Below are 72,089 nucleotides of genomic sequence, written 5' to 3'. Positions count from 1 at the left end.
ATGCAGTAGCATAGTCATCTATGCTCATCCTCCCCTTCTTCAAGTTTTGGAACACATTGTTCAGATCAATCAGATCTATCTCTGAACAATATTGCACCCTTAGTTATTCCAAGAACTCCTCCCATGACATTTTCAAGGCTTCTACTCGTGGCATAGTATCGGCCAACAACTTCCACCAACTCATGACTCCAGTCTTCAGTTGTTTAACTGCAAAGACAGTCTTCTGTTTGTTGCTACAGTCGCAACTTTCAAATACCATCTCCATTTTGGAGATCCAATCCATAATCTCAACAGGCTTCGGGCTCCCAGAAAGACTTGGCGGCTTGGCGCCCAAGAAATTCTTGTACATTCGCCCATCCATGTTGTTTCTCCTTTCTGGGTCATTCCTTCATTCTCCTTGAGTCCCAACTTAACTCATAATGCGACTATTGTTTCCTTCCTCCGATTGTTCGGGAATCAGTTCGGGTTCCACAATAGGTATGATAGGTTCGTCCCTATTTCCATGCAACATCTGTCGCATTTCTTCCCTTTGTTCGGCTAACATAGATCGAACCATGGCTTGCACCCCAGCCATTATTATTGGTTCTGGTGCTGCTGCTAGAATAGGTATTTGCTCAATCATTGGTGGTTGATTCCTGTTTTCATCCGCGTTTCCAACGCCACTCCTGGTTCTTACCATTTTTTATCTACACACCGAATAAGGTGAAATTAGATCCTCATCCATGATAGATTATTAAATCATCCTTATCACTCCGAAACGTTTACATGCAAGTTCTAATACCGTAGGCATACACTTAGAATCCTACACATATAAGGTTTCTAGATTCGGTCGGCAACAGACCATAGATCCGAACAAATAATATCATATATGGCAACATATAACATTTAACACATAAAAGCATTTTAGGAAACTTTCCTAAAACAAACTAGTGCTCGTGTCTGAAATATAACAGGCACACATCTAACAACCTTCACTTAGCATTCTAAGTTTAAGTCTAGAAATCATACAAATTCCTAGTTCGCTTAAACTAATGCTCTGATACCAACTGTGACATCCGCAAAATCACGGCCAGAAAAGATCGGTTTCATTTATGCTTTTAAAATAATTTCAAAGTAAATCAATTGATTTAAAAAGTTGCGGAATTTGTTCCCAAAATAAAATATGATAAAATAAAGTTTATCAAAGCATTTCATCAAGAGATGCATTTTCATTATATAACAATATTCGGGATGTCATGTTCCGATACAGACCAAAAAGCATAAACGACAAAGTACAAGCCATACAATAGTTATATACATATAGAGGCTCATAAACAAAACAACTTGATGTTTCATCCATCTTATGCCCTTGCGTCACTTCCTGTAATACAAATAAAACTGAGTGGGTCAGGCTTGGGAGCCTGGTCTGCATATAGGGTTTTCAACCCACGACAAATAATTATATTTAATTTCACCAACCAACAATAACCCGATTACCCATTCCCGTTATCCTCACTTTATGTCCCTAAAACAACATCTATCTCAAGGGACCTAATCTAGGATTTTCATCGGGACAGACATTACTGCTAAGGGGTTTCCTCAACAATAGATATCCTAAAGGCAACCATGAGGGGGATAGAGTACACCGGTGAACACATCGTTCACAACACCTACAGGTTATGAACCTACTAGCGTTCCACAGGACTGTCTAGAAAGAGTCTGTGGTAGTTATCCATACTTCGCTGAATAACTAGATCAACAACAACAACATCGAGGCCTCTCATCTGTTTATCACACATCAACTATCTACCCATGTTCTACCCAACATATTAGTAGATAAAAATATATATTTTTATACATAGTTTAAAACCTGTATAGCATTCTCATTCAATACATATTCCAAACAACAGATGAGACACGCACACATAACACGTATTTCATAGAGAATAAATCATATCTATGGGATAGAAGAAAGTGAATATACATTCACACATATAACAACAAAATATACACATAACACGTATTTTGTATAAAATACTTCGTAATTATGCGTTAGAAGAAAGTAACTACACACTCACTTGATCAGAAGATGATCGGACAGCACTACGACTTGTAGAAGTAGTATTCTTCGGTAGATCTGGAAGATCTTCACAAAAACCGGACTTCTCGCGGGCAGAGCTTCGGCTCGGGAACTCTTTTCTTCTCGGGATCTTCGGGCTTCGGGACTCGCTTCGGGTCTCGGGAATGATACCGGGGCTTCGGGGGTTAAAATAGGGCTTATAGAGAGTATCGGGGGTGGGAGAGTAAGAGATGAGCAACCTAAATCGGCTGACCCTTGAATTCTATTTATAGGGAAAAAATGCTAAACTCACCTCGTGAGTTTTTAATTTTCACCTCGTGAGCGTGCTCACCTCGTGAGTTTCTAATATTCACCTCGTGAGCTTGATACGTCATTGCGTTCGTCATGGCCACTTACCCTGGAAGACGTCCATCATCTGCTCACCATGTGAGCCACTTAATGCTCACCTCGTGAGCTCTGACAGGGGTGGAAGTTCGTGCCCCAAACTTCAGAAATTTATATATTTTGCATACGAGCTCCGTTTTCGACATTCTTTATATCCACACGTAGGCGAGATTATGCTCTACAACTTTCATTTAGACTCCGTTGGCTAATTTTGACTTTATTTTTATTATATTATAAATATATTATTTTTAGTAGGCTAGGACAGGAAAACTCCGTTCGAAATTCATAACTTCTTCATCCGACGTCCGTTTTCGTCTGTCTTTTTACCGTTGCACTACCATTGACGAGATCTTCGATTCTCGTTTAGATTGTTTCGGCTAAAAACTGCTCGGTTTCAAATTGAGTATTCGGGCTGCATACTACTAAGTCGAAACTTAGAAAAATCATAACTTCCTCATACGAAGTCAGATTTAGGCATTCTTTTATGCACGCTCTCGGTTTAACGAACTCTACGACTTTCGTTTATATTACTAAGGCTAAATATCGCACTAACATAAATTTCACTTTTTACGTCATTTAGCGTTGTCGGTTCTGTCGCGAAACTTCAACAGGTCATAACTTCTTCGTTATAACTCGGATTTCGGCATTCTTTATATCTCTGGAATACTTGATTCAACCACTACATCTTTATGCAAAGATATCGGGCTTATCTCACACTTTAATTTTGACGCTTATTTTATTCTTAATTCAATTAAGCCACACAACTAAGCACAAAACATATAATACTCAAATAATACAATTTTATTATTTCAAAATGGGATACAAAGGTTAACCTAGACTATTACATCGCTATTAATGACAAGCCCATAAACACAGGCGTTACAAGTCTCTCCACCTTAGAATGATTTCGTCCCCGGAATCACACATCAACAAACAACTGCGGGTAGCGACTCATCATGTCACTCTTCGTTTGCCAGGTGAGATTCGGCCCATTCGTGTGTTTCCATCGGACAAGCACTAACTCGACCATCCTGCGTCGCAACTTCTTAAAACCTGTATAGCATTCTCATTCAATACATATTCCAAACAACAGATGAGACACGCACACATAACACGTATTTCATAGAGAATAAATCATATCTATGGGATAGAAGAAAGTGAATATACATTCACACATATAACAACAAAATATACACATAACACGTATTTTGTATAAAATACTTCGTAATTATGCGTTAGAAGAAAGTAACTACACACTCACTTGATCAGATGATGATCGGACAGCACTACGACTTGTAGAAGTAGTATTCTTCGGTAGATCTGGAAGATTTTCACAAAAACCGGACTTGTCGCGGGCAGAGCTTCGGCTCGGGAACTCTTTTCTTCTCGGGATCTTCAGGCTTCGGGACTCGCTTCGGGTCTCGGGAATGATACCGGGGCTTCGGGGGGTTAAAATAGGGCTTAGTGAGAGTATCAGGGGTGGGAGAGTAAGAGATGAGCAACCTAAATCGGCTGACCCTTGAATTCTATTTATAGGGAAAAAATGCTAAACTCACCTCGTGAGTTTTTAATTCTCTCCTCGAGAGCTTGCTCACCTCGTGAGTTTCTAATACTCACCTCGTGAGCTCGATACGTCATTGCGTTCGTCATGGCCACTTGCCCTGGCAGACGTCCATCATCTGCTCACCTCGTGAGCTCTGACAAGGGTGGAAGTTTGTGCCCCAAACTTCAGAAATTCATATATTTCGCATACGAGCTTCGTTTTTGACGTTCTTTCTATCCATGCGTAATTATGCTCTACAACTTTCGTTTAGACTCCGTTGGCTAATTTTGGCTTTATTTTTATTATATTATAAATATATTATTTTTAGTAGGTCGTGACTGGAAAACTCCGTTCAAAATTCATAACTTCTTCATCCGACGTCCGTTTTCGTCTGTCTTTTTACCGTTGCACTACCATTGACGAGATCTTCGATTCTCGTTTAGATTGTTTCAACTAAAAATTGCTCGGTCTCAAATCGAGTATTCGGGCTGCATACTGCTAAGTCGAAACTTAGAAAAATCATAACTTCCTCATACGAAGTCAGATTTGGGCATTCTTTTTATGCACGCTCTCGATTTAACGAACTCTACGACTTTCGTTTATATTACTAAGGCTAAATATCGCTCTAACGTAAATTTCACTTTTTACGTCATTTAGCGTTGCCGGTTCTGTCGCGAAACTTCAACAGACCATAACTTCTTCGTTATAACTTGGATTTCAGCATTCTTTATATCTCCGTAATCCTTGATTCAACCACTACATCTTTATGCAAAGATATCAGGCTTATCTCATACTTTAATTTTGACGCTTATTTTATTCTTAATTCAATTAAGCCACACAACTAAGCACAAAATGTATAATACTCAAATAATACAATTTTAATATTTCAAAATGGGATACAAAGGTTAACCTTGACTATTACATCGCTATTAATGACAAGCCCAGAAACACAGGCGTTACAGAACTGGACCTCTCGTAACCAGAAATCGTACTTGGAGAATTTGGCGTAAAGCCACTCCGATCTCAGATCACCGAGGATCTCCCTCAAATGCTCCTCATGCTGCTCTCTGGATCTCGAATACACCAATATATCATCAATGAACATGATCACCGAACGATCCAACACCGGCCTGCACACCCTATTCATGAGATCCATGAACGCCACCGGTGCATTGGTGAGCCCGAGAGGCATCCCCAAGAACTCGTAATGCCCATAACGAGTCCTGAACGCTGTTTTTTGGATATCCTCATCACGTATTCTCATATGATGATATCCAGACCTCAGATCAATCTTGGAGAACCAAGATGCTCCCTGCAACTGATCGAACAAATCGTCGATCCTCGGTAAGGGGTAACGGTTCTCGACCGTCAGCTTGTTCAACTCCCGGTAATCAATGTACATCTGGTGTGAACCATCCTTTTTCTTGACAAAAAGGATCGGCACTCCCTACAGCGAGCTTCTCGACTGAATAAACCCCTTCCCCAGCAGCTCCTGCAGTTGTGACAATAACTCCTGCATCTCTGGTGGCGCAAAGCGATAGGGCGCCTTGGCGATAGGCGCTGCCCCCAGGACCAAATCGATACGGAACTCTACCTGCCTCTCGGGAGGCACTCTCGACAAATCTTTGGGAAAAATGTTCGGGAACTCACGCACTATTGGGACATCATCGACCGACCTCGGTCTCCCTACATCTACTCTCGTATCCACCACATAAGCCACAAACCCGCTACAGCCTTGTTGTAGGCTCTGACTCGCTCTAGCGGCCAAACAAAATGCTGACCTAGAACGGGTACCCTCTCCATAAACCGAAAGAACTCCTCCACTAGGGTCTCGTATGGTCACCAGTTGTCGCTCGCAGTCGATAACCGCTCCAAACCTGCTCAACTAGTCCACGCCCACGATGACACAGACATCTCACATCGCAATCGGGACCAAATCAATCGGAAACTCAACGCCGAAGATCTCGAGTACACATCCTTGAATCACATCATTGGCATACACTGCTCTCTCGTCGGCTATGGAAACTTGCAAAGGTCGACTCAATGCCTCCCGACAGATACTGATGTGCTGACTAAAGGCTAACGACACAAAAGACCGACTCGCACCCGAGTCAAATAACACCAAAGCAGGTACAAAATTCACAAGAAATGTACCTACGCACATCATAAGCGTAATACCACAAACTCAAAATAAATAGATGAAAGAATACATACCAGCCACAAAATCGGGCGTTGCGCAGATCTCCTCCGTTGTTAACTAGAAGGCTCTCCCGCGAGCCTTTGGCGCCTCGGCCTTCACTGGCCGACTCTTTGTAGCTCGAACGGCAGCAGGGGCAGATTCCTGCAATGCTCCCTGTGCTGACCCCCGCAACTGCGGACACTCGGCCTTTCGGTGTCCAGTCTGGTTGCAGTGAAAACAGACTGCGAACCCCTTGGGGCAATCCTTGGCCATGTGCCCCTCCTTGCCAAACTTGTAGCAAGACCCTTCTCTACAAACCCCCTCATGACTCTTGTCGCACTTGCCACAAGTGCGGCCCTTTCTGGTTCCCTGATCTCGAATCAGCGGTATTGGCCCACTTGGCTGCCGGCTGGGACTGTGTCGGTCGCCGATCCCTCCCCTGAGACTCTGCCTCCTCCCTAGCCTGAGTCTCGAGCTCAATCTCCCTCTTCCGGGCATTTTCCTAAAGCTCGACAAATGTTCAGTACGACGAGTTCGCCATGAACTCGCGGATGTCTCTCCTTAGAATGCTCAAATACCGACTCATGCATGCCTTCTCGGAAGACACGTGCTCAGGGCAGAACATCGCCCTCTCATGGAACATCCTGGTGATCACTTGTAACAGACTCGGTACCCTGCTTGAGGGTCAAGAACTCTTGGTCCAAATGTGATGGATTTTGAGCATTCTAACACTTCCTAAGTGTACATGCAACCCTAATAACCTTGGATATATGTTTGTCTAATTATCATGCAAAGTTGAATTCCAAGGTTATATTCCTATCTAGCATACATGGGGAACATTTTTAACTTGAATGAAAGATAGAATAGCATACCTTGTTGTTGCTTATGATCCTTGAAACCTTGTGAGCCTAGCACCCTAAGTGTGATGCCTCAAATGCTTCACACAACACCAAATGCAAAGGAGTAAACTTTGAGAGAATCTTACACTTGCAAAATCGACTCTAGCCCTCTTGTTTCTTAGTGTAACTGATTTTGGTGGAGGAGATGGTCTTTATATAGTGTGACACATCTAGGGTTACACCATGTAAACCCTAATGTGTCATGGCTCTTCATTTCCATGACCCATGGGTTTGTAACTCCCATGGGGCATCCTATGGGTTTAGCCCAACTTGATAATCCATGGAGCCTCTTAGCCCACTATACAAGTTATGGATGATTTACATAATCAACCCATATATTTAAGTAGTTATCTTTTGATCACTTAATCAATTCTAAATTAATTCTTGATCAAACTAATTAAATAATATTACTAATATATTATAACTTATAATGTATTAATAAACCACAAGTGTTATATCTCTCATTTAGTCTATCCAATTTCATGGTGCCATGCAACCCAAATGGACCATGTCGGGTCGGGTCAAGTACATACCAGAAATAGTTATGGACTTAGACACCTTATCCAACAGTCTCCCACTTGGATAAGCCTAATAACTATAATTGCAAGTATGACTTCAGGAACCGATCAGCAATCGTAGCTCTTTCAAGGTCTCTCGGGACTGAGAAAATGATGATACACCATTTAAGATAAGTGATCATATAATCCTCTGTTCTAGATATCAGTCGGACAAATACATGGAACAATGTCTTACTTATCGTCCAACAGTTTCTTTCCCGATTTCCGATTTGTTTGACAAAGAACTTAATTGAACACATCAACTTAGTTCTGACCGGGCCCGGTACATAGGTCAAAACAAAATCATCGAGGGGCCCAGATATCAGCTCCTAATCCAATAAGGAACAGATAAACTTTGACTCATATGTTTGTTTTACTACTCATTGAATTATACACAAGAGCACATTTTATAACATTGAGTTACCAACGCGTTTTCGTACAATCAATGCATAATCAACTCATAAGTAACAAATCATATCTCTAGGGTTGAAGACTTATATGATATTACCGTCTCACGATCACTCGAGATAAATTCCATAAAGTGATTCCAGTGAGCGTGGGTTGAGTCCAATGCTTAGAACTTATGAGCACTCATGAGTGTAGTAGCCATGTCCAACAACTTAGACCTCTGCAACCAATCATGACAGTCTTGATTCATACCTACTTCCAGTTGGATTAGGTGTCTAAGCCCATAACTATTATTGGTATGTATTCGAACCGAGAATAGCTTGGTCCATTTGGGTTGTATATCATCAGGACAATTTGTTAGGATGGACTTTTGAGAGAAGAGGTTATATATGATTTATTAATATATTATAAGTTCTAATATATTAATATGAAATAGGGATGGCAAAAAAGCCCGAACCCGATGGGGAAACCCGAAACCCGATCATTTCGGGTTGGGTAACGGGTCATTATCGGGTTTTTTATCGGGTTCGGGGCAGGGAGTGGGTTATCCTCGCCCCGACCCGCCCCGCCCCGATTATATATATATATATATATATATATATATATATATATATATATATATATATATATATATATATATATATATATAATGTTCAAAAATTTTTGCGGTTAATTGTACGCCTTCAAATATAAAATACTTATTGTGGACAATTTTTTTAGTTATTAACAATCTGGTGTTAATGATCATTTTTATGTGTTTTGACGTATTAAACAAAACTTAAATCAAATAATTTTTAATATAACGTCCAGTTTATTTTATTAAAGTGATGCATCATGTTTTTAATTTAAAAGAGTTGCTAGAACATGTATATTTTATAAGACATTGGGGTACCCTAAAAGAGAATAAAGATTTCGTTATCAATTGTTGTAAACCCGATAAGATACCCGAAGCCCGACGGGGAAACCCGAAACCCAATGGGGCGCCCCGATAAGATACCCGAAAGTTATCAGGGCGGGTTTGGGAATCCATGCCCCGCCCCGAACCCGCCCCATTGCCATTCCTAATATGAAATCATATGTTTTAATTAGTATTGATCAAGAATTAATTTGGAATTAATTTAGTGGTCAAAAGAGACTAATTAAATCTATGGGGACTAATTATGATAATTAGTTATATTTATATGTGTTGGGCTTATGATCCATGTTGGACCAAGTTTATGTATGGATACATAAAGAGTTGGGCCACATGAACCATGGATCATAAAACCTATGGGTATGGATTTGGGTTATATCCATGAACCTAGAAATCCCACATATAAATAGATACTTCATTGCCCAAAATCGTCACTTGTATCTTTTTAGAGTTCATGGTCTCTTTTGTGTGCATGGAATTCTCTCTCAAGCTCATCCTTTGTGCATGGTGTGTTATGATTCCATTTGATGCTTCCACACTATTGGGGCTAAGCTCTTTAAGGCCAAATAAACCAAGAATTCAAGCTCCATCAAAAGGTATGTCATGCTAACTAGTATATTATATTTTTATGTTAAATGCGTGCTAGTTGTAAGATTAATACCTTGGAAACCATTTGCATGTATAATTAGTGAAAACATAGATCCAAGGTATTTATGGTTGTATGTGCACCATAGGATGCTGTAGTATACCCAAACCCAACAGTGGTATCAGAGCCATGGGTTGTTTTCAATTATACTTGATGCAAGTTGCTGAAAAAAACTGAAAAAAAAAATCGAATTTTTTGCTGTCGGGACAGGAGAATCGACGAGTCCATGAACAAATTCATCCAACTCGTCGAGTTGGTTCATGCACTCGACAAGTTGGACCCCATGACAACATATTTTCGAGTTTTTTTTTGGCCTGTTTTGGATTAGAATCATTACCGCAAAGTGTTTTTGTTCATAAAATTTGTTTTTTGATACTATGGTAATGTTTATTCTCATCCAAATAAAGAATAATAATCAAAGTTTCAAGTTTTATACATGTTTATATGATGCTTGAAAAAATGTTGATTATAAATGTTCATGTTTATGAGTTTGTTTAGATTAATAGGAAAAATTATGAGATAGTTGTTTTCAATCCAAATTAATCTAGAAGTTGGTAATAATATGTGTTTTTGTAACTTGTCCTCAAGTTACTTGAAAAGTCACATTTATAAATTTTAAAACTCATAAAATTTCCATAAGTTATGAAAAAATGAAGTGTCATATTTTTTAATGCTTTTAAAGTCTTCCATAAGTTATGGAAACCATAAGTTTTTGAAAAGTTTCAAAACTTGCCCTCAAGTTTTGGAATTTGTAAAGTCACCCCCCATATGTACTTTAATTCCAAACTCTAAAATTTTAAAAGTTAAAGTTCAAACTTTATGGACTTCATTAAATTAATTATAATGTTTAATTAAAAGAGTTAATAATTCCATAAAGACATGGTTTAAGTATAATTAAATTAAGAGTATAGTTTAATTAATAGATTAAACCACCAAGTATTTTAAATGTTTAAAATACACCCTTATACTATTATAATATTAATAGTTAATATATATATATATATATATATATATATATATATATATATATGTATGTATAGAACAAAGTTAGTCTTACCGTTAGTAGGCCTCATTCACGAAGCCGGTCTATAAGGGGGTATAAGGTTACTGTCTATAAAATGGCAGTTTAATGGGTGTCCACTCTCACCCACCGCTTCCTTGACTGGTGGAAGGTCGTTAGCCGAACGGGTTTGACAGGACTATAATTCTCCCTTCATTAAAAGTATAATGATAAATACTAAGTAACTAAACACTTATTAAATACCCAATCTTAGTTACTTAGGAAAATGTGAATTTGGTGCTGACCCATGAAATTCACACTTTGTACCTTACCAAGTCGTTAGTGGAGCGTGTGTGGGTAACCGGCACACTAACTTGGACTAGTAAGGATAACAAAGGGTGACTTAATGTTTATCATAGATCGGTGGAGCGTGTGTGGGTAACCGGCACATCGATTAGGTGATAATATTAAGGGTACCAAGTGAATTTTCATGGTTATTCACACCTTGTTTTGTGATCCTCGGCATCCCAGTCATAAAATTTGAGAGGGCACACTCGAGATTGAAACATGCCATTGAAAAAGTTCAATGAATCTCAAAAGATCTATGAATTTCGAATCCAAGAAAAACCTAATAAAATTATTTCGTTTTCATGGTGGAAATTGGTGAATCGTCATTCGGCTACCTTCAAATATCTTATAGCTTGGATTACGGCATCGCTCTTCCAAGTTATAAAATATTGAGTTGGGTCCTAGCCTTAATATTTCATATTGGGTGTTATATTAAGGACTTAAAAATCAACTAACTTGAAAATCTCCCATTATAGATGTATGGTTCAGACAACTATGATCTTCCCAAATCTCTTGGAATTTCACTTCCTCCATCCCCTCCAATTATTCTCCCTAACCCACAAGTTCAAGGTCACTCAAGCCCTACTGGCAAGCAAGATCTATGTGTGATCACATCTTGGAGATGAAGTCACATATTGACAAGCCGGGAGAGTTGGGTGTCAAAGTCTTGAGAAAGTTGGATGTTCAATCACTTTCTAAGTCACATAGTGAGTTCTTTTGGGACTACTATGTGATAAACCATGGCTTGACCCTTAATGATCTTACTTATTTGCTTGGTGCTGCTGAATCAGAAATGATTTGAGGACTAGTAAAGCGAATTTGATTAGAATATCAACTTCCCAAACCTTTTATTTCCAAAGGATGGGGCATTGGTTGCGAAGCTGCCTAATTTATCAGAACAATCATAAGGTTGGTAAAGTCAAAGAGTTTGACTCTACTTCGGGTAAAGTGCACTATCTAACTCTATTAAGTTCCTATTTGAGATTTTTATACATGATGTGACCAGATCACATTTTGATGTTTTGTAGAATCGAAGAGAGGAATCTTAAAGGAAGTATATGTTGATTCTGATCGAGAAGATGGATTTCGATTACATGGTTCGGTGATCAGAATTGTGACTTGTTGCTTAAGAGTTATGATATATTGCTTAGGAATAGATAACAACAAATTTTTCATACGCATTTGCATTGTAATGATAAGTTTTTCCGCAAGTTTTAGATAAAAGATAAGGTTTTATTTTATTTATTTAAAATATCCTTACAGTGGCATTTGTGAAAAATGGTTGTTTATATGATTCCATTTATAGCAATATTCGAAAATGGATTTGATTCTTTTAGATGTGGTAGTGTCATAGTTTACCAAATAAGGAAAGATTCTCATCACCCAAGTTTCAATTGGACCGAAACTTGGAATCATACAAGTTGTATGATGAATGAGAATTTTCATCTCTATAAAATTAAGTCAAGTGAAAGGACTAAGGGATTGAGTACACATTCGTGTGCATTGGTAAAGTCCACCACAAAGATCAATAAGACTATTCGTCATGATTTACTAAAGTTTAGTAAATATGAAGAATCAAATTAGGCAGAAAGATAAAAGTTTCTCAAATCTGAAAAGATGGGAGAGTACTTTAGTATCATGTTTTATGATCATCTTGATGATTAAGATACCATATCACAACTGATCCTCTAAGGACATCTTAGTGCATTCTTATGGCTAAGAAGAGGAGTCATGAATTGTTGGAATGGTTAAATCAAGAAGATAAGTCATACTTCGTTCCAAAAACAAAGTCTTAGAGTCATACTCTAAGATTGTAACTTGAGTGACACATCTTAAAAAAAGGTTTATTAACACTAGTCAAATGTAAGAGTAAAATGTTTTCTACTCTTGTACATTTAAAATTGGTAAGTTGTGATGTTTTGGATAAAATAGAGACAAACTTAGTCCAATTGCGTGAAGTGTTAGTCTTGATAAGAATCCGCACTATCCCTTGAATATTTGTTTTGTCAAGGAATAGTTCTTGACAAGAGAGTCTTATATGTCAAGAGGACAGTGGGATTCTTAAAGGTCTTGAAAGTTTCAAGAACTAATCAAGCATAAAACCTATAATTCTTCACTAGCAGATGACTTGAGGTTTATAACCTATCGTGTTGACATTCTTGTGCCCGTTCCAATTAAATTTAGCTTTGCATATGAGTTCTGAGAGTTCTCAATTGATTGCATAACTACTTGGAAGCAATGGCAGACCCTTGGGTTGCCAGGTGGCAAGAAGTTAAGACTGCACAAGTTCAATCCATATGAATTTGGAAGTGTCACTAACCTTGTCTTGTGATTATGGGTTTGACAAAATTCACATGGAAAGGAACACATACACCATAAAATCTAAGTGTCATAAGGTTTCACTCCGATTCATGAAAATGATGGTGAGGAAACACTTTCACTAAGTAGATTTTTAGTAGATACCAATTGTGACATTTGCATTCTCAAAGTCGTTAATGGAGCGTGTGTGGGTAATCGGCACACTAACAAAGACTTGTGAGAAATGGCAAAGGTCTAAAAAATTGAGACTATGATTACCGCATCCCTTTTCATAGTTCTAAAATTGTTTAGACACACATGTGAGCTATCTAAGGAAAGGTGTATGATTTTGATAAAGTTTTATCAAAGCATCTAGTACCAGAAATCTGAACTTTGGTAAGAAAGTCAATAAAGTATTGATTTCTAGAAGTCCAGCTGTTTTCAGAGTACATGTCAAAGCTAGTGGGAGCATAAGTGTTATGCTAATAATTATCATGTTAGTGGGAGCATGATTATTATGTTAAGTGTTGATTATAGAAAACAAAAGGGTTTCAATTGGGAAAAGTTGTTTTGCTATAATTAAGGGAGTGGAAATTATACTTCATTTCAATTCTAAAAGCTTAGATTGAGATTTTGATCATCTTTAGTCAGGAATATATATATATATATATATATATATATATATATATATATATATATATATATATATATATATATATATATATATATATATATATATATATATATGAATTTTGTGTTGGAATGGTTCAGCATAAGGAAACTCTATACATATTGTGTTTTCAAAATTCGATAATGATTACGACATCCCTTTTCATAGTCTAATTTTGAGAACATGGCAAATAAAAAAAATATTGTAGCAAAAGATTGGTCTAGTATCATGTCTTTATGTGAGACGTCATGAATCGGGTCCCATATGCTTCAGATATAGGATCGATTGCATGTGCTGTAATATTCATCCTTACTAAATTTTCCAAATGCTCGGGGCATTAAGAGGGGAAAAGTCTAGAATTTGATATAACTAAAATGATTAAGCAATTGTCGAGGACAATCTGAGGTTTACCAAAGATTGGTTGCTCATGGACAGTTGGAAGTATAGTGTTAATTTTTGGAAAGGACCATAATTGACATATTCTAAAAAGAGGCAACTCTTGTTCAGAAGTGATAGTCAAAATGGAATCTGGAAAGGTTTCCATAGGTGGAAGTTGTTCTTTCAAATATGTGTAAGATTAGAAAGCTTAATGCAAGAAGGATGTTCAGAGTAATGTACTTTGAATTTGAGACTTCGTTTCCATGGAATTGATCTCCGTTGGAATACTCTGTAATGTCTGTTGACAAGTCTTTGTGACTTTGTGCATAGTCATTACGAGAGGATCAATGCATATAAGTTTAGAATCTAACAGATTTCGTTAAATGGTAGGAATTTGGAATTCTTACATTTACGATAAAGATTTGGGATTGTGAAATGAGCATCATTGGAATCATGTTTAATTGATCTATTTCACAAAGTAAAGATCATAGATAAACATAGTGTGCATACTTGGTGTATGGCATGACTAGTGTTTAGAAAACATAGTTTACATGCTTGGAGCATGGGACAACTATTGTTTTAATTCAAGTATAAAGTTGATTATTTGAAACATTTATACAATGAATAATGAGTAATTAATATGGTGTTTAAATAAAAGGTGTTCTATTTACTCTCAAAGGTGCTTGGGGCCATAGAGGATTAGTATTATTCTTGTGTTTCACTTTGCATGTTTCGACTTCCAGAATAACTAGGTTATTCTTTCCGAATGACTAAGTTATTCAAACCATCCATAGTCGATAATACGTTGGAAGTAGGTATTAAGGCAAGACTGTCATGAATTGGGTTTGTAGATGTCCAAGGAAGTGGACATAGTAAGAGTTACTACAACATTCATGAGTACACATGGAATAGGGATTCGAGTATTGGATTCAACCCACGCTCATTTGAATCACTTCATGGATTTTATCACGAGTGATCATGAGACGATAATATCTTATATTCTTCAAACCTAGAGATATGACTTGTTGCCTATGAGTTGGTTATACATTGATTGCACGTAAACGCATTTGGTAACTCGATGTTATAAAATGTGCCTTTGTGTGTGATTCAACAAGTTGTAGAACAAGCATATGAGTCGAATTTTATCCATTCCTTTTACCCTTGGAGGGACAAAAGAGATATATGTGGGCCCCTCGATGATTTAGTGATGACAAACGTAAGTGCTCGGCCGGGCCTGGACTAATTTGATTTGTTCAATTAGTCAGTCATCAAAATCAGAAATTAGGAAACAACTAATGGACAGAGAGAATGGTTATAATCCGTGTCTCAATCCATATGATATCTAGAATGGAGGAATATATGATCCCTTATCTAATGGACGTGTCATTTATTTGTTCAGAGTTCGACATCGGCTTTAAGAGCTACGATTGCTAGTCGGGTTTTGGAGTCATACGCAAATATAGTTTCAGACTTATCCAAGTGGGAGACTGTTGGATTAGGTGTCTAAGCCCATAACTATTATTGGTATGTATTCGAACCGAGAGTAGCATGGTCCATTTGGGTTGCATATCATCAGGACAATTTGTTAGGATGGACTTTTGAGAGAAGAGGTTATATATGATTTATTAATATATTATAAGTTCTAATATATTAATATGAAATCATATGTTTTAATTAGTATTGATCAAGAATTCATTTGGAATTAATTTAGTGGTCAAAAGAGACTAATTAAATCTATGGGGACTAGTTATGATAATTAGTTATATTTATATGTGTTGGGCTTATGATCCATGTTGGACCAAGTTTATGTATGGATACATAAAGAGTTGGGCCACATGAACCATGGATCATAAAACCCATGGGTATGGATTTGGGTTATATCCATGAACCTAGAAATCCCACATATAAATAGATACTTCATTGCCCAAAATCACCACTTGTATCTTTTTAGAGTTCATGGTGTCTTTTGTGTGCATGGAACTCTCTCTCAAGCTCATCCTTTGTCCATGGTGTGTTGTGATTCCATTTGAGGCTTCCACGCTATTGGGGCTAAGATCTTTAAGGCCAAATACACCAAGAATTCAAGCTCCATCAAAATGTATGTCATGCTAACTAGTATATTATATTTGTATGTTAAATGCATGCTAGTTGTAAGATTAATACCTTGGAAACCATTTGCATGTATAATTAATGAAAACATAGATCCAAGGTATTTAGGGTTGTATGTGCACCATAGGATGTTTTAGTATACCAAAACCCAACACTTCCGACATATGACCGACTATGGAGGTTCAAATAATATGATATACCAAACATAATTATTCTGGAAGTCAAAACATGCAAAAGAAATATAGTAAACGATCAGAAAGAGATAGCAACACTTTACTCATAAACAAAACACCTTTTATTCATCATCTAATGTCAACTACACTTTACAAATTTCAAGGTTATCTAACTACTAAATCTAATATCATCCTTCAGTCCTATGCTCCGAGCATGCTGGAGATGCTTAACCCGAGTCAGTCCCTTCATGAGGGGATCTGCTGGATTCTCATCCAATGATACCCTCTTTGCCATGAGGAGTCCTTCTATTCGATGTCTGATGAAATGGTATTTTCTTTCGATGTGTCTGGATCTCCCGTGATCCCTTGGTTCCTTGGCTAAGGCAACTGCACTTTCACTATCACATAAAATTTCCATTGGCTCCTTAATAGCTGGTACAACTCCAAGGTCTCCAATGAAGTTCTTCATCCATATCGCCTCCTTTGCTGCCTCACTAGCTGCTATATACTTTGATTCGCAAGTTGAATCAGCCACTGTCTCTTGCTTGGAACTCTTCCAAGAAATTGCTCCTCCGTTTAAGGTAAAGACCCAGCCTGACTGAGAGCGGAAATTATCCCTATCAGTCTGAAAGCTATCATCACTATACCCTACAACTCTCAAGTCATCACTCCCACCGAGGCCAAGGACCCAGTCCTTAGTCTTCCGTAGGTACTTGAGGATATTCTTTACCGCAGTCCAGTGAGCCTTGCCAGGGTTCCCCTGATACCTGCTAACCATGCTCAATGCAAAGGCTACATCAAGTCGAGTACACGTCATAGCGTACAAGATCGATCCTACAGCCGAAGCATAAGGTATTCGACTCATTTCTGCTATCTCAGCCTCAGTACTAGGGATTTGTGTCTTACTCAATCTAGCGTTACTCTGGATGGGTAACTCTCCTTTCTTGGAGTCCTGCATGCCGAATCTCTTCAGCACCTTATTCAAGTAGGTATTCTGACTAAGTCCAATTAGTCTTTTACTCCGGTCTCTCAAGATCCTTATCCCTAGAATATAGGCAGCTTCTCCTAGGTCCTTTATAGAGAAACATTTCCCAAGCCAGTACTTAACTTCCTGCAGAGTTGGGATGTCATTTCCTATTAGTAGTATGTCATCCACATACAATACCAAAAATCTAACTATACTCCCACTAGCCTTGACATATACACAAGATTCATCTTCACTCTTAGAAAAGCCAAATTCTTTGACTTTCTCATCAAAGCAAAGATTCCATCTGCGAGGTGCTTGCTTTAACCCATAAATTAATTTCTCAAGATTACACACTCTATTAGGGTACTCTGTGTTAACAAAACCCTCTGGCTGACTCATGTAAACATCCTCAGCCAACTTTCCATTAAGAAAAGCAGTTTTGACATCCATTTGCCATATTTCATAGTCATGAAATGCGGCTATGGCTAACAGAACCCTAATAGACTTAATCTTGGCCACTGGAGAAAAGGTCTCATCATATTCAACTCCCGGAGTTTGTGTGAAACCCTTTGCAACCAGTCGTGCCTTATAAGTGTGTACATTACCATCCATGTCGGTCTTCTTCTAGAAGATCCATTTGCACCCTACAATCTTACGACCTGGTACATTCTCAACCAAGTTCTAAACTTGATTGTCATACATGGATTGTATCTCACTGTCCATTGCCTCTTTCCACTTGGCTAACTCAGGGCCTGCCATGGCTTCCACGTAACTCTTAGGTTCATCCAGACCTATCAGTGTCTCATCACTGATAAGTGTATCACCTTCCGTAGTAATATGGAATCCATGTAATGCTCAGGTGAATTCCTAACCCTTGTGGAACGCCTCATAGGTACAGACCTGTCAATTGGCTCAACAGGAGTTTCCTCCTCAAGTTGAGTGCTAGGGTTTGAAGTTCCTTCACCTTAACAGGAGTTTCCTCCTCAAGTTGAGTGCTAGGGTTTGAAGTTCCTTCACCACTTGACTCTTGAATTTCTTCAAGGTCAACTTGCCTCCCATTGTCTCCTTGGCTTATGAACTCTCTCTCTCTCTATCTCTCTCTCTCTCTCTCTCTCTCTCTCAAGACAACCCTCCTAGCTACAAAGACCACATTTTCACTAGGTCTGTAGAAGAGGTAACCAAAGTATTGTTGTGGGTAGCCGATGAAAATACACCTCTCACTTCGGGGTTCTAGCTTATCATGAGTCTCGCGTCTCACAAAAGCCTCGCAACCCCAAATCTTGATGTGGTCTAGTTTGGGTACTTTACCAGTCCACATCTCATGAGGAGTTTTGGCAACTTTCTTTGTAGGGACTAAATTAAGGATATGGGCGGCAGTCTCTAAGGCATACCCCTAAAATGAGATTGGTAGCGAAGCTCGACTCATCATGGAACGAACCATATTCAACAAGGTTCGATTACGCCTCTCAGCTACATCATTCAACTGAGGTGTCCTGGGAGGTGTCAATCGTGAGACAATCCCACATTCCCTAAGATAGTCGAGGAACTCTGAACTAAGATACTCACCACCTCGATCGGATCGAAGCATCATAATGTTCCTGCCCAATTGATTCTCGACTTCCTGTTTAAATTCTTTAAACCTTTCAAAAGTCTCTAACTTATGCTTGATTAAGTAGACATATCCATATCTACTGTAATCATCAGTAAAAGTCAATAATAACGATTAGCATCCCTTGTGGCATGTTTGAAGGGCCCACACACATCCGTGTGTATAAGACCCAACAAACCTTCACCCCTCTCACAAGAACCTGTGAACGGTGACTTTGTCATTTTTCCAAGTAAGCATGATTCGCAACTATCATCTGACTTTAGGTCAAATAAATCCAAGATTCCATCCTTTTGGAGTTGGCCTATGCGTTTCTTGCTTATATGTCCAAGACGACAATGTAATAACGATGTTTTATCCAAGTTATTATCATTAACAGAATCAATACACAATACATTATTTCCTAAGTTATCAACCACAGATACAGTTTCATACACACCATCACAATGTAATGCTTTAAAATAGAGAACATTATTAAAGAAAGCATTAATCAAACCAACTTCATTATCAAATGAAAAGGTGAAACCTTGTTTATACAATGCATGAAAGGAAATAATATTTCTTGCCATTTCTGGCAAATAACAACATTTATTCAAATCTAAACTAAACCCACTACTTAGCGATAAAGTATAAACTCCAATCTTGGTGACAGGTAAAGTTTTCCTATTCCCCATGATTAAGTTTATTCTTCCATGCTCCACATTCTCACTTCTTTTTAGTCCCTGCAAATCATAACAGATATGAATACCACAATCGGTATCAAGGACCCAAGAGTTAGAATTGGGTGAGTTATTAGATAAGATAGTGTAAATACCTGCATGGTTGGGTTTAACTTTCCCATCCTTCACATCTTGCTGGTACTTTGGGCAGTTCCGCTTCCAATATAACTTTTCATGACAATAGAAGCATTCAGCCTCTTTTGGGTCAGAAGAAGGAGTGACGAAACCTTTCTTGGTTCCACTTGAAGAAGAGCCATCAAGGGTCCTAGCCTTGGTACCCTTCGAAGAGCTCTTCCTCTTCTTCCCTCGACCATTCCCGATTGCCAAAACTGGGGCGGAGTTTGGATTAGGAGTGTTAACAACCGACTTACCCTTAAGACCTGTTTCTGCGGTCTTGAGGAGTCCCTGAAGTTTGCTGAGTGTGACCTCTTCCTTATTCATGTGATATGCCATTTGGAATTGATCATAGCACGATGGTAAGGAGTGCAAAATGATATCTATTTCAAGCTCCTCAGGGAAGTTCACATTAAGCTTCAGTAACCGATCCACATACCTTTTCATTTTCTGCATGTGTCTCGTGACGGATTCCCCGTCCTTCATCATGGTTGTTATCATGGAGCAAATGATTTCATACCTCTCTTGTCGTGTACTTTGATGGTATCTTTCCATCAGATCTTGGTGCATTTCAAAAGGGTAGAAGTCCTCATAGGACTTTTGGAGTTCCGTTGTCATGGTGGCCAACATGATGCATGCCACTTTTGTAGCATCCCTTTCATGTGCCCGGAAGTCAGCGATCTCCAGGGGAGTTGTAGTGGTCTCATCAATCTCCTTAAGCTCCTTGTCAAGGACATATTCTTTGTCCTCGTAGCGGGTAATCATCCGGATGTTTCTGATCCATTCATTGAAGTTGGATCCATCAGATGTGACTTTCCCACACAAGTTCATAAGGGTAAAGGAGCCATTAGGATTAGAGCCAGAAGCAGCATTGTTTGAAGACGTGTGAAAGAAGAGAACAAGATTAGTTTAGATATTAAGAGAGTCCTTAATAAAACACCCAAATGTAATATTAAGGCTAGGATCCAATCACACAATATATTATAACTTAGAAGAGGTATGCCGTAATCCAAGCTATAACATATTTGAAAGGTAGGTGAATGATGATTCACCAATTTCCACCATGAAAAACGAAATATAAATATTAAGTTTTTTTAATTGGTTCTTAGAAATTCCTAGATTCTTTTTAGATTCAATGAACTTTTCAAAGGTGTGTTTCAATCTCAAGTGTGCCCTCCAAGTTTTGTGACCGGGATACCGAGGATCACAAAACGAGGTGTGAAATAAACATGCAAATCACTTGGTACCCTTAAACTTATCACTCAATCGATGTGTCAGTAAACCACATGCGCTCCACCGATACTATGATAATCCTTAAGTCACCCTTTACCTACCTTGTTAAGTCCAAGTTAGTGTGTTGGTTAACCACACACGCTCCACCAACGACTTAAACAAAGTGTAAAGTGTAATTTCATGGATTAGCACCTTATTCACATTTTTCCTAAAGTAACTAAGATTGGGAATTTAATAAAACATTTAGTTACTTTATAATATTCATCATACTTTTAATAAGAATTTATAAGTCCTTGTCCTACCCGTTTGACTAACGACCCTCCACCGATCAAGGAAGTGGTGGGTGAGAGTGGACACCCATTAATTTGCCATTTTATAGGCAACAACCTTATACCCCCCTTATAAACCGGCTTCATGAATAAGGTGTACTAGCGGTAAGACGAATTGATCTTATCTTATACATATATATATTATTAACTTATAATATTATAAAGTATAAGGGTTGAATTTTAAATTTTAAAATTCTAAGGGTTGGAAGTAAAGTTTTAACCAAGACTTTAATTGTTCCAAAACTTGAGGGCAAGTTTTGTAAACTTTCAAAACTTTTCATTTCTTATAACTTATGAATTAATTGAGTAATAAAAATGAAGACTCTTCATTTTTATAACTCTTGTGTTCTTTTAATGGCTTTAATAAAAGTGTGACTTTTGGTTTTCCATAACTTGAGGACAAGTTATGGACTCCATTAAAACACATTATGATCATGAATTAAACTACCATGAAGGTTACAAGCAATTCTTATGATCATCTAATCTTCATAAGTTCAAGAACATGAATATGAACACTTTCAAGAATCAAAAATTACACTTAAAAAACTTGTAATTTTGATAATTTCCATTGTAAATGGATTAGCATAAACATTACACCATCTAAAACAAGTTTTAAAACACAAAAACAGTTTAGGGTAATGTTTCTAGTTCATTTCCAGCAACAAAAGTCGAAATTCTGAAAATTGCAGCCTCTACTCGTCGAGTGCAAGAGCATACTCGACAAGTAGCTTGCATTTTTTCATGGACTTGTCGAGTCCCCCCATGGACTCGGCGAGTTCATACGAGCAGAAAACAGAAAAATGATTTTTTTTCAAGCAGTTTGCACAAAAAATCAACAAACAAGCCTAGTCTCTGATACCACTGATAGGTTTTGAGCATTCTAACACTTCCTAAGTTTACATGCAACCCTAATAACCTTGGATCTATGTTTGTCTAATTATCATGCAAAGTTGAATTCCAAGGTTATATTCCTATCTAGCATACATGGGGAACATTTTTAACTTCAATGAAAGATAGAATAACATACCTTGTTGTTGCTTATGATCCTTGAAACCTTGTGAGCCTAGCACCCCAAGTGTGATGCCTCAAATTCTTCACACAACACCAAATGCAAAGGAGTAAACTTTGAGAGAATCTTACACTTGCAAAATCGACTCTAGCCCTCTTGTTTCTTAGTGTAACCGATTTTGGTTGAGGAGATGGTCTTTATATAGTGTGACACATCTAGGATTACACCATGTAAACCCTAATGTGCCATGGCTCTTCATTTCCAAGACCCATGGGTTTGTAACTCCCATGGAGCATCCTATGGGTTTAACCCAACTTGATAATCCATGGAGCCTCTTAGCCCACTATACAAGTTATGGATGATTTACATAATCAACCCATATATTTAATTAGTTACCTTTTGATCACTTAATTAATTCTAACTTAATTCTTGATCAAACTAATTAAATAATACTATTAATATATTAGAACTTATAATGTATTAATAAACCACAAGTGTTATTTCTCTCATTTAGTTTATCCAATTGCATAATGCCATGCGACCCAAATGGACCATGTCGGGTCGGGTCAAGTACATACCAAAAATAGTTATGGACTTAGACACCTTATCCAACAAAATGCTCCCTTTCCACTGGGAGAACGTACTCATCACGAAACATAGCGGTGAACCTCTCTCAGGTCACCGCAGCAAGCTCTGTAGAAGAATAGTGCGCTGTCACAAACTTCCACCAGTCCTTCGCTCCCAAGCGAAGCTGGTTCAGCGCGAACTGAACTCTCAGATGCTCCAGACAAGAACACGTATAGAAGCATCCTTCAATATCAGAAATCCATCTCATCGCAGTGATCGGATCCTGCGTCCCATCAAACTCTGGTGGCTTCATGTTGCTGAACTCTTGGTACAGCAACGAGTCACCCCCCCCTGTGGCCTCACAGCAGCAACGGCTGCGGTGGCCGCAGCAACAGCAGCATCAGAAAGAGCAACGTAACGCTCGTCAAAAGTAGCCCTGTCGAAAATACCCGAATTACCCGCCCGATTTTTTCGGGTATCGGGTAAAACGGGTCGGGTATCGGGTAAATTTTTCCGGGTAATCGGGTTACCCGAAATTTTTTCGGGTCGGGTAAAGGGTATATTTTTTGGGTTTCGGGTATACCCGAATTACCCAAATTATTTAAATTTTTTTTTGTAGAGCTTGTACTATATAACAGGTATTTGATCACGCTTAAACTAACTATCATTATTGTAAAACATAAATATATTTATTATGACCATACGACACTAACAATATTAAAAGTAATTTTTATATATCATCACGTTCTTTAAAATTTAACTGTTTTCTTGATTATAGTTTTTATTACAACTAACAAACTCATTATCTTGACGAAACTTTAGAACATGGCAAAACTTATGACTACATTTATCTTAAACATTTTAAACTTTTAAATTAAGATCTTTAGGTATTTGTTTTTTTAACATCTTATTAGATTAGATTAAGTCGTTAAAAAATTACTTGATATCTCATGTATTATTGAGTAGAAAATCTCAATGTTCAAAGCTTGAGTAACTTCGTTTATGTCTCGTTTGTTTATATAAACAAGACTAATAAAGCACGACTTATTTATTTCATTAAATTTATTTTTAGGTGAAATTCAAAAAAAAAATCATATATTTCGGGTAATACCCGAATTACCCAAACCCCGACCCGATACCCGAATTACCCAAACCCGAATTACCCGAATTTAGTTTGGGTAGGGTAACGGGTAATTTTTCTAATATGAAAAACCCGAATTACCCGAAACCCGAAAAAATTACCCGTTCAACACCCCTAGACAAAAGTCTCGATCAGAGTGGTCTTGATATACCCAAACATCTCCGGTATCCCGGCTCAGATGGCAGCAGCCACCTCCTCGTGAATCAACCTGCGGATCTCCTCATCACTAACATCACTGCTCTCAGGTGTGTGGTGTGTCCCAACCATGATGTCTCTGAAATACAACATAAAATATCAGAGACTCGCTCAAGCATACTCGCACTCGATAACTCAACCCTATTCGTTCCCTGGTACCCCAAGGATTCTTACTTGAGTTGCGCACTGCTCTGGTGTCTTCAGTAGCACGGGCCTAATACTACCATCCACACCACATCAGTATTCACCCTAAGTCCTCCTCCTAGGATCCTAAATCCCAAGTACTCTGCTCTCACTATGCATAGTCTGCTCTCTAGCAGATCTCTCATAAGCTCCTCGCTTCTATCTATTCACTATCAAGCATCTCCTAGCAGCAAAATCCCTAGGCTAAGGCATCACAAATCAGGCCACTCTAGTCCTAATAAGAATACCTAGCCTACTCTAGCATGCATAACATATTATCTCATATCTCATAACACATAATATAAGGGTATTTTGGGAAATCACCGTTCGGGCGCTGGTTGATCGTACACACTGCTCTACTCTGCTCTTTTCAAAAACTTTTTACTCCTTGAGAAAAATTTTGTGATTTTATTTTGAAAATCTCTCAAATCCTCAGTTTGAGTTCAGATACGCCTGAAGGTGCACCCGAATCCCTCAAACCAAGGCTCTGATACCAACTTGTAACACCAAAATTTTCCAACAATTTTTTACATTTTAAAAACATACTTTCATTCATAAATATTATAAAAATGTCATTGTATCACATATCAATCCATAGAAACACAACCCAATATCATAATGTATAAAAACTCCTCATGTGTGTACTGATCATGTCGGCGCCTTCCCGCGATCCTCACTGGTACCTGAAACACATAACACCACACTGTAAGCATAAATGCTTAGTGAGTTCCCCAAAATACCACATACAACACAGATTAGCCACTCGAGGCTATAACTCTATATGACCCTCTGGTCAACGTGTCTCAGTGAGACCCTCCAGTCCCATAACTCTGTGGACCCTCTGGTCCTAACTCTGTGGACCTTTCGGTCCTAACTCTGTAAACTCTGAATCACATATAGCACATAATCACATAGATATTACATCATATAATAACATACAACATACTCTGTCACATAACTCTAATTACCACTCTAGGTAAAGTATAGTGAGAAGACTCACCTCGGGTAACTCAGTAATCTCGAATTCGGTAAAATCTGGTCTAGCCTCCGCCTAATCACATGGAATAAGCACTCTAATCAATACACTCTCAAGGCTAGACTAATCCCTCTCTTAGCACTCTCAGAAGGGTAAAAGACCATTTTACCCCTCTCATGGCTCAAAGACACTAACATTGACCAAACCCTAAAAGTCCACAAAAGTCAACTCTCCGGGTTACGCTGCGCGTACCAAACCTGTACGCTGGGCGTACCCGGCAACCTCACAAAAACGGGGAACGCGACCCCCTACGCTGCGCGTATTGGGATTACGCCCCACATAACTCCTAGTTTCAAACTCGTTAGCTTTTGGGGTCTTAAACGGTTAATACACACGTCCAACTTTTAGATCTGACCACCCTTAAGCCTCTTAATCCATAAAGTTGGTGACTTTAAGCCTTTGCATGGCTGTAAAAGTCACCAACACCCATAACATTCCATTTCCAACACTTAAAAGCTCATAACTCAAGCATGACTCCATAACAACGACTAAGTTGGGATTTTTATGGATCAACATCACACATAACACTGAAATGGGAGAGATTTAGGTCCATAGAGCCCCTCTTGCTCATAAAGTCTCCACCTTTGGGACTTAAACCCTATAAATGGAACATAAACACCAAACCAAAATAAAGAGGAAAGTTCTGAGCTTTTTACCTCAAAGTGAAGCTCCTTCCTCTGAAGAACTCAGATCCAAGCTAGAACTTCAAACCCTAGCCTCCACAAGCTCCTCTCCTTCTTCTTCACTAACACACAAAGGCACCTTTAGCTCAAAACACTCACACACAAGCTTTAGGACAAAGGAAAGGATCTCTTAGGGTTTCACTCTCTGATATAGTAGCTGAGGATAAGGCCTAAGCATTCCTTTTTATAATGCACAAGCCACAATTAGGGTTTGCATTTGGGCCCGTTACGCCCAGTGTACATAGGCGAGTCTGCATCCAACTTAAGCGCATGAGTACGCGCAGCGTACTCATTTGCAACATTTTCCACTCAAGGGCTAATCTTGACAACTTGACAAAAGAGAAGGGTTAAATAGTTGTACCTGAATTTTGGGATATTACAAAAGTTCGAAGCAGAAAAGGCAATATTGAAGTAAGTACCTCAGCATGAGGTTGCCCAGCTTTAGGATGAAATCCTTCACCAATGATTTTCCCATCTTTAACGATAACACAACCAACCATGGGATTAGGGCTAGTATGCCCAATAGCTTTTCTAGCAAGCTCCACACACCTCCTTATATAAAATTCATCATCATTATCTTTCTTATCATCTTTCCCAAGTGATGCTTCTTCACATGTAATCCCACCTAATCCAACGTGCCTCCTCATATTGTTTGTTGAATCAGATACCCTTCTGTTGAATTACATAACCCAAATATATAATTCGAAAAGGATTGAAATTTAACAAATTGGGTTGAAGGTGGGTTAGGGTTTAAGCAGCAAAACGAAGATGAGGTTTTTGTGGGATTGAGATTATAATTTGAAATTGGAAGTGTTTGGGCATACATTATGAATACCCCGACAGCAACAACTTGTGAATTTGATGAGAGGGAAAAGATTGGGGCGACGGTGAATAGAAGAGAAGAGGGAAGAGGTGGGTGTGAGGACTATAAATTGGGTTTTAAAACTAATATTCCTAAATTAAAGGGATATTAATTGATTTATATATTTACCATAATTAATTAAATGTAAGATTACATATTTACCCTTTTGAAATGATTGGCCTTCATTTATTCATACAATAACACAATAATTACTTTAAATACTTGAACCTAGCTCTCTCTCTCTCTCTCTCTCTATATATATATATATATATATATATATATAAGATGCTAATTATATTATTATATTATTATAGGTTGAAAACTCTACATGCTCACTAAGCTCCAATACGTGACTATATATATATATATATATATATATATATATATATATATATATATATATGATGCTAATTATGTTATTATAGGTTGAAAACCCTATATGTTCACTAGGCTCCCATACGTGACTTACTTAATGTATTTGTATCACAGGTAGTAGTAAAAAGGTTATGAAATAAGTAATTGTATCTACCAAGTGTTAAAGGAGATTTAGGCCATTATTATAATAAAGAGTTGTAATGCCTGTAATGACTAGTTTATGCTTATACTTTATGCATCATTTCTGACATCCGAGGTTTTTAAATTTTAATGAAAGATGTTTCTTCGAAAATGTTTGATGTTGATTTTATCTTACAATAAAAATGTTTTGGAACAATTCGTACTATTATATTCTTCAAAATGATACATTGTTTTAAATAAATATAAAAAATGTATTAATTAACTGTAAAAAAAATTAGGAATGCCACAGTAATCATAATTTAGATATAAAGAGAATGAATCTCCAACGGTTATTCCTAAATCTATGTTGATGGCTACTGCAGATCGTTTAATATGTATTAGGTGTGAGACCTATGTATTATATGAGTTTATTTTAAAGAAAAACTAAATTCAAAAAACATTTGAGAACTATGAATTTATAAGAAAAGTGAGAAAATATTGAATTATAAAAATTAAAGTGTTTTTTTTTTATCTTTTAAATTTAAACAAATAATTTAGATAAATAAATAAAGAAAATTAATGCATCTTTAATTTACTAATTTTGAAATTAGAAGAAAAATTCATTAATGAAATTGATATATATTTATTATTGCATTTAAATACTATCTAGAATTTTATAAAATGAAAAAAAACTATAAATAAGGTGTCGAATAAATATTACTTTAAAATAAACATAAAATTACATGTTGCAAAATAAATGAGAATGTGACATGGACAAAAAAAATATTTATTTATTAGGGAAGATTACCCAAGTGGAGGGGTAGCAGATGTTAAGCCAAATGAATATGTTTCTATGTTTGCAAAATTTAATGAATATTTTTATGTATAAATTGTTATATATAGTGCTAACAATGTGGCACCAAGTATAAGAAAAGATTGTTCATTTTCTGTTTGTCATCTGGGTCATCAAGATCGAGTGAGAAAATGTTATTTTTGACTCTTGATTCTTATTTTTCTAAATAACAACTAATATTATTATATTTTGTTTCACAGACCTAAGATACTCGAGAGAGAGTCGGGGAATGTAATTTTTTGTGTGAATATAAATATCCAAAAATTTCTCTTGCAATCTCAGTCATTATTTGAGGTTTTCGTAACATTTTGATCCATGTTTCATGTATATTATCGGTATTTGTCCTGAGTATTTGATCATTTAGATTACTCGTACGAACAAGACAATCTGCATTCAACATGCACAAATTCTAATTTATTGAGGGCTAATCATGAAATTGTGTATGCATCGTATCCCCTTTATTCCATTCATAATTGCAACATTTTAATTCAAGGGACATCACTAAATATATATTTTTCCTTTGCATTGTCTACTAAAAAATAAACGATTTTATTTGAATGCTATGACTATAATTGACAGATTTGTTATAGACTTATAGTAAATTGCTATAATATGAACAAATAAATGTATACTGCTACAAAATAAAGTAAAATTGATTTATTATTTTTATATCTACATTTCAAGTCAGTATTATTTATTTGACAACATGTAATACATCATCAATCGAATAAACAGTTAAAATGTACAAACAATTAATAGTTATTCCTATATCGGTAAATACATTCACCATACTGATATTAAACTAGTTATAAAGGCTTAAAAAACAAATTGTGTGTCAAAGAGGAAAAGTTTAATATTCCTCCCCTATATTAACGGAAATTCCAAATATACAAATACATTGTGGATATTGTCAATTTTCCACCAATGGGTATCAACACTACATTTATAATAACCATTGGAAACGTCATTTTTCTCCCCATTAGCGAAGAATAAATGTCAATCATTAGCAATTAAAGAGAGTACATAAAAAAAACCTAAAGACTATCCATAAACTTCGAATCTATGATTACATTTTATCTTTTTAATATTAACAGTAGGTTACTTCGGATTTCATACATAATCTATAGATTTTTTCTTTTTTATGATATTTTATAGTGTACTCGATGCATGGGGCCAGTCCTGAGTACATGCGCAGAGTGAGCAACTATACATGGCCTCTTGTCGTTAGAGGGCATGGAATTTTAATTCATTGTGATTCCGTCATTAGTCTGTTGTTACTCCGTCATTAATCCATCGCTAATATGTCACTATCCGTTGCTCATTTGTCCCTATTCATTGCTAATCCAAAATTTTAAGGATCCATTTTTAATTTTCACACATGACTTTCAAAATCAACGAACGGTTCTGCATGACAATGTTTCACAATCTCATTAATATGGAATTTATTTAAGAATATTGTAATATACCAAGTTAACATATAAGAAAATATCCAAGAAACAACGAGTGATATCAGTAAATTATAGTTTATTTACGTAGGTATATAAAAGCTCGTTTGAAACATGAATTGTAAGAAGATGATAAATAAAATAGACGAAAAATAGGGGAGCAAAAAGCAAAATGGCTATCACATATTCACATGGAAGTGGAGATGTTAATTTTAAAAGAAATTGAAAATATTTAAAAAAAAAAAAAAAAAAAATCGGATTTAGGCAACGTAGTTTGGGATGGTTGGTCTAAAGAAAAGGTATTTGGTCATATGTTGGATCCTTTGTTTTTCATATTTAATGAAATGAAATTAATTTTTTGTTAGAAAATGTAACTATAGATAGGAAGATTCATCGAAATAAAGAAGGAAACAAGCAACATCATATATATGTATTCATACATAAAATATAGTCAAGAAGCAATATTAAATGTATGTTAGGAAAATGTGTATTCATACATAGCTGTTAATGGTTCAGTTAACTTAAATCATAATTTAGAAATTTTATAATAATAAAATAAAATAAAAATTTGTGTAGATCTAGCTTATGGTTGCGTCCCTTGACTTGGTTGAACGAGAATCCTTAATGTTGGTCATGTCTGCACGAGACAACATGAACCATCGATTGGTCAATGGTTTGCGAACCTCTTTAGTTTGTTTTCTACTTTATTCTCTTTTTATTTCCTAAAAAGGATATATTTCTAAAGAGAACACGTCACATGATTTCAGAAGCATTTGATCCATTGTTTTTTCATGTGTTAGGTTGTGATATTAATTTCCTTTGGAGAAACAAGGACATACTTTCCATATGTGCTATTCTTTCCAAAAAAAATTAAGTCTGCTCTTAAATCAGTTACGCATAATTATTTGTGAGAACAAATTATGGACACAAATCAAAAGAACACGAATAGGAAATCAACTTAAGATTTCTCAAAAACCTGCATACATTGAATATGTAAATATCCTCAATTTTGGATGGACAGATAACACGTTTAAGATTTCTCAAAGTCCTCCATACATTAATTAAACACGTAGATATCTTTAGTTTTGGACAGATCAGTAACCCAAAGGATCCTTGTATATGGGACAACGTTTGTTTCGAGTCTATCGAGGAATATTGCCAATATTTTAGACGTGTCAGAGTTAAAACTCTAGGCCTCATGTTTGAAATTATGCAACTCGACCATTAGGTTCTCATCGCGAGGTAAACATATTTAGATAATATAATCTAACAAAATATTTTAATCGGTAAATCTAATTTGTAGGGTTGTTTATGAGTGGTTTGGTTCGGTTATGGGCTAAAACTAAATCATAACCATTCCAATTGGTTAATACATTTCGATAGTTATTGGATATCAGTTAGTATTGATTTTGATTAACGATGTTAGTCGGTTAATGGTTAATATCAGTTAACCGTAATATACTTTGCTATAAAAAGTGAAAAGCGGAAATGAACAATAGAAGATTACATAACTTATATAATTTCAAATAATTACCTTTTAAAGTTTCATTTCCTAACATAATTACATATGCTATATTATATCCAAATACATTTATTATTATTTGTTCGATTTGGTTTGTAATGGTTCGGTTTTAAATAACTAAAGTATATATATTTTGTTAATCAAAATTATATATATGGCACAACCTTCTTTAATAATAATTTGGTTATATTGGTTAATTTAGTTCTGATCCCTACTTATTTGTCCTTGATAGCAAAGTTTTTTAATAGGTTTTTTCCATAGGATAATAAGATATAAAAAGTTTACATGGCTTTAACCCAACCGCATTAAATGATTATTTCCTTACTTGACGTGGATGTCGAAAACATAGATGAAAATATAAGTAAATTAGATTTTTTTTTTTCTAAAAAATAATACCATGTCATTTTCTAAGGATTTTTATTATGCAATTAATTTTCTCCCACCATATAATCCAGCCCACTTTGGCTAATAAGGAGGTGAATATAAGTAAATTAGATATTTTTTTTTCCAAAAAATAATACCATGTAATTTTCTAAGGATTTTTATTATGCACTTAATTTTCTCCCACCATATAATTCAGCCCACTTTGACTAATAAGGAGTTGTTAAATTAACAACTAACTAGGGGGTATCGGGTTTAATCCCAGGGAGAGAAGGAAAAATAATTATTTACCGTCCAAAAAAATTAATCATCTATATACCTGACCCCTCTAATTATGCTATAAATTAAATAATTTATTATTTTTTAACTAATTAATTGCTTATTTAAATATGTAAAGTAAACTAAATATTTGTATAAAGAAAATACCATTAGGAATTTTCAACCAAGCTATCAACATTACACAAATACATAAGATTAAAAAATATATAACAATCGCCTAGTAATTTTAGATTATTATTTTATTTTATAACCACATATTAGATCAAAATTGTACCATTGTAGTATGTGTAAAACAACCACCAATTATTTGATGGTTCTTTATGCAACATTTTAAATATAATAGAATATATTTAATTGTTGAAAAAAAAACTATTGTAAAAGATCTTTTACGTTCAATATTTTAAATCTTTTTTGTACAAAATATTATTTTGGAGATACATTTAAAAAAAATTGTACTCATATATTAAATAATAATTTTTTTTAACAGAAGGCAATATATCAAAATGAATTTATCGTTTTATCAAGTACCTTACGAAATAAACAAAAAATGAGGTGACCTCTTAGTTGTTGACCTGGTGAACAGCTTATTAAAGACATCAAGGACATGACAAACACAATGACATTGAAGACGTAGCACTGTGTAGAACTAGCTAGTTTCATGCAGCGATATAATTGTACATAGTACAAACAATCACATGACTAACTTTTTATTGCACTGTGTGGATCTCCTCTCATATTTTTTCATCTAACCATTGTATTTTTACCTCACTTTCCTTTTTTTCCTTTTCCTTTTCCCTTTTCCTTTCTAACTTATTAACATGTTCAAAAATTTTAATTTACTAAAAAAAAATGAGATTACCCTAATAAATAACATACACAACAAATGGCGATAATTAAAATCCATGTCGTAGAAAATATATATATATATATATATATATATATATATATATATATATATATATATATATATATATATATATAGAGAGAGAGAGAGAGAGAGAGAGAGAGAGAGAAAAGACTTCAATTGAGAAAAAGAATTGAGAATGAGAAAATGAATTTGGGTCATTCATTTCGAATCTGCCGCTTAAGCGCTCCATCGTACCAGGCCGACAGAAGATATCATATTCATATATAAATATTATTCCTCTATCGTGCCGGCATGCAGGAGCGTTTTGCAGCAAAAATAAATGATTGGTTGTTCTATTATTCTCACCCTTTATATTTTTGTCGATTGAACTTTTATATATATATATATATATATATATATATATATATATATATATATATATATATATATATATATATATATATATATATATATATATATATAAAGTAAATGAGAGAATAGAAAATAAACTTGGTGGCTGTGGCCTCTTGATTTTTCACCATCTAGAAACCAAGCGAGCACCTTCAAGAATTTAAAATCATTGGATAGTGGAAATCTTGAGGCATCTTCCACTCAACATGAAAACCCTAAAAAATTAGTGAGAAATTTCAAAACAAAAACTCTATATTTAAAGTTAACAGATAATCAAATTGGGAGAGCATTCCCAAATTTAAAAATAAAAACTAAATGCTCAAACATAATGACTCGTTAAAGCTCTCGTCTATCGATTTAGGTTCACTGGGTGACACTTGGCATCTTATATGTCTCAACTTTAAATCTTTTAGGTTTCAATCAACGGTTGGTCAGAATGAGAGGGTCTCTCACACAGTTTCTACATTAACTGCTTAGTCTCATGACGAGCCCTTTCCTCCAAACTTCGCAATATAGGAGATCTAGCAACAGTGAGCGGTGAGGAACCCGTTTTCTTTTTTAAATTAAAAAGAAAATCTATCGTTTTCCAATACTTAAATAATCAAAATCCCTTCTATTATCATTTTATAAGGATTCTTAATTTCGAATTCCTTTAGCTTTATTATTTGGACTATATTTGATCATTTAGCAATGTTAAAAAAAAATAACTATAACAAGTAATCGGCAATAAAAACACAAAACCGAATGACAGTCACTCAAAAAAACCATTATAGAATAGGTGTACCATGTACCACACAATTTAAAAAGAGCCTTATACAATGTGTATATTAGGTCTTGCAATTGACAACGACTGTTTATCAAACTTTCCCATAAAATAACAACCTCTAAAAATTAAAAACTCAAAAATGGTACCAAAATAAAGTAACCTTCTCAATTCTCATGGCTAGTATATATATAGCCCTCCAAACGAATGCTACATCATCCAAGCTAAAGTCCTTAAATCCTATTCTACCTTTAGTCATCTCTTCTTGACCATCAACACAAAAATCCAACAAGAAAACATGATTGTCATTTTGCATTTGGCTGTAGGATTAATGGGTATTTTTTTTTATACTTCTAGAAATTTTCATTGTTGTCTTTCTCATTTTGATGAACATATGAGTTTTAAATACCATTTTTTATAGCAATCTTGTGTTCTTATTGCAGGAAATGCTGCTTCATTTCTACTTTATGTTGCTCCCATGTAAGATATAATATCAATGTTTTAAATAAGACTAGTTAACATATTTTTCTAAATATATTCAACTAACATGAAAATTATGTTTGTTTTGCCAATAGATGGACTTTTGCTAGGATCATAAAGAAAAGAAGCACAGAAGAGTTCTCATCTGTACCTTACATCATTTCCTTGTTGAATTGTCTTTTGTATACTTGGTACGGTTTGCCTGTTGTAAGCAATCAATGGGAGAACTTCCCGATTATCACCATTAATGGCCTCGGTATCCTATTTGAGCTCTCATTCATCATTATCTTCATATGGTTCACTTCACCAAAACAAAAGGTACATGCATATATACGTCACATCATTCATCAATCACCAAGGTTGCAATTTCAATGCATGCCAAACATTTTTCCTGTTCGGTTTTCTTCTATTTTGTTTTGTCCTGTTCTGTTCTGACATGCATGCAATTGCAGTTGAAGACTGGGATCATGACGACTATAGTTATACTCATCTTCTCCACAACTGCACTGCTCTCAACTTACTTGCTCCATGATCATCATACACGAAAAAGATTAGTTGGAAGTGTGGGACTTCTAGTCGCAGTAGCCATGTATGCTTCTCCTCTTGTTGTCATGGTGAGTACTTGTTAAGGCGTTTTAAAATTTTGTCTTTTAGTGTTTTAATTGTGTTGTGCACTCCATTAATGCATCTTGTTTCTGAATATGTATTGCAGAAAAAAGTGATTGAGACAAAGAGCGTGGAGTATATGCCATTTAGCTTATCTTTTTTCTCATTTCTAGCAAGTGCACTATGGTTGGCTTATGGACTTCTAGGTCAAGATCTTCTCATTGCGGTTAGTACCATGCAAACCCGTATTTTTGTATTTTTTTTTTCTTAACTTAAAAATTATTAAGTTGGAAAATTACAATGGAATTTCAGGCTCCAAATGTTGTTGGATGCCCTCTAGGGGCATTACAACTGGTGGTGTATTGCAAATACAGAAACAGAGTAATGGAGGAGCCAAAAGAAGAATGGGATGTAGAAAAACTTGATCAAGAAGACATTAAACAACATTTGCAAATTGCAGTGGTTACAACAGATGATAAAATCAATGAAAAGATGTCACAAAACATGAACTCTTGATCGATTAGGTTAAGCATAGATCATGATTCATAAACAGATTAAATTCATGATGATAAGTTTTTAGTTTTATGTATCAATTTCCAAAAAAATATGACGATATCAATCATTTTTCGAATGTTATTACATGGTTTTGATTTAGTGTCATTATAAGTTACTAGGCTACATTCAATGATCATGCTATTAGACTTTCATTAATCAAGATGTTATTAAATTCACATAAACTATCTTGCCTTCCTCATCATGTTGATTAATCCATGACACTTGTATGATCAAGTGAAAAAGAGCCATATATTGATACTCAATGAGTGTGTTCTATAAAGATGCTAATTTGGTGGAACAAAGACAACTTTGAAGACCTTTGAATTGTCTAGCAAACTGAACGTAATGCATTTTAGTACAAAAGTATATTCTTTTTTCAAGATCCATCTTTGAAAAAACAGAGAAAACACGCCCATCTTTGAAATCAAAGCAACATGCAACGTTAATTAAAATGTCTGAAAGGAATCCTAGTACTATTAATGGACCACAGAACAAAACATATAATATATCAGAGAAGAATACTTGAAGAGCATAAGGTGCTATGCTTGCATCTCATGTCACCTCCAAACATATGCACCATTAACTCAAATATTTTATGTTCAGTTTATCAAGAGTAAAGATTAAACGTGACATGACTGTAGCATTGTTTATTTATAAAGGTAGACCCTTGAACAACTTGTGTAATATCCACATGGGGTGAGAATTATTTGGTTTGTAACGACAAAACCCGAAAACCAAATCGAACCAAAATCGATTTTAAACCGAATCATATTAAAATTTTGCTTTTGCTTTGGTCCGAGACCAAAACAAATTTTAAATTTGGTTTTTGGTTTGAGTTTTGGTCTCATAAACTTTAGACCAAATCGAAAAATTCAAATTGCATTATTTAATTAATTAAAAACTACATTTTATATTTTATATATTAAATAATCAGTATTCACAGCTCTTAACTCTCACGAATTCACGATTCACGTGTACGCTTTACTTTTCGTTTTTCAATTTCACCTCCTAATCATAGAAACTTTAGATCTTTATGTTTGGAACTTAGCTTTTTATGTTTGAACATTTGTAATTTATGTTAGACAAATTGCAACATTATATTTTTTTAAGAAAATATTTGGTTTCCTCAGGTTCCAAACCGATTCAAATGTTTTCGGTTTGGTCTAGAGGGATTTGAATTCAATTTGGTTCTGTTTTCGAATTAGACCATAAAATTTTCAAACCGAGGAAAACACTTTAAGAAACCAAAGAACCCATAAATTGAACCGATTCCCAACCCTTATCCACTTCTAGAAAAACCCCACGAAATTAATGGAAAAAGGGATCAATTTATTCAACTAAACACAAGATAAAGGGAAGCCCCACTTAAAGTCCTGTCAAATGTCACGAATCACAAAATTTTATGCTAGTGCATCAATATAAGATTATGTTTTGAGGCAGAATAAGACAGAAAATAAATGGAGGCGAAAGCATAGCAACAAATGAAGTAATGGACAGGATTGAAAAAGATAATGAGAATTCAACCAAAAAGCAAATAGTGAGTCATAAGAGATGACTTTGATAGCTCACCTCACATGACAGCATGGAATTCGAATCATAGATGGGCTGAACTTTTTAACTTTTCATACATATCAATCAGCTGTTGTTATAGATACAGGAAACACTATACCTTTGCATGATATTTGATCTTTCATCATCAAATTATATGTAATTGAATCTTTTTTCAACTTGCCCGTTAAAATGTTAAATAGCCACTTTGCTTCTTGAATTCTACCCACTCCTAATGACCCTTGGATGAAAGAATTTAAATGAGATATGATGGGGAATTTCATCAAACAGCTTGTGTGCAATATCAAGTTGGCCGTTTTTTTTGAATGTCTTATTTGCCCAGATAATTTGAAGCGACAGATAGGGCATCGGATAGATAAAAGAATCGATATCTTAGCATTTTAACATAGAACAATACTTTAATCTTATGGTTGTAAGTCACAAGTAGTGGTAAATTGTTCAAATATTTGTAGGAAATATTAGAATGCGGACAACAAACCAAAAGTCGAAAAGCATATGGCATATGGATTAAGCCATTTCACGTAGCAAAACATAGCATCGGTGTTTTAGGTTTTCAAGCAAAGAAAAAAAAAAGTTTCATGTTATTTTCGAAAAATGAATTGTAAAACATAGAGACATACATACATAAGGCTACTCGGAATCGGTATGGGAGTCTTATTACGCGTGAACTCCGACTCCGACGTGGCAAGCAATATTCGCGCGTCAACACCGCCGCAAGGGGGCGTAAGTGTCTTGTTTTTTGGCTCTTTTCACGGATGACAAAAGAGGTTTTTATTGGTGGAGCCATTTTACCGTTTGAAAAGGGGACGATTGGAATCTTTTATTACTTTGTTTTTTAATTGAAATTACATTAATGGTCCCTTATTAAAACTTTTTATTATGCATGCACCCCCGACCCAATATATTTTCTTTTGGGAAAATGACATGAAAAATTTAAAGTTTTCATAAAAACATAGTTTTACCTTTGGACGTGTTATGTTTTGTTTAATTTGTTCATTTATACCTTTATAGTCGGTTTTTAGATAAGCTACCGATTACCTAATGCTAGTAAAGCCCTTGAATTTTCAAAAATGTTCGGATTTACCTTTAAGTTTTTAAAAAATGTTCAGATTTACCCTTACCTTGATTGTTATTTTAATTATTTCGATTATTATTATTATTATTATTATTATTATTATTATTATTATTATTATTATTTAATAAATTTTTAAATGTATAAAAATATTTTTATTAATATAAATATAATTTTAAAATATATTTATTTGTATTTAGTATTTTTATCAATATAAATATATTTTTAAAAATATATATATACTTGTATTTAGTACTTATATACATTTGAAAGCCCATGTATTCCTTTAGAAATGTATTTATATATTAAAAATGTATTTATTTGTTTTTAGTATGTATAAATATATATTTATTTCATATAAAAGTATATTATATACATATAAATATAAAAATACATATTTATATGGTTTATATTGTATAAAAGATATAATTATATGTATTTGTACATATTACTATGTATAAATATGCCTTTAGTTCAGAATTATATGCATATGATAGTTTTTATACAAAAGAAATACATATTTATATCTATTAAATACAAATAAAAATATTTTTAAATGCATGAATATGTTTTTAAATGTATAAGTACGTTTTTATTTGTATTTGATACATATAAAGATGATTTTAAATGTATAAATATGTTTTTATTTGTATTTAATAGATATAAATATATATTTCTTTTTGTATAAAATATATCTTGTGCATATAATTATGAAATAAATACGTATTTATGGTTAGTAATATGTACAAATACATATAATTATATCTTTTATACAATATAAACCATATAAATATGTATTTTTATATTTATATGTATATAATATATTTTTATATGAAATATATATATATATATATATATATATATATACACTAAATACAAATAAATACATTTTTATTATATAAATATGGTTTTATAAGAATACATGGGAATTCAAATGTATATATGCGTAAAATATTTTTATACATTAAAAATGTAATAATAATAATAATAATAATAATAATAATAATAATAATAATAATAATAATAATAATAATAATCAAGGTAAGGGTAAATCCAAACATTTTTAAAAAACTTAAGGGTAAATCTGAACATTTTTTAAAATTCAAGGGTTCTACTGACATTAGGTAACCAGTAGGTTACCTGGAAACCGGGTACAAGGGTATAAATGAACAAATTAAATAAAACACCAGGCTTTACTGGACTTAAAAACACGTCCAAGGGAAAAAACCGATATTTTTGTGAAAACCTAAGGACTTTTATATCATTTTCCCATTTCTTTTCATAAATGGTTTATAAAATTTTCACTTTACCACCTTTAAGCTTCATCAAAATTGCATTTATAATGTTTCAATAAATTAGTTAACAATTTAGTTTTCTTTTTAAACGTCAAACAAACCTCTTGGATATCAATTACCCCCTAAAACAGATTTTTAATATAAATAAACTCTATTAATACTTTTTAAATGAAATTTTTTATTATTAAGATGCTTATTTATGTTTAAAAATTATTTTTTTCATATTTAATCTAATGTCGAAAAAAATAAAAATAAAAGTATAATTGATGTGGAGTAGTAACCATTTTCAATGGTTACTACTGTGGTAGTAAAGATGTAGTAAAGATAATGTGACATCATTTTTCTAATGAGAATGTATTGATCATATACTTTAGTCTTATGCAACAAACTTCTTATAAATCATGTAACATTTGGATATATATATATATATATATATATATATATATATATATATATATATATATATATATATATATATATATATATATATATATATATATATATATGAAACATCTTAAAAATGATAACCAATTTAAACTTTTCAAATTAACCCATTTACAAATAAAAGTGTTTACAAAACCATTGTTTTCAAAACATTGTTCAAAACAGACTTTTCCAAGATCAATAACATAAAATCAGGATATGTACGATCACGCCTTCGCCCTCTCATGATCCTCATAAGTACTTGAAACCATAACCAAAAACTCTAAGTCAACGCTTAGTGAGTTCCCCCAAAATACCACCACACAAAACACGTATCATAAACGAACGCGCATGTTGGGTCCAATCAATCTTCGGACTGGAATACCCATGGGTCCACAGTCATCGGTCTGGATTACCCCCTATTGGCCCAATCAGTCATCAGATTGGAATGCCAATATACAACAAGTCCACTCATTCATCGGACTGGAATACCATCGGGTTCACTCAGTCATTGGACTGGAATACCCCCGGTCTGTTAACTCACACACAAAGCAGTAAAGTCTCAACCCAACACAATATATCGACATATAACAGATAATAAACATAATCAACATACATATAATCATGCAGTCAGAAATTACAGGTAGTCCTACAGATTTACCGATCTACACATACCAGCAACTAGCATGTAATCATACAGATCTATCTCATACTTAACATATCAATGTATAGCAGGATATCAATCCAATGGGTCGGCCTTGGTACCTTCGTCATGTAAATACAGTGAGGAAAACTCACCTCACAGTTTGACGAAAAGCGAAATGAGCAACTACTCTAAATACCAACTCTACAGGTAACATATTCAATAGATAGAGACCAAGGCTCAACTATGGCTCAAAATACCCTTAAGTCAACCTTGGTCAAAGTCAACGTCAACAATCAATAAAATTCAACCCAAACTGAGTACACCCCGCGTACTCGCGAACCATATCGAGTTCCCTTACATGTACACCTGACCTACGGCAAGCTACGCCCAACGTACGTAATGGCTTAATAATAGCACTTTAAGGGCTTAATTCCTTAAGTCATTATGTCAAACTTTCATTCTTAGCCCCAAATGGCATCCCAAACCATAAAGTTTCCAACTTTATGGTTCTACATGTCTAGATCAAGCCCAACAACAAAACCCTAACTTAACCACTAAAGTTCTTAATGGCTTGCATGAAGGAATCTCAAGGGCCGAGATCATATTTTTATGACTCGAGACATGGAAACACGTCCAAAAGGACAACTTAAACGCTCTATAACATGTCATGCACAAGGACATATTTGGGGATAAAAAGCTCATATTATCATCATGCAAGCTATATCTAGTAACTTAATCACCAAGGTGGGAACTTTTTACCTTTTAGAGATGGAGAATGATGCAAAACTTCCATATCTAAGCTTGCTTCTAGCTTCTAAGCTTCACCTCCACCTTCTTCCTTCTTTAGAACACACAAAAACCCACTCAAAGATCTCAAAATGCAATAAAAGGGGCAAGGGTTTGCAAGGGAACCTCTCAAATGATGGAGGTTGGGAATGGGGTGAAGAAATGGGACTTAAGGATCAACAAATAAGGTCCAAAGCCTCAAGATTAAGGGTTTTTTCCAGACAGAGTATGCCCAGCGTACTCAAAACGGTGTCATTTCCATTAAGAGGCTTCACGCCCAACGTACATGTGTTGCGCCCAAAAATTACAATAATGCCACTATGGGACATTTTGCAAACAAAAATCATTCCAAGGGAAAAAATGAAATATTTCCTCATACTAGGGTTAAATGTAGGAATACCTCGTCGTTGGGATGTTAGAATATATATATATATATATATATATATATATATATATATATATATATATATATATAAAATATTGAATTTATAAACTGGGTAAAGTGAATATACCCTTATAGGTACCTAAGTTTGTGTACCCATAACACCCCGTTTGGAAAAGTACTTCGGCTGTGGTTTCGGAGGCCCAAGGTATAAGCGATTCGGTCTTTTATGGGTCTCGGTTTTTATTCTAAAGGTTCTAAGGCTTGGGTGCGTAGTTAGGAGCATAGGGCTTCTCGCCACCTTTCCGTGGGTATAAAGTTCGTCAGAAATGGACTTAGAATGAAGGAATTATAGCACTTTGAAGTTATTGGCAATTTTGGCCCTTAATGGAGAAAGATGGCAAGAAAGGACCATGCATGCAAGGTGGCCAGCGCAAGAGTACGGCCAGCATAAGTTGCGGTATGCCCAGCGTAGAAGGGTTAAGTGATCGTGGGTGTGGGGGGGCATACTCCCAGCGTACGAGAAGTACGCCCAGCGTACGCTCAGATTTCCCAAACCCTAATTTTAGGGTTGAGCCCTATATAAAGAACCTTATGTCTCGAAGGCCAGCCTCCATTTCCACCCAAAAGGAGCTACTACAAAGCCCTAATCCATATTTGAGTGTTCTTGGAGCTTAAAAGGTCACTAGAGAAGCATCTTGGTGTTGTGGATCCATTTTCCAAACAAGAAAGGAGCAAGGAAAGGTGGTGGTTCTAAGGAGAGGTTGTAGATTTAGGATTGTTGCTTAATTCCTAACCATTTCAAGGTATAAAGTTCTAAACTTGGTGATTATCTCCTTAGATCTCTTAGATTGAGTTTTTGGACCATTTTGGTCCAATGGTTGAAGCTTTGTGGTTCAATCCGATTTCTAGGACTTGGAGTTGCTACTCTCAGTTCTAAATGAGTCCCTAAGGCAGAAAGTTGCCATATTGGATGTCCTTATGGGTTCATGCATGAGTTAAGACCATTTCCATAGAAGTTAGTTATCACATTTCAAGTTTGGGCTCTATTGGTGGGTTGCAAACCACCAAGTGAAGGACTTTATGGTTTAAGACGTTGAAAAGGACTTGGATCTGTGTTTGTAGCTTGACTAGTGTATTAAGCACTTAAAGGGAAGGTGACTTAACAAGGGAGTACGCTGAGCGTACATGCAGGTACGCCCAGTGTATGCACTATTTAGCTTGTACACTTAGCGTACATAGGAGTACGCCCAGCGTACTCATCGGATTTAGGCTTGGCTTGTTTTGGGCCTTGGTTTGGGCCATGCAAGGGATTTTGGTTCTTTGGGCCTTACTGGGCCATCAGAAGTCAAATAATGTGGGCCAAGAAGATGTTTGGGTTTAGGGTAAGGCCCATTAGAGGGTTTGGGTCCAATTTTGCAAATTGGGCCATTAGTGGTCCACTAGTGGGTTGGGAAGCCTACCTAAGGGCCATTTTTAGAACATGGTTTGGGCCTTAGATATGGACCAAGTTGGACTAGGGGGTAAAATGGTAATTTTACCCTAAGAAGGATTATTGTTTTGGACTAAGTGATATTTTGGGTATTGTTAGCTCGGGGAGCCGAAGGATCAGCAATTCGGGGATTGTCAGATAGCAGCCAGAGGGGTATCAGCAGTGCAAGGTGAGTCTCCTCACTGTGTGCATAGGTCTAAGGCCACAATGTCGACCCATTATGTTTGTGTATGTTATATGTTCCGGATCACAATCTGATGTCGTGCGAGGCCCTAAGAATGTTAGTATGCTAGAGGTCTTTGTGATTCTTGCATGTATCGGTACGATAGGTTCCGAACCAAGGTCCGATGTCGGGGCAAGCCTGAAGTATGTTTATATGGTAGTATGTTCCGGACTAGGGTCCGATGTCAGGGCAAGCCCGAGGAAGACTTGTAAGTGCATGTTAGATTATACTTGTTGTCTTTGTGATACTTGTATGTGCCTGGTAGGGAGGTGAGTGTGGGGAGGTCCCGTATCTCATCACTAGCTGAGTATAGATGGGATTCCATATCTCAATATTAGCAGAGTAGGGGCGAGACCCGAGAGTAGTGAGTGTGGGTGGGGGCTTGTATCTAACTGACAACAAGAGTGTGGACGGGGTTTCATAGCTCATCAGTGGTAGACCAGGGGCGGGGCCTAAGTTAGGCGAGGCCTTAGAACAGAAGTACAGTAGAGTATGTTTATTTATGTGCTACTATGATATATGTTTGTATGTGTATAGCAGGCGAGGCTCGGGGACAGGCGGGGCCTAAGAGAGACAAATATGTATACCGAGCGGGGACTGATGTCGGGCGGGGCCCGATGCCGGGCAAGTCCTAGTGCAGCGGGTGGGGGCCCAGTATGTGGTTATGTGTATGGTATGTGGTAGGTTGGGGAACTCACTAAGCTTCGTGCTTACGGTTTTCAGTTTTTGTTGCAGGTACTTCCAGTAGCAGAAGGAAGAGCTCGGGTTGACTGCATCGCACACACCAAGAAGTTTTAGCCTGGGATGTTTACTCTGATAAAATGAACAAGTTTTAAAATGATACTCTGATTTGATATAATGACTTATGTTTATGATTGATAATTATGGCTTGATGAATGATTTGGAAATGAAATTTTTGGTCTGGATTTTTGGGATGTTACAATACCCTTTTCCTTTTTTTAATTATATCAATTGCTTTTTTTTGTTAACATTGCTTACCCCTCATCTGATCGGCGTTCCCATTTGCCACAACCACCCACCCGTTTGTCATCCTAGTTTCTCACTCTTCACCAGAAATCTGCATCACACCGCATCTCTTCTTTACATACACCAACCAAATAACAGAAACTTGCTTTGATTTACATATTCAAACATCATTGGCTCATTCTTTCTCTATCTCTGACTCATTTTTTCCTCCTCTCGTGTTACTCTTCACCATAAATCTCCATCACTAAATTGGAATTGGATCTAGGGTCCTTGGCTCATCGATCCTCCTTGATTTGAAAAAGATCATGATATGTTCCTTTTTGTTCTCTGAAATATGGAGTCTATTGGTTTTGTGAGAATTCTAGAGGAAAATTTTCTCATATAATTCCAGCAGCAACATCAATTTACATTACGAATTTTCCAACATCCATCGCATCACAGGGCATTGGCAATGTTGTTGATGTTTTGATATAGGGGAATTATGAAAGTTTATCTTCCACCCACCAGTTGTTCGATATGATGCCAACATGTTCTTCAAATTTGGTTGATTTGTTAACTAGGTAACAATTTCACATAGTTTCATTTTTTTTATTTTCATGGCTCTTGGCAATGTTGACTTTCATGGGTCTTGGTGGATATGTGAAACCTATTCTGTCTTTTCTCTTGCCATCAATGTTGGATAACTAGTTTTAGGAAAGCCCCATGTTATATAATCAAAATTCTGCAAATTACCAGTAATTGCTTCTTTTTTAAGTGTTTAGTAGTAAGTGACCCATATTTAATGTAAGATTGCTCTTCAATGTCCCCATTATAAATGCCCCATGTTATATAATTGTAGCATAGTTTCTAAAAAGACTGATTTTCCCTCATACCTTATAAAGCATTCACATGTTGAAATATGCTACTGAGTTGTCCCCTTTCCATGGATCCCCACTATTAATCCCATTAGAAGCTTGATTAAGGACTCACATGTTACCCAAATCCCTATCAATTATTTCTACCAAAAGTAACAACAGACTTTGTTTTTTACATAATCTATTGCTCTTTTTTGTGACAAAGTATCGATCAATGGATGAGAAGGAAAACGATACGTCTTTTTAGCAAATCATTAGTTACATAAATTGACGGAACTTTTGCATCAAAACACGAAGGATGGATACTTTAGTTAGGTGGTGAAAAACAAAGCACTGATGTAGAAATGTTTGTTGGATTAAGGTGTCTAACGTCCTATTTGATGAACTAGGGTCTTTCTAAAATGTTCCTCAAGAAATCTAAGGTTCGAGCTTACAAAATGAACGAGGGTCTTTCTAAAATGTTCCTCAAGAAAGCTAGACAAGAGCTTTATAAATTCGTCAAGGCCCTTATGGCATGCAAGTTGAAAGATAGGGAATTTGTGTGTGCTCATGTGCGAGAAATTCAGAGACACGTGGAGAGATTGGAGAAGCTCAATATTAACTTCGACAAGGAGTTTTCCATTGACATGGTGCTTAACTCATTATCCGATAGTTATAATCAATTCATTCGACAAGGAGCTTGCCATTGATTGAGCTTCACAATCTATTGCAAATAGATGAAGCAAGAATGAAGAAGTCTCATTCCAACAGTTTTGCATCTACCCCTATCATGGCTATCCAACAAGGTAAGGGAAAGAAGAGAAAGGTTCATTCCCAACCCAAGTGGAAAGGGAAAGCCCACATTATAGAATCTAACGGGTCAAAGGGAAAGCCCAACTTCGATTTTCTGTCTATTGTGGATCCGAAAGAAGTCATGTGCATTGTGGCCAGAAAGGCCATTGGAAAAGAAGCTTACCCAAGTACCTACAAGAAGTGAGAGTGGTTAAGGGAAAGGTGTCTGGCTCTTCATCTGGTATTTACTCTATCCAAATCAATAACACTTGTATTTCAAATTATTGGGTCCTTGATACGGGATGTGGTTTCCACAACTGTCCTAATATGCAAGGAGTAAGGGAAAGTGAACAGGTCGAGCATGGGAAGATAAACATGATCATGGGGAACAGGAGAAAGTCGGATGTTACCAAAATTGGGACTTATGAGTTTATGTTTGATAATGTTAGGGTTGATTTAAACAATTGTTGTTATTCGTCAGAAATTACAAGGAACATAGTTTCATTTCATGCTTTATTTAGACAAGGATTGTTGGGTTTTGAGCACTATAACACTCATATGGTGCACATGCAACCCTAAATGCTTTGGATCTATGTTTTCTCTAATTATACATGCATTTTTTCCAAAGCATTCACCCTAACTAACATACAATTGAAGCTATATAATAAAATCTTAGTTTGGTTGCTTACCTCTTGAGTAGGGTAGAGTTTTTGACCTTTGAAAGCTTGAGCACCTCAAGTGTGATGCATCTAATGGTTCACAAACACCAATATGCAAGAGGGAGCTTTAAGAGAATAAGATACTTGATTCCAAAGAGTATGTACCCTATTTTGGCTTATGGGTCACTATTTATAATGTGGAAAATGCTAGGTTTACACTTTGTAAACCCTAATAACTCATGACTTTCCACATTCTCATGCTCCATGGGTTTAACCTCCATTGATTATCTTATTGGTTTAGCCCAACTATATAGTCATGGATCATTAGCCCACATTACAAGAATCATTGATTTACATAATCAATCCCCATATATTTAATTAGTCTCTTTTGATCATAAAATTAATTCTAAATTAATTATTGATCAATACTAATTAAATAATACTAATATATTATACTAGTAATATATTAATAAATCACAAATAAATTTATTCTCAAAAATCCATCCTATCAAATTGCACTGGTGAAGGCAACCCAAAAGGACCATGCTACTATCGGGTCAAGTACATCCCAGTTATAGTTATGGGCTTAGACACCAAATCCAACAGTCTCCCACTTGGATAAGTCTAATAACTATAGCTGCCAATGTGACTTCAGGATCCGACTTAGCAATCATAAGCTTTCAAAAGTCGTTGTCAACTTTGACCCAGTCAGTGATGCATCCTTTCGATAAGGGATCATATAATCCTCTGTTCTCAAGATATCAACTGGAAAAATACATGGAACAATGTCATACCTATTGTCCAGCAGTTTGTTTTTTGATTTCCGATTCGCATAACATAGAACATATCTGAACACATCAATTTAGTTCTGACCAGGCCCGACACATAAGTCATGACAAATCATCGAGGGTCCCAAGATATCACTTTTAATCCTCTTATGATAAAAGGGAACAAATAAAATTCGACATTATATGCTTGTACTAATTACTCATTAAATCATGCACAAGGATACGTTTTATAACATCAAGTTACTGATGCGTTTTTGTATCATCAATGCACAACCAACTTGTAGTCAACAACTCATATATCTAGGTATGAAGACTTATATGATATTATCATCTCACGATCACTCGTGATACATTCCATGAAGTGATTCAAGTAAGCGCAGGCTGATCCAATACTCAAATCTTATTTCAGAAGTACTCATGAATAGTGTAGCAAAAATGTTGCTATGTCTAACTCCTCAGATAAATCTACAAGCCAACTCATGACAGTCTTCTTTCATACCTACTTCCAAAGTATGATCGACTGTGGATAGTATGAATAAATCTTATTATTAAGGAACTTAAAACATACAAAGTGAAACAATAGTAAATGATTAACACAAGACAGTAACTTTACTCATAAAGAAAAATCGTTTTATTCATCATCAAATGTCAGTTACAATTTAGCTATTACAATTTTACGTTTATCTAATCACTAAAACTAATATCGTCCTTTAGCCCAATGCCCCTCGCATGTTGCAAGTGCTTAACCCTGGTCAGTCCCTTTGTAAGGGGATTTGTTGGGTTGTCCTCTGACGATATCCTCTTCACCACGAGGTGCCCTTCTTCTACTTGATGTCTTATGAAGTGGTACTTTCTGTCGATATGCCTCGATCTTCCATGATCTCTTAGCTTCTTGGTTAAGGCAACCGCCCCTTCATTATTGCAGAAAATCTCCACAGGCTCCTTTATGGAAGGAATAACTCCAAGGTCTCCGATGAAGTTTTTCAACCATATCACCTTCTTCGCTGCTTCGCTTGTTGATATGTACTCTGATTCTCACATTGAATCGGCTACAATCTCCTGCTTGGAACTTTTCCATGTCACTGCTCCTCCATTCAGGGTAAATATCCAGCCCAACTGAGAGCGGAAATTATCTCTGTCGGTTTGAAAGCTTACGTCGCTATATGCTGTTACTCTCAAGTCATCACTCCCACCGAGAGTAAGGACCCAGTCCTTAGTCCTCTGCAGGTACTTAAGAATGTTCTTAACCGCAGTCCAATGAGCTTTACCAGGTTTCCTTGATATCTGTTGACCATGCTCATAGCAAAGGCCACATCAGGGCGAGTACAAGTAATAGCATACATGATCGAACCAACTGCGGAAGCATATGGTATATGACTCATTTCTGCTATCTCAGCCTCCGTACTCAGACTCTGAGTCTTACTCGGTTTGGTATTGCCTTGGATAGGTAAGTCACCTTTCTTGAAGTTCTCCATGCTGAAACGTTTCAACACCTTGTCCAAGTAGGTGCTTTGACTAAGTCCTATTAGTCTTTTACTTCTGTTTCTCAATATCCTTATCCCTAGGATATAGGCAGCTTCTTCAAGGTCCTTCATAGCAAAACACTTCCCAATCCAGGACTTAACCTCTTGCAAGGTTGGGATGTCATTTCATATGAGTAGTATGTCATCTACATACAATACCAGAAAGCTCACTATACTCCCACTAGCTTTGACATACACATAGGACTCATCCTCGCTTCTTGAAAATCCAAACTCTTTGACTTTCTCATCAAAACAAAGATTACATCTTCGAGATGCTTGTTTTAATCCATAAATGGATTTCTCAAGCTTACACACTCTATTAGGGTACTTTGCATTGACAAAACCCTCTGGCTGTCTCATGTAAACATCTTTAGCCAACTTTCCATTAAGGAACATGGTTTTGACATCCATTTGCCATATTTCATAATCATGAAATTCAGATATGCCCCACATAACCCTTATAGATTTAATCTTCGCTACTGGTGAGAAGGTCTCATCATAGTCAACTCCCAGAGATTGAGTAAAGCCCTTCACAACCAGCCACACCTTATATATGTGTACATTCCCATCCATGTCGGTCTTCTTCTTGAAGATCCATTTGCACCCGACTGTCTTATGACCCGGTACATTGTCAAATAAGTTCCAAACTTGATTGTCATACATGGACTGAATCTCGTTGTCCATAGCCTCTTTCCATTTAGCATAATCGGGGCCCACCATGGCTTCCTTGTAGTTGTTAGGTTCATCCAAATTTATCAGTGTGTTATCACTGATAAATGTGTCACCCTTAGATGTTATATGAAATCCATATAACACCGGTGGAACACTAACTCTAATAGAACGCCTCGGAGGTACGGACTTGTCAATTGGTTCAACCGGAGTTTCCTCCTCTGGTTGAGTGCTAGTATTTGAGATTCCTTCACCGCTTGACTCTTGAAGCTCTTCAAGGACATTTTGCATCCTACTGTCCCCTTAGCATATGAGTTCTCTATCACGAAAGACTCCTCTCCTCGCGACGAAGACAACATGGTCACTCGGTCTATAGAAGAGATATCCAAAGGACTTCTACGGGTAGCCGATGAAAATACATCGCTCACTCCGAGGTTCGAGCTTGTCATGAGTCTCGCATCTTACGAAGCCTAGCAACCCCAAACTTTTATGTGGTATAACGAGGGAACCTTCCCTATCCACATCTCGTGAGGTGTTTTGGAAACCTTTTTGGTAGGGACTAGATTAAGGATATGGGCGACAGTCTCTAAGGCATACCCCCAGAATGAGATAGGCAATGAAGCTCGATTATTCATCGAACGAATCATGTCTAACAAGGTTCTATTTCGCCTCTCAGACACACTATTAAGCTGTGGTGTCCTAGGTGGCGTCAATTGTGAAACAATTCCACATTCCTTAAGATAGTCAAGGAACTTGATACTAAGATACTCTCCTCCTCGATCAGATCGCAACATCTTTATCTTCATGCCCAATTGATTTTCCACTTCTTGCTTAAACTCTTTGAACTTTTCAAAGGTTTCCGACTTATGCTTGATTAAGTAGATATAGCCATATTTGTTGTAATCATAAGTAAAAGTCACATAGAAGCTATTAGCATCCCTTGTGGCGGTTCTGAATGGTCCACACACATCAGTGTGTATGAGATCCAACAAAACTTCACCCCTTTCACAAGTACCAGTGAAGGGTGACTTGGTCATCTTTCCAAGTAAACAAGATTCGCAAGTGTTGTCCCACTTTAAGTCGAATGACTCCAAAACTCCATCCTTTTGGATTTGGGCCATGCGCTTCTTGTCGACATGTCCAAGACGACAATGCCACAAGCATGCTTTATCCAAATAATTGGAAGAATCAATGTGTAACACATTATTTCCTAGGTTATCTACAACATTGACAATTTCATATACACCATTGCAAGGTAATGCTTCAGAATAAAATACACCATTGTAATAAGCATTAATACCACCAATTCCATTATTAAAGGAAAAGTTAAAACCTTGTTTGTACAAACTATGAAAGAAAATAATATTTCTCGTCATATCATCCGAGTAACAACAATTATTCAAATCTAAATTTAAACCATTACTAAGAAATAAAGAATAAACTCCAATCTTGGTCACAGGCGACATTTTCCTGTTTCCCATGATTAAGTTTATCTTCCTGTGCTCCACATCCCTACTTCTTTTTAGTCCCTACAAATCAGAACAAATGTGAAATCCACAACGTGTATCAAGGACCCAAGAATTAGCATGTGATGATTTTTTAGATTAAATAGTGTAAATACCTGCAAATGAGGGTTTGATCTTCCCATCCTTTATGTCCTGCAAGTACTTGGGTAGCTTCGTTTCTAGTGCCCTTTTTCATGGCAGTGGAAGCACTATGCATCCTTCGGATTACAGGAATTAGCAGAACCATCTTTGGTCCCACTAGAAGAGGATCCATCAAGAGACTTTCCCTTGCGGCTCTTGGAGTGAGCCTACCTCTTCTTTCCCTTCCCATGGGTCGTGATGGGTTCGCCACCCTTCATTTTGGTTGTGATCATGGAGGCAATGATCTCATACCTCTCCTATCGAGCACTTTGATGGTATATTTCCATCAAATCATGATACATTTCATAAGGATAGTAGTCCTCATAGGACTTCTGCAGATCAACAGTCATGGTAACAATCATAAGACACAACACCTTTATCGCATCCCTCTCATGAGTAGTGTGTTCAATGATTTGTTCAGGAGTGGTAGTGGTTACATCAATCTCCTTAAGCTCTTTATCCAGGACATATTATTTGTCCTCATAGCGAATAGCCATTCTGATGTTACGAATCCAATCATTGAAGTTCGAGCCATCGAAAATGACCCTCCCACATAGGTTCATGAGGGAGAAAGAGCCTGAAGGAATTAGTGTGACAACATTGTTTGGGATAGACATCTGAAAAGAAGAAGAAAAAAGTTTAGATTAGATGATAATCCTTAGTATTACACCCAATATGAAATATTAAGGCTAGGACCCAACACAATATTCTACAATTGCAAAGAGGGATGTTGTAATCCAATTGTAAAATATTTGAAGGAAGGTAAATGACGATTTACCAATTTGCACCATGAAAAATGAAATAGATTATTAATTTTTAATTGGTTTGAAATTCCTAGATCTTTGAGATTCATTGAACTTTTCAATGGCATGTTTAAATCTCGATTGTGCCCTTCAAGTTTGTGACTGGGATGCCGAGGATCACAAACAAGGTGTGAATAACCATGCAAATTAGCTTGGCACACCCAATGTTACAGATCATCTAATCAATGTGTCGGTTAACCACACACGCTTCATTGATCTATGATTAACACCAAGTTACCCTTTGCCACATATTGTTAGTTCCGGATTAGTGTGACGATTAACCACACAGGCTCCACTAACGACTTAACAAAAGTGAAAAGTGTAATTTCATGCATTAGCACCATTTTTACATTTTTCCTAAAGTAAATAAGATTGGGAATTTAATAAAAGTTTAGTTACTTTATATTTATCATTATACTTTTAATGAGGGAAAATTAATGTCCAATCATACCCGTTCGGCTAACGACCCTCCACCAGTCAAGGAAGCGGTGGGTGAGAGTGGACACTCATTAAACCACCATTTTATAGGCAGTAACCTTATACCCCCCTTATAGACGGCTTCGTGAATGAGGCATACTAACGGTAAGACTGACTTGTTCTTATATATATATATATATATATATATATATATATATATATATATATATATATATATATATATATAATTAAACTTATAATATTATAAAGTATAAGGGTTGAATTTTAACTTTTAAAACTCTAGGGTTTGGAATTAAAGTTTCATTTAATGAGACTTTGCAAATTTCAAAACTTGAGGGCAAGTTTTGAAACTTGTCAAAACTCTTCACATTCATAACTTATGAGTTTAATTGGATTTAAATGAAGAGACCTTTCATTTTCCATAACTTGAGGACAAGTTATGGAGGTCATTAAACATCATTTAGATCATTTTTCTAACAACTAAATTATCACATAATTCATGATCTAACTAAACTCATAATCAAGATAATTTTAAGTCAACAATTTCAAAAGCAAATTTGTTTATCATATAAAACAACAATTATTTTTTAAAACTTTGACAATTATCTTGTGTTTGGATTAGTACAAGCACTACCATATCATAAAAAAAATTCCAATGATCTAAAACAGTTTGTGGTAGTGTTCCTAATCCAAACCAGGCCAAGAAACTCGAAATTCTGCAAACAGGGCCTTCAACTCGTCGAGTGCATGAATTGACTCGCCGAGTTGCCCTGTTTACTGAGTGGACTCGTCAAATCTATTCATGTACTCGGTGAGTTCATCAGTCAGGTGCCAAAATTTTGACTTTTTCAGCTTTGAAAAACTTGTAAGCATCAAATATAACAGAAAACAATCTTAGGCTCTGATACCACTGTTGGGTTTTGAGCACTATAACACTCTTATGGTGCACATGCAACCCTAAATGCTTTAGATCTATGTTTTCTCTAATTATACATGCATTTTTTTCCAAAGCATTGACCTTTGCTAGCATAAAATTGAAGCTATATAATAAAAACTTAGTTTGGATGCTTACCTCTTGAGTAGGGTAGAGTTCTTGACCTCTGAAAGCTTGAGCACCTCAAGTGTGATGCCTCTAATGGTTCACCAACACCAATATGCAAGAGGAGGCTTTAAGAGAATAAGATACTTGACTCCAAAGAGTGTGTAGTCGATTTTGGCTTATGGGGTCACTATTTATAACGTGGCAAATGCTAGGGTTATACTTTGTAAACCCTAATAATCCATGACTTTCCATATTCTCATGCTCCATGGGTTTAACCTCCATGGACTATCTATGAATTATCTTATTGGTTTAGCTCAACTATATAGTCACGGATCATTAGCCCACATTACAAGAATCATTGATTTACATAATCAATCCCCCATATATTTAATTAGTCTCTTTTGATCACAAAATTAATTATGGATTAATTCTTGATCAATACTAATTAAATAGTATTAATATATTATACTTGTAATATATTAATAAATCACAAATAACCCTATTCTCAAAAATCCTTTCTATCAAATTGCACTGGTGAAGGCAACCCAAAAGGACCATGCTACTATCGGGTCAAGTACATCCCAATTATAGTTATGGGCTTAGACACCAAATCCGACAACGATATCGTTATGGTTTTGATAATAATGATGGTACAGTTTATGTTTATCCTAATGGTGCATTTATTTTTGAACTTTATCCTTGTGATGGTGTTTATGAAACTATTGTTTGTGTGAATGAACTTGGCAATAATTTTTATAGTATTGATTATTCTAATGTTTTAGACAAGGCATGTTTTTGGCATTGTCGTCTTGGGCACATCAACAAGAAACACATCACCCAACTCTAAAAGGATAGAGTGTTGAAATTGTTTGACCTAAAATTTGATGATGAATATGAATATTGTTTGTTGGGCAAGATGATTAAGTCGCCTTTCATAGGAACTTGTGAAAGAGGTGAATATTTGTTAGACCTCATCCATACTGATGTATGTGTTCCTTTCAGATCCGCCACAAGGGATTCTAATCGCTTCTACGTGACGTTTACTAATTATTATAGTAGATATGGGTATATCTACGTAATCAAGCATAAATCAGAAACTTTTGAAAATTTCAAAGAGTTTAAGCACAAGGTAAAGAATCAACCGGGCAAGAAGATAAAGATGCTCTGATCAGATAGATGTGAAGAATATCTTAGTATCGAGTCCAACAACTATCTAAAAGAATGTAGAACTGTTTCACAATTGACGCCTCGTATGACACCACAACTTAATGGTGTGGCTGAGAGGCATAATCGAACCTTGAGAGCAGTGTTGCAAAACTCGCCAAGTTAGCCGATTACTCCTCCGAGTACTCGCTACTCCCTCCTTGCCGAGGTGAGTTACATAATCTCGAGTACTCCCCGATCTGTCCCTTACGAATTGAGTAGTGTTGTGAATTCGGCCAACTCGGTGATTAATATGTATAATATACTTAATGATTTACTATTTAACACACACACATGTAATTATTACTACATATATATCTTAAATTTTCAGTAATTATTCACGAAGTGAGACCATTATGTGTTTTCCATTTTTTGTGTATTCACATGTATCCAATTTTATTATATATTTCAATCAACTTATGATTTTATCTTATGATTTTGACATATATAATTTCCCTAAAAATATTTCTACACAAATTTCCAAATTCGAGTACTCCCCGAGTACTCGCTACTCAGTAGTCGGCCAAACAGGTACCGAGTAATGAGTTCTACAACCTTGCTTGAGAGACATGGTTTGTTACATGATGAGTCGAGATTCCCTCCCTATATCGTTCTAGTGATATGATTTAAAGACAGCGGCCCATATTCTAAATCTTGTTCCCACCAAGAAGGTTGCCAAAACACCTCATGAAATATGGACGAAGAAACCTCCCTCGCTCACATATATCAAGGTATGGGGTTGTGAGGCTCTCGTTAGGCATGAGACCCAAGCTAAACAAGAACCCAGAGTCGAGATACATATTTTCATTGGCTATCTACAAAAGTCCTTTGGATACTTGTTCTACGGCCCAAGTGAGAACGTGGTCTTCGTAGCTCGAATGGAAGTCTTTCGTGAGAGAGAGCTCATATCCAAAGAGGATAGTGGAAGTGTGATTGATCTTGAAGAAATTCAAGAGTCATCCAATGATAGAACCTTTGATGAAACTAGATCTTAACCCGAGGTCAAACCTGTTGAGCCTATTGACAATTCGTTACCTCTTCGTCGATCTACTAGAGTTAGCACACCACCTGAGTTTTATGATATCCATATAACGGAAGACGGGGATATGTTTATAAATGATAACGCACTGGTAAATTTGGATAAGAGGGATAACTACAAGGAATAGATAGAAGGCCCTAAGGTTACAAAATGGAAAGCGAGATCCAACCCATGTACAATGACCAAGTATGAACTGTGGTTGATTAAGCACCTGGTCGGAAGACTATAGGTTGCAAATGGATCTTTAAGAAGAAGACCGACATGGATGGTAATTTATATACCTTCAATGAAAGTTTGGTTGTAAAGGGCTTTATTCAAACCCAAGCGATTGACTATGATGAGACCTTTTCACCAATTGTTAAGGTTATGTCAATTAGGGTAATGCTTGTCATAGTTACTCATTATGACTATGAAGTGTGTCAAATGGATGTTAAAAATGTTTTCCTAAATGGGGAACTGGTTGAGGATGTTTACATAGCTCAACTAGAAGGTTTTGAACATGCAAAATTCCCTAATAAGGTGTGCAGGCTTGAGAAGTTCATCTATGAACGGAAACCAATATCTCATAGCTGGAATCTTTGCTTCCATGAAGAAGTCAAAGACTTTGGATTTTCTAGAAGTAAAGATGAGTCTTGCATGTATGTCAAAGCAAGTGGGAGTATAGTGATTTTCCTAGTCTTGTATGTGGATGATATACTCCTAATAAGAAACGATGTTCCAACTTTGCAAGAAGGTAAGTCTTGGCTTGAGAAATGTTTCGCTATGAAGGATCTCAGAGAGGCTACTTATATTCTTAGAATAAGGATTTATAGAAACAAGTAGAAACGGTTTCTAGGACTTAGCCAGAGTGCATACTTGGATAAAATATTGAAATGGTTCAATATGGAGAATTTTAATAAAGGGGACTTACCCATGCATCATACTGTCAAGTTAAGCAAGGCTCAATGTCCAAATAGTGATAAGGAAATAAATACGATGAGTCAATTCCCATATGCTTATGCTATAGGATCGGTCATATATGTTATGACATGTAATCGACCTGATGTGGCTTATGTTTTGAGCATGGTTAGAAGATATCATGGGAAATCCTGGTTTGGCACATTCGACTGTAGTGAAAAACATTCTTAATTATTTACAAAAAAAAAAAAAAGATATGATCTTTGTTTTTGGTGGCAAAGATGAACTTAACGTGAGTGGATATAGTTACACCATTTTTCAAACAGAATGAAATAATAGTTATTCATAATTTTGTTGGGTATTTCTATTAAGTGGTGAAGCGATGACTTAGAAGAGTTCCAAGCAGCAAATGGTGGCTATTTCTACTTGTGAATTAGAGTAAATTGCAACAAGTGAGGTAGAAAAGGAAGCAATGTGGTTGAAGAATTTATTGGAGATGTTGGAGTTTTTCCATCAATCCAAGAACCAATGGAGATATTATGCGATGATGAGGGTGTGGTGGCTCTAACTAAAGAACAAAAGGATCATGGTAGATTTGGGAACATAAAAAGGAAATACCACTACATTAGACATAAAGTAGAAGAACGCGTACTCATGGTAAAATTTGTATCATTGGAGGATAATCTTGCTGATGCTCTTACAAAGAGATTAGGCAAGATCAAACACTTAGAGCATTCTAGGTGCATGGGGATAAGAAATGATGTTAGATTCTAGATTTTAGTAGTTAGTTAATATTTTGAAACAATGTAACAATAAAAAAATTTAATTTAATGGTGATTAATTAGATAAATATTTATTTATATTCAAAGTGTGTGATACCATCTGTTAGTTAGTTTATTCATGTGTTTCACTTTGTATGTTTTACTTCCAGAATACTATTAATGTATTCAAATTGACAAAGTCGGTCATACTCTCAGAGTAAGTATTGATTTAAGATTGTCATGAATTGTTCGAAGATTGTCCATAGAGATTGGACATTGCATAGGGACTGTTGCGATATTCATGAGTACTTAGAAAATGGGGACTTTTAGTATTTGTTAAACTCAGGCTTAGAGATTACTTCATGGATTCAATCACAAGTAATTCTAAGATGATAATATCTACTATTCTTAAAACATAGATATATAAGTCATGTTTAGCAAATCAGTTGTGCATTTGTTTACTCCAATGCATCTCGTAACTGAGTGTTATAAAATGTAATTTCATGCATGATTTGGTGAGTTCCTTTTGATTATATAGTCAAAGTTTATTGGTTCTTTTTGTCTTAACATGAAAAGTGATATCTTTGGGCCCTCGGTGATTTGATGTTAACATTATAGTGTTAGGCCCGGTCGGGACTAAATTGATGTGTTCAATTAGTATTCTAATGACATCATCATAAATAGGAAAATCGGGAAACAAGATCTTGGATAATGAAATTGATTCTAATCTATGTCTCGTGTTCATACGATATCAATAAGAATGAAGGGATAGTTGATCGCTTATCTTAGGAACAACGTCTAATCAGAGTTTATAAGTATCTTTGGAAAACACAGTTAACTAGTTATTCAGAGTTATACTTGCAATTGTAGTTAGCGAGTTATCCAAGTGGGAGACTGTTGGATTAACGTGTCTAAGGTCCTAACTAAATTGGTATAACGTTGAAGAATAAAAGTAAAGTCATTTTTGGGTTGCCCTCATAACCAGGAAATGGATTGGATTGATCAAATGAGAGAAACAAAAGACTTATTAATATATTATATGATTAATATATTAATTTGAAATAGTAATAATTAGTTAAGAGTTAATCATAATTAATTTGAAATTAATTATGGGTAAATTAGAATTAATTAAAGGTGCAGGGGCTAAGTTACAATTGTTCAATACTTGAACAAAAGAGAGGATCTAGAATCCTCATATGCATGGACGGTTTAAGAGCCTCTACCCTTTTTCCTTTAATCCTAGTGTTTCTTGAGTTTTTGGTTGTGACGCATTAGAGGCAGGCATGCTTTTTAAGCTAGTTTTCAAGGAGACTATAAAGGTTTTTTTATTAGCTTGTTTCTAGTCAAATAAAGATATGTGCTTCTATTCATTAATTTAATTCATAGGGTTTATAGTTTTTGTTTCATAAGTATGTTGCTATTAATTAAGAATATATATATATATATATATATATATATATATATATATATATAACTAATTTGCATGTACCCTCAAGAGTTAAGTGATATTTCACATGTACAAATTAACTGTAACCTACCCCTCACCCCCCCCCCCCCCCAATAATATTAGCATGGAGCAAAAAATGTGTTGATTGTAAATTAAGCAACCATTATTACTGTTGGATTAAGTTTCTAAGTTCAGAACTATAATTGGTATGTACTTGATTTGATAGTAGCATGGTCCTTTTGGGTTGCCTTCACATTGACAACTAGATAGGATGACTATTGGAGAGAGGGGCTGATTTTATTATTTAGAATAATAAATTGGTGCATAAATATGATTTATTAATATATTATAAGAATAATATATTAATTAGAAATCATATTGTTCATAAGTATTTAATCAGAAATTAATTTGGAATTAGTTTTGGGATTAAAGGAACGGACTGAAAGTGCAGGGGTTGTTTTGTAAATATTTGATAGTTGAGGTTTTGGAACATTGGATCACCCTTATTAGTTAGGTTTGAAAATCCCTAGAAGGTTCTATATATTTTCATCTAAGCCCTAAGAAAGGGGTCCTTGGACTTGCTTAGGCCCTAAGCTAAGGAATTAGGGTTTCCACCCTAAAATCGTAGCTAGCCTCAAGTATAAATAGAGTCCCTTGGCTCTTGAATTTGCTACCCCTTTGGAAACCCTAGGAGAGCCAATTGTTTGAGAAAATCACTCCTATCTCTTCTCTCTCTCGTATTCATTCTTTTGCCCTAGTGTGTTTTTGATCCATTAGAGGTACTACACTTGTGGTACTTGTTCTCAAGAGCAAATGATCTTCAAGAATTGGTTGTTATTACTATATAACAACAAAGGTATGTGATCTAATATTTCTAGTTTCAAATTATTAGATGCATATTAGGGTTTTTCCTTTTTGTGTTCAATGTTTGTATGTCTAATAGAGAAAATTTAGATCTAATCTAGGGTTGCATGCACACATAGGATTGTTTGTATAAAACCCATCAGTGGTATTAGAGCTTTTGGTTTTGTTTTCAATTAGATTTGATAAAATAGATTGAACTTGACAAATTAGGGTTTATGGCAATTAAACCCTAGGGCTTGGATTTTTTGAAATTAGGGTTTCTAAACCCTAGTTTCGAAAATTGATTAGGGTTTTTGAACCCATTCCTTTGGCCTCCATTTTACCGACTTCTAGGGTTTGCTAACCCTAGAATTATCGAAAAATGCCTTCCCTAAGATTAGATTTCTAAAATCTAGGGTTTTGGGAAGCAGTGTCCTTTAAATTGTTTAAATGGATAATCCTATGAGATTTTATAATTTAAATTAATTTTTTAATTTTGGATAATTATTAAATCAAGGTTTTTAATATTTAAGATTTTAAATTAAAAGGTATTAATTTCAAAAATTTTAAATTAGATTAAAAACCCTAGTATTTTGAAATGTTTAAAATACACCCTTATACTATATATATAATTAAATGTTTAATATAATATATGTATAATCAAGGGGTGTTTAAGGAAGCGGCCTATAACATGACTGCACTCATTACTAGTGGAGGGTCGTTAGCCGAACGGGTAGGATAGGACATTAATTCTCTCATCAATAAGTATAATGATAAATATAAAGTAACTAAATGTTCTTATAAATTCCCAATATTAGTTACTTTAGAAAAATATGAATCTGATACTAATCCATGAAATTGTACATTGCACCTTGTCAAGTCATTAGTGGAGCGTGTATGGTTAATCGACACACTAACTTGGACTAACAAAGAGTGGCCATGGGTAGCTCGTAAATTACCATAAATCAATGGAGCGTGTGTGGTTAACCGACACATTGATTAGGTGGTAAATGACATCGAGAGTACCAAACTAATTTGCATGGTTATTCACACCTTGTTTGTGATCCTCGGTATCCCAGTCACAAACCTGAATGGTATAATCGACATTAAACATGCCATTGAATAGTTCAATGAATCTCAAAGAATTTAGGAATTCCATTTCATTTAAAACCTAATTCTTTTAATTTCGTTTTTCTTGGTGGAATTGGTAAATCATCATTTACCTACCTTCAAATAGTTTACAATTGGATTACGACATCCCTCTTCCGAATTGTGAATTATTGTGTTGAGTCCTAGTCTTAATATTTCATTTTGGGTGTTATATTAAGGATTCCTCATCAAATCAAAACTTTGTCCTTCTTCTTTTGCAGATGTCTACCTCAAACAACGCTTCCGATTCCTCTAACAACAACTCCAACAACTCCTTCTCGCTCTTGAACATTTGTGCGAGAATCACGTTCGATGGTTCCAATTTCAATGATTGGATCTGGAACATTCGAATGGCCTTGCATTACGAGGATAAAGAATATGTTCTCGACAAACCGTTGAACGAGATTGATGAGTCCAAAGCTACTCCCGAAGAAATAGCTAAGTATGGGGCTCACTACAAGGATGCTACTAAGGTGTCCTGTATTATAGTAGCCACCATGACTCCTGAGCTACAACGGTTCTACGAGGACTATTGGCCTTATGATATGTGCAAGGAGTTGATGGTAAAGTACCATCAAAAAGCGCATCAAGAGAGGTATGAAATAGTCACCTCTTTCATCACCACCAACATGAGGGATGGAGATGTTGGATAAGGTGTTTAAGTCCATAACTATTTCTGGCATGTACTTGACCCGGTTTGGCATGGTCCATTTGGGGTGCATGGCATCATGCATTTGGATAGACTAAAATGAGAGAAATAACAATTATGGTTTATTAATATAATATAAGCTCTAATATATTGATAATATTATTTAATTAGTATTGATCAATAATTAATTTGGAATTAATTAAGTGGACAAAAGAAGACTAATTAAATATATGGGTTGATTGTGTAAATCACTCATACTTGTATAGTGGGCTAATGCTACATGGATTATCAAGTTGGGCTAAAACCCATAGGATGCTCCATGGTGTTTATAGAACCCATGGGTCATGGAAATGAAAGATCATGACAATTAGGGTTTACATGGTGTAACCCTAATTGTAACACACTATATAAGGACCCTTATGTTCACCAAAATCGGGACTTAAGCAAGAAAGGAGAGAGCTAGCCGATTTCAAGTAGTGTGACATTTCTCTCAAGTTTATTCCAAGTGCATTTGGTGTTGTGTGAGACATTTGAGGCATCACACTTGGGGTGCTAGGCTCTCAAGGTTTTCAAGGAATCCAAACTACTACAAGGTATGTTTTCTAGCTTACTTTTATGTTTAAAAGTTCCCCATGTATGCTAGATAGGATTATGAACCTTGGAAATCAATTTTGTATGTATCTTAGTCAAACATAGATCCAAGGTTTCTAGGGTTGCATGAACACCTTAGGAGTGTTAGAATGCTCAAAACCCTTCAGTGGTATCAGAGCCTAGGCTTGTTTGTTTGATACTTGATACAAAATAGCTGAAAAAGTTGAAATTCTTGTTATCTGCACAGGGGACTCGCCGAGTCCATGGGGGACTCGACGAGTCCAAGCGTATCTTCAACCAACTCGATGAGTCAGTTCTTGCACTCGACGAGTTGGCCAGACAGAGTGCGAATTTTCGATTTATGCAGCTGGAAATGGACTAGAAACATTAAACTAAACTATTTTTGTGTTATAAAACATGTTTTAGATGGTGTAATAGTTGTTCTAATCCATTTACAATGGCTAATATCAAAATTCCATGTTTATATGTGTTCATATGTTCTTGAAATTTTGATATGAATATTCATGTTCTTATGAGTTCTTGCAAATCATAGGAATTATGTGCTATTGATTGGTAGTTAATTCATGATCATGATGTGTTTTAATGGAGTCCATAACTTGTCCTCAAGTTATGGATAACCAAAAGTCACTTTGTAATAAATCCATTAAAATAATACATAAGTTACAAAAAATGAAGAGTCTTCATTTTTAATAAACAATGACTCATAAGTTATGAATTGAAAAGTTTTGAAAAGTTACAAAACTTGCCCTCAAGTCTTGGAACATGTAAAGTCATCTAGTAAAGTTTAGTTCCAACCCTTAGAATTTTAAAAGTTAAAATTCAACCCTTATACTTTATAATATTATAAGTTAATAATATATATATATATATATATATATATATATATATATATATATATATATATATATCGTTTTACCGTTAGTAGGCCTCATTCACGAAGCCGGTCTATAAGGGGGTATAAGGTTGTTGCCTATAAAATGGCAGCTTAACGGGTGTCCACTCTCACCCACCGCTTCCTTGATCGGTGGAGGGTCATTAGCCGAATGGGTAGGACAATGACTTAAAAATTCTCATTAAAAGTATAATGATTATTATAAATTAACTAAATGGTTTTATAAATTCCTAATCTTAGTTACTTTAGGAAAATGTAAATAAGGTGCTAACCCATGAAATTACACTTTGCACTTTGATTAAGTCGTTAGTGGAGTGTGTGTGGTTAACCGGCACACTAACTTGGACTTAACAAGGTACGCAAAGCGTAACTTAAGGTTTTTCATAGGTCGGTGGAGCGCGTGTGGCTAACCGGCACATCGATTGAGTGAAAAACATTAAGGGTACCAAGTAACTTGCATGGTTACTTCACACCTTGTTTTGTGATCCTCGACATCCCAATCACAAAACATGAAGGGCACACTCGAGATTGAAACATGCCATTAAAAAGTTCAATGAATCTCAAAAGAATCTAGGAGTTTCTAAAAACCAATTAAAACCTAATAATATTTCTTTTTATGGTGGAAATTGGTGAATCGTCATTCACCTACCTTTCAAATATGTTATAGCATAGATTACGATATCCCTCTTCTAAGTTATAATATATTGTGATTAGATACTAGCCTTAATATTACAATTTGGGTGTTTTTATTAAGGACTATCTTTATATCTAATCTAAACTTGTTTTCTTCTTTTCAGATGTCTTCCAACAATGCTGCTTCTGGCTCAAACCCTACCGACTCCTTCTCTCTCATGAACCTTTATGGGAGAGTCATCTTTGATGGACCCAACTTTATGGATTGGATCAAGAACATCAGGATGGTCACTCGGTATGAGGACAAGGAATATGTCCTCGACAAGGAGCTTAAGATACCTGAACCGTCTACTTCTCCTGAGGAGATCGTTGAATATGAGGCCCATGAAAGAGATGCTACCAAATTGGCATGCATCATGTTGGCCACTATGACAGCCAAGCTCCAAAAGCCCTACGAGGACTACTATCCTTTTGAGATGCACCAGGATTTGATGGACCGCTACCATCAGAGTGCTCGTAAAGAGCGATATGAAATCATCTCCTCCATGATAACAACCTGGATGAAGGATGGTGAACCCATCACGGGCCAAATGCAGAAAATTCAAAGGTATGTGGACGGTTTGCTGAAGCTAAATGTGAACTTCCCTGAGGAGTTAGCAATAGATATCATTTTGCACTCCTTACCATCGTGTTATGATCAATTATGCATGACATACCACATGAACAAGGAGGAAGTTACCCTCATCAAGCTTCAAGGACTCCTAAAGACCGCTGAAACATGTCTTAAAGGTAAGTCGGTTGTTACCACTCCTACTCCTACTCCAAACTTCGCCCCTGTCCTGGAAATCGGGAAAGGTAGAGGGAAAAATAGGATGAACCCTTCGAAGGGTACCAAGGGTAAGACCCTTGATGGCTCCTCTTCAAGTGGAACCAAGAAAGGTTTCATCACTCCTTCTTCTGACCCAAAAGAGGCTAAATGCTTCTATTGCCATGAAAAGTGACATTTGAAGCGGAGCTGCCCAAAAGTACCAGCAAGATATTAAGGATGGGAAAGTGAAACCCACCCATGCAGGTATTTACACAATATTGTCTAATAACTCACCCTACTCTAACTCCTGGGTCCTTGATACAAGATGTGGAATTCACATATGTTCTGATTTGCAGGGACTAAGAAGAAGTGAGAATGTGGAGCATGGAAAGATAAACTTGATCATGGGGAATAGGAAAGCTTCACCTGTCACCAAGATTGGAGTTTATTCTTTGTTGCTAAGTAGTGGATTTACATTAGATTTGAATAAATGTTGTTACTCGCCTGAAATGGCAAGAAATATTATTTCCTTTCATGCTTTGTACAAACAAGGGTTTACCTTTTCTTTTGATAATGAAGTTGGTGGAATAAATGCTTTCTTTAATAATGTTCTTTATTTTAAAGCATTACCTTGTGATGGTGTGTATGGAGCTGTGTCTGGTGTAGATAACCTAGGAAATAATGTGTTGTGTATTGATTCTTCTAATAATAATAACTTGGATAAAGCATCATTATGGCATCGTCGTCTTGGACATGTAAGCAAGAAACGCATAGGCCAACTCCAAAAGCATGGAGTCTTGGAGTCATTTGACCTAAAGTCAGATGATAGTTGTGAATCATGCTTGCTTGGAAAAATGACAAAGTCACCCTTTACTGGTTCTTGTGCAAGGGGTGAAGGTTTGTTGGATCTAGTGCACACAGATGTGTGTGGACCCTTCAAAACTGCCACAAGGGATGCTAATCGTTCTTATGTGACTTTTACAGATGATTATAGTAGATATGGATATGTCTACTTAATCAAGCATAAGTCAGAGAATTTTGAAATGTTTAAAGAGTTTAAACAAGAAGTCGAGAATCAATTGGGAAAGGAACATTATGATGCTTCGATCCGATCGTGGTGGTGAGTATCTTAGTACAGAGTTCCTCGACTATCTTAAGGAATGTGGGATTGTCTCACAATTGACACCTCCTAGGACACCACAGTTGAATGGTGCGGCTGAGAGGTGTAATCGAACCTTGTTGGATATGGTTCGTTCCATGATGAGTCGAGATTCGCTACCAATCTCATTCTGGGGGTATGCCTTAGAGACTGCCACCTATATCCTTAATCTAGTCCCTACAAAGAAAGTAGCCAAAACTCCTCATGAGATATGGACTGGAAAAGTTCCTAATCTAGACCACATCAAGATTTGGGGTTGCGAGGCTTTCGTGAGGCGTGAGACTCACGATAAGCTCGAACCTCGAAGTGAGAGGTGTATTTTCATCGGCTACCCACAGAAATCCTTTGGTTACCGCTTCTATAGACCCAGTGAGAATGTGGTCTTTGTAGCAAGGAGGGGTGTCTTTCGAGAGAGAGAGAGAGAGAGAGAGAGAGAGAGAGAGAGAGAAAGTTCATAAGCCAAGGAAACAGTGGGAGGCAAATTGACCTCGAAGAAATTCAAGAGTTAAGTGGTGAAGGAACTTCAAACTCTAGCAGTCAACCTGAGGAGGAAACTCTTGTTGATCCATTTGATGAGTCTGTACCTCTGAGGCGTTCCATAAGGGTCAAGAATGCACCTGAGCACTTCTATGGTTTCCATATTACTGCGGAAGGTGAGACACTTATCAGTGATGAGACACTGGTAAGTCTGGATGTACCTAAAAACTATGCGGAAGCCATAGGAGGCCCTGAGTATGCTAAATGGAAAGAGGCAATGGACAGCGAGATACAGTCCATGTATGACAATCAAGTTTGGAACATGGTTGACAATGTACCAGGTCGTAAGACAGTTGGGTGCAAATGGATCTTCAAGAAGAAGACCGACATGGATGGTAATGTACACACGTATAAGGCGCGACTGGTTGCAAAGGGATTTTCTCAAACTCCAGGAGTTGATTATGATGAGACCTTTTCACTAGTAGCAAATATTAAGTCCATTAGGGTCCTGTTAGCCATTGATGCATTTCATGATTATGAAATATGGCAAATGGATGTCAAAACCACCTTCCTTAGTGGAAGTTTGGCTGAAGATGTTTACATGTGTCAGCCGAAGGGCTTTGTCAGTACAGAATACACTAATAGAGTGTGTAAGCTTGAGAAATCCTCCTATGGATTGAAACAAGCACCTCGCAGATGGAATCTTTGTTTAGATGAGAAAGTCAAAGAGTTTGGCTTTTTGAGGAGTGAAGATGAATCTTGTGTATATGTCAAGGCTAGTGGGAGTATAGTTAGCTTTTTGGTACTGTATGTGGATGACATACTACTCAAAGGAAATGACATCCCAACCTTGCAGGAAGTGAAGTCCTGGCTTGGGAAGTGTTTCTCTATGAAAGACATAAGAGAAGCTGCCTATATTCTAGGGATAAGGATTCTGAGAGACCAGAGTAAAAGACTAATTGGACTTAGTCAGAGTACATACTTGGATAAGGTGATGAATAGGTTCAGCATGCAAGATTCCAAGAAAGGAGAGTTACGCATCCAGAGTAACGCCAGATTGAGTAAGACTCAGAGCCTGAGTACCTAGGCTGAGATAGCAGAAATGAGTCGAGTACCTTATGATTCTGTTGTAGGCTCGATCATGTATGCTATGACTTGTACTCGTCGTGATGTAGCCTATGCTTTGAGCATGGTCAGCAGATATCAGGGGAATCCTGGTCGGGCTCACTGGACCGCGGTAAAGAATATCCTCAAGTACCTGCGGAGGACTAAGGACTGGGTCCTTACCCTCGGTGGGAGTGATGACTTGAGAGTTGTAGGGTATAGTGATGCTACTTCCAGATTGATACAGATAATTTCCACTCTCAGTCAGGCTGGGTCTTTACCTTAAACGGAGGAGTAATTACCTAGAAAAGTTCCAAGCAGGAGACAGTGGCTGATTCAACTTGCGAATCAGAGTATATAGCAGCAAGTGAGGCAACAAAGGAGGCAATATGGCAGAAGAACTTCATAGGAGACCTTGGAGTTGTACCAGCTATAAAGAAGCCTATGAAAATTTTCTACGATAGTGAAAGTGCAGTTGCCTTAGCGAAAGAACCAAGGGATCATGGGAGATCCAGACACATCGACAAAAAATACCATTTCATCAGACATCAAATAGAAGAAGGACTCCTCGTGGAAAAGAGGGTATCATCGGATGAGAGCCCATCAGATCCCTCACGAAGGGACTGGTAGGGTTAAGCATCTCCAGCATGCGAGGCGCATAAGGCTGAAGGATGATATTAGTTTTAGTAGTTAGATAGCTCTGAAATTTGTAAAGTGTAATTGACATTTGATGATGAATAAAAGTTGTGTTTATCTATGAGTAAAGTGTTGCTATCTTTTGTCAATCGTTTACTATTATTTCTTTTGCATGTTTTGACTTCTAAAATATTTATGTTATGTATTACATACTATTCAAATTCTCCACAGTCGGTCATATGTTGGAAGTAGGTATGAATTGAGACTGTCATGGGTTGGTTTGTAGAGGTCTAAGATGTTGGACATAGCTACAACACTCATGAGTGCTCATAAGTTCTGAGTATTGGATTCAACCCACGGTCACTGGTATCACTTCATGGAATTTATCTCAAGTGATCATGAGCCGGTAATATCATATAAGTCTTCAAACCTAGAGATATGACTTGTTGCCTATGAGTTGGTTATACATTGATTGTACGATAACACATTGGTAACTCGATGTTATAAAACGTGTTTTTATGTGTGATTCAACAAGTAGTAGAACAAGCATATGAGTCAAAGTTTATCTGTTCCTTCTTGGATTAGAAGCGATATTTGGGCCCCTCGATGGTTTTGTTGTGACCTATGTACCGGGCCCGGTCATAACTAAATTAATGTGTTCGATTAAGTTCTTTGTCAAACAAATCAGAAATCGAGAAACAAACTATTAGACAATAAGTAAGACATTGTTCCATGTATTTGTCCGGCTGATATCTAGAACAGAGGATTATATGATCACTTATCTTAAATGGTGTATCATCATCATCTTAGTTCCGAGAGACCTTGAAAGAGCTACGATTGCTGATCAGTTCCTAAAGTCATACTTGCAGTTATAGTTATTAGACTTATCCAAGTGGGATACTGTTGGATAAGGTGTCTAAGTCCATAACTATTTGTGGTATGTACTTGACCCAGTTTGGCATGGTCCATTTGGGTTGCATAGCATCATGCATTTGGATAGACTAAAATGAGAGAAATAACACTTATGGTTTATTAATATATTATAAGTTCTAATATATTAATAATATTATTTAATTAGTATTGATCAATAATTAATTTGGAATTAATTAAGTGGTCAAAAGAAGACTAATTAAATATATGGGTTGATTGTGTAAATCACTCATACTTGTATTGTGGGCTAATGCTCCATGGATTGTCAAGTTGGGCTAAGACCCATAGGATGATCCATGGTGTTTATAGAACCCATGGGTCATGGAAATGAAAATTCATGACAATTAGGGTTTACATGGTGTAAACCTAATTGTAACACACTATATAAGGACCCTTATGTTCACCAAAATCGGGACTTAAGCAAGAAAGGAGAGGGCTAGCCGATTTCAAGTAGTGTGACATTTCTCTCAAGTTTATTCCAAGTGCATTTGGTGTTGTGTGAGACATTTGAGGCATCACACTTGGGGTGCTAGGCTCTCAAGGTTTTCAAGGAATCCAAACTACTACAAGGTATGTTTTCTAGCTTACTTTTATGTTTAAAAGTTCCCCATGTATGCTAGATAGGATTATGAACCTTGGAAATCAATTTTGCATGTATCTTAGTCAAACATAGATCCAAGGTTTCTATGGTTGCTTGAACACCTTAGGAGTGTTAGAATGCTCAAAATCCTTCAGGAAAGTCTATCACGACCCACCTGCAATGCATGCAGAGATATGTGGATCGTCTCTTGAAGTTGAATGTGAACTTTGATGAAGAGTTGGCTATTGACATAGTCCTACACTATTTGCCTCCTTGCTATGATTAGTTCAAGATGACTTATCATATGAGCAATGAGTAAATCACATTGAGCAAGCTTCAAGGCCTGCTAAGAACTGCTGAAAGTGGATTAAAAGGGAAAAGTGTCGAATCCACTCCCACTCCTGATGCTGCCCCAGTCCTGGCTATTGGGCATGGAAAGGGAAAAAGAGGTAAGCTCCCTCAAAGAACTAGAAGGGAAAGTCTCATGATGGATCTTCTTCTAGTGGGTCCAATGCTAAAAGCGGTTCTACCCCTCCCTCCTCTGATCAGAAAGAGGCAACGTGCTTCTACTGCCACGAAAAGGGGCATTGGAAGAGAAGCTTCCCAAAGTACTTGCAGGACATCAAGGATAGGAAGATAAATACCACCTTTGTAGGTATTTATACTATTCTATCTAAAAACTCATCACATGCTATGGGTCCTTGATATAGAATGTGGTTTTCATATTTGTTCTAATTTGCAGGGGCTAAGAAGAATTAGGAATGTGGAGCATGGGAAGATGAACCTGATAATGGGAAATAGGAAGTCGTCTCCTGTTACCAAGGATAGGAAGATAAATCCCACATTTTCAGGTATTTATACTATTCTATCTAAAAACTCATCACATGCTAGTTCTTGGGTCCTTGATACAGAATGTGGTTTTCATATTTGTTCTAATTTGCAGGGGCTAAGAAGAAGTAGGTATGTGGAGCATGGGAAGATGAACCTGATAATGGGCAATAGGAAGTCATCTCCTGTTACCAAGATCGGAGTTTACTCTTTAGTGCTTAATAGTGGGTTAGGTTTAGATTTGGATGATTGTTGCTACTCGTCAGAGATAACGAGGAATATTATTTCCTTTCATGGTTTGTACAAACAAGGATTTAGATTTTCGTTTAATAATGAAAGTGGTTCTATTAATGCTTATTATAATGGTTTATTTTATTTTGAAGCATTGCCTTGTAATGGTGTATATGAAACTGTGATGGTTGTAGATAACTTAGGAAATAATGTGTTGCATATTGATTCGTCTAATGGTTTAGACAAAGCATGCATGTGGCATTGTCGTATTGGACATGTCAACAAGAAGCGCATTTCCCAAATCCAAAAGGATGGAGTGTTGGAGTCATTTGACCTTAGGTCAGATGACACGTGCGAGTATTCTTTACTTAGGAAGATGAATAAATCACCTTTCACCGGTACTTGTGAAAAAGGTGAGGGATTGTTGGATCTGATACACACAGATGTGCGTGGGCCCTTCAGATCCACCACAAGGGATGCAAATCGCTTCTATGTGACTTTTACTGATGATTATAGCAAATATGGATATATCTACTCAATTAAGCATAAGTCAGAAACCTTTGAAAAGTTCAAAGAGTTTAAGCAAGAAGTGGAGAATCAATTAGGCAGGGAGATAAAGATGCTCAAATCCGATAGGGGTGGTAAGTATCGTAGTATCGGGTTTCACAACTATCTTAAAGAATGTGGAATTGTTTCACAATTAATGCCTCCTAGGACACCACAACTTAATGGTGTGGTTGAAAGGCGTAATCGAACCTTGTTGGACATGGTTCATTTCATGATGAGTCGAGCTCCGCTACCAATCTCATTCTGAGGGTATGCCTTAGAGATTGTCGCCCATATCCTTAATCTAGTCTTGACAGAGAAGGTTGCCAAAACATCTCACGATATGTGGACATGGAAGGTTCCCTCGTTAGCACATATCAAGGTTTGGGGTTGTGAAGCTTTTGTAAGACGAGACACTTACGACAAGCTTGAACCTTGAGTTTGATGGGTTTTGAGCACTATAACATCCCTATGGTGCACATACAACCCTAATGCTTTGGATATAAGTTTTCTCTAGTTATACATGCAATATTCTTTTTCCAAATCATGAAGCCTAACAAGCATACAAATTTGATATTTGAATCATAAAAACAAGTTAGATGATTAACTCTTGTTGTAGCTTGTAGAATTTGGCCTTTCAAGAGCTTAGCACCTCAAGTGTGATGCCTCAAATGTTTCACAAAACACCACCAATAATTGCATGACAATGAGAGAGAGCTTGGAGCTCCAAAAATCGGCTATATCCTCTTAGA

At 36.1% G+C, this 72,089-nt stretch overlaps 1 protein-coding gene across 1 annotated transcript; it reads left to right on the top strand.

Moving 5' to 3' along the window:
• Positions 1 to 34,385: 34,385 nt before the first annotated feature.
• On the top strand, positions 34,386 to 35,944 carry LOC111876948 (bidirectional sugar transporter SWEET3). Its single transcript, XM_023873505.3, has 6 exons — positions 34,386 to 34,539; positions 34,648 to 34,684; positions 34,780 to 35,002; positions 35,137 to 35,298; positions 35,397 to 35,516; positions 35,603 to 35,944. The coding sequence occupies exons 1-6, from the start codon at positions 34,503 to 34,505 to the stop codon at positions 35,804 to 35,806; spliced, it is 783 nt and encodes a 260-aa protein (XP_023729273.1). The 5' UTR covers positions 34,386 to 34,502; the 3' UTR covers positions 35,807 to 35,944.
• The last annotated feature ends 36,145 nt before the right edge of the window (positions 35,945 to 72,089 follow it).

The sequence above is a fragment of the Lactuca sativa genome, chromosome 8 (genome assembly GCF_002870075.4).
Source record: "Lactuca sativa cultivar Salinas chromosome 8, Lsat_Salinas_v11, whole genome shotgun sequence".
Lineage (NCBI taxonomy): Eukaryota > Viridiplantae > Streptophyta > Magnoliopsida > Asterales > Asteraceae > Lactuca > Lactuca sativa.
Note: the sequence above shows the minus strand (reverse complement) of the source record. Positions and strands in the feature narration are given on the sequence as shown.

Bases quoted from the DNA above. Each gene is read 5' to 3' on its own strand.
- LOC111876948 (XM_023873505.3), top strand. From the start codon at position 34,503: ATGATTGTCATTTTGCATTTGGCTGTAGGATTAATGG. The intron at 35,299-35,396 runs GTGAGTACTTGT...TATGTATTGCAG, and splicing joins CTTCTCCTCTTGTTGTCATG to AAAAAAGTGATTGAGACAAA. The intron at 35,517-35,602 runs GTTAGTACCATG...ATGGAATTTCAG, and splicing joins GTCAAGATCTTCTCATTGCG to GCTCCAAATGTTGTTGGATG.